Below are 66,498 nucleotides of genomic sequence, written 5' to 3' on the forward strand. Positions count from 1 at the left end.
GACCGGCATGAGAAACTCGGTAGCACCCTTCTCCTTTCGGCCCCTTGGGTTGATCAAGAGCGGCGCCGTCGCCTCAGCAGCAGCAGCAGTAGTGGAGACCTCGTCGCCACCGTCACGGCTCACGCTCCGGAGCTGCATGTCGCCTAGTTCCAGGAAGAAGACATCCGAGGCGGACAGCAGCGCGCCGCGGCCTTTCACGGCGATTCGCCCAATGATGATAGCGTTATTTCCTACAATGGACACACGTGTTCGGTTGACTACAACAGGGGCGTAGGGGTCGAGGATGAACAGCTTCCCGTTCAGCAGCACCGTGAGCGAGGTGCGCTCGCTGCCGTGTCCGCGCAGGGCGCTCATGAGCTCCTCGCTCGTGCGCACAACACAGCAGGTGCCTTGTCGGTGCTGATGGCCATCCAGAGATGGCACTGAAGAAGAGGCGGTAGTAGCCGCGGGTGCCGACGCATGTGCCGCTGCGGCGGCTCCCCACGCTGGATGCGGCGTCTTCGACGCGGACAAGATTAAGAGCTGCTTGAGAGCTTCTTGGCTATTCTCTAGGGCCCCCTTGAGATCGCTCACCTGCTGGCGGAGCTGCTGAGCTTCGCTTGTCAGCGCAGATACCTGTGCAGCGGTCAAAGAAGTGTCCGATTCCGTTGCGCTGGAGTCCGCGCACGTTGCTGCTGTTGGGTTCTGGCCGTCCGTAGTCGTCAGCCCTGATTTTGAAATCCCCCAGTGGCCGAACAGCTTACGCGTCGAGGTTAGGTGACATGACATGCTACTGGCGAGCGAGATGCACGGATAAAGCAAACGGCACCGACGCACTCCCGCCCCATCGCTGTGCCTCACGCGCGTAGAGACGGCACCAACGCCAGAAAGCACAAGCACGCTGCGCTTCCATGAGAAGTGTGACAGCATGGGAGAAACAGCTGTCGATCGCATCGACCGCTAGCGTGTCTGGAGGAGCGTCGCTGGGTGAGAAGCGGGAGCGGAGGCGAGAGTCGCAGGCCATACCAGAGACGCAGAATGCGAGGAGTATATCGCAGGGACGGGCAGCTGAGCGGAGGCGGGGATTCGGTCCGACTGGTACGCACAGGATACGGCACACAATAAAATGAGAAGCTGAGCAAGTAGTCGCGCATGCGAGACCAAGCAGAGGCGGAGGAAGAGCAAATGCGGGCACAACACAAAACAAAAACGAATGAGGGCACAAGTGCTGCTGCCGCTGAAGGGCAGACACACACACACACACACAACGGCTGAAGAGGTGGCGCACGTATCCGGCGTCGTCCCGAGCACCGCTACGTGAGGCCCATACAGTCTACTGCTAACGGGACAGGAGTCCACTGCTACTAGAATGCGCACTATTTGCGATGCGCACCGACTAGCGCATGAGTGCGACTGATGCTCCAGGCAAGGCACAGTGCACGTGAAGGAACAGCTCCTACGAGACGGCAACTACGAGAAAAGAAGGTAAAGGGGGGAGGGGGCGGCACGGCGTTGAGCGTCGCCAACAAAACGCCGCAAGCAACGGCGCGACGTGTTCACTCTCACCGCGGCGAGCGGAGAGGGCTACAGAAAGGACGAGGAGGGATCAGGGGCAGAGGCACACGCTCGAACGTGCCTACACAGGCAAAAAAAAATGCACACGTGCACGACGTCTTACGTTTCTATGCGGCCGACGTCAAAACGGTTCGAGAGCATGTTCGTGGACGGAAGAAGAGAAGACACAGACGAGACGGAGGAAGGGAAGGCGAGGGGAGCTCAGCGAGGAGCAGAGCGTTGGAGAGACAAGACAAGACAGTGCGCGGGATCGATCGATAGAGGTTCGCTGGCCGGAAGCACCAAAGCCGACGATCTCCGGCGGAAGGGGTGCGAGTCAAAAGGGAGAGAGGGGGGCGGGGGCGGAGGGAGAGAGAGAGAGCTACAAAAGGCGAGAGGTAGAGGGGACTTCCCTTTTCGTTTGGTTTTCGTGTGGTGTTGCCGCTTGCGGATGCGGAGCCAGTGCGACCCCGGAGGCGCTGTGAGCACTTCGCGACACGCACACGCACGAGTGCACACAGCCGGCAAGAGTATGGAGGAGAAGCCCACGGCAGAAGAGGGCGATGTAGTTTGGAGATGATGAGGACACGCGAAGCACGCGGCCATCAAGCGAGTGCGCAAAAAGTAAAGAACAGCAAGAAGGAGAGTTGTGCGCGCGCGTGTGTGTGTGTGTGTGTGATGGCGTGATGGCGGGGCTGCTGGTGATGAAAGATGCAGACGCAGAGGTGGTCGACATGCAACGACTGCAGAACGTAAGAACAGAAAAGGGGCGGAGGAAGACTGTGCGGAGACCAGTGAGAGAGACAGAGGAGGGAGGGCCTGAAATCGCGATAGGGCCACCGTGCGTGGCGTGACGCGGCACCAGCACATGCAATAAGAAAAAGAAACAAAGACAACCCCGCGCCGCCTTATGCTGCAGCAGCGGATTGCCGCTATACGCTGGGCCAGCAATGCACGTGTGCGTGCGCAGGTGCCAGTGAGCGCGCGTGTTGCCCTTCTTTAAGCGAAGTGGCGGTTATTTCGCTGGCTCTTCGGGAATTCCCAGGGAACAACCGGCAGAGGGCACACGAAAAGATGTAATGGCGATCGCACGTGGAACTGAACGTGCGAGGGAGGCGAGAAAGAAAAAAGGTAAAGGACGTCCCGCTTACACGGTGTTGTCTGCCACCACGTCTCCTCGTAGTGGCGCTGTGGCCGGTCAGGCACACGGAGACAACGGCACACGCGACGGGAGCACGTGGAAGGACAGCGACGAAGACGCCTCAGCGAAAACGTAGCGCAACGCTTTTCGTTGCTAGCACGGCGCCGGTGATGGAAGTGAAAAATGTGTGCGTGTGTCAATGCGCCTCGGTGATAGGTGGAGCGTAGCGGGTGAGGGAGCGCAGCTGCTGTGTTCTGTCAGGCCTGGACCAGAGGACGACCTTCGTGGCAGACGTGGAGAAACAGACAGGCATGCAGGGAGAGAAGAAAGCGTGGAAAGGGATGGCGAGACAAGACAGAAGAAGGGCAGTGGGCGTGCGGGTGTGTGTACGACCACACAACGGACCAAGCACGGCGGCACGGCGTTGACGGCGGATCCGTGTATATGGCGGGCACTCTCTCTCTACACTTGTTCGTTGTCTTCTCCCGCCCCACTTACCGCGTGTGCGCGCAATCACCCATGCGGGCGGTCATCGCGTAGCACGAGAAGCAGGCGGACGCACGCGCGGAGACACTGGAACGCCCGCTGCCTGCGCCGTTCTGCGGCCTCCCTTGCCTTCCTGTGCAGGAAAGGAGAGCGTCGATCAGCTGTGCGGTACTGACGTGCGACCCACGCATGGTCGTGCGGAGCAAAGCAAGCCACGAGAAGCACAGGAACGATCCTTGAAAACCAGAGATGCGTGCAGCGACAACGTGTGCCTCATTACCCCGACGACAACCACGCACACGCACACACACACACATATATATAGAGAGATATAGATAGAAAGTCCCAGATTCACCGATAGTCGTGCTCCGAGGTCGGCCAGTGGAATCGGCTGCTAAGTCGCAGCCACCCCGCATCCTCCGACGCGCACGCATCACACAAAAGGTAAGAATGCCAGCTGTGTGGCCTAGAACTGCAACAGCTTGAAGCCCGTCTGTTGCCGCGTCGTCAGGTCGGTGCGAAGACGGTACTCCCAGTATGGCATCCCCTTATTGCTCGCCGGGTATCCAGGAGGAAAGACTATCTTCATGGTATCATTCAGCACCTGCTCCTTGAGCAGCCGGTCCGACAACGTCGTCGTCGACATGGACGGCGACGCGTTTACTTCGATCAAGTGGGGGTTGATGTGGTCGTCGATGAGGATGTCGTAGCCGTAGAGCTCGTACGAGTGCTTGTCGTTGAACATTACCGGCTCCACCGCCTTGAGCGAGTGGTAGATGAGAAACTGGATGTTCTTGATCATGCCCTCCGCCGTGTACGGGCCGTAGCCCTTCTGCACGTACAGGAACAAGTTCTGGAAAGACCACTTGCCACCGTGCGAGGTGTTGTAATGCTCGTCGCCTTTCTGCAAGGCGACGTTCGTTAGATGGGAGCCGAGGTCCTCCTGGGCCAGGCTGCTGCCAGCGTATCGCGTCGCGCAGAATCGGGCAAAGCCGTCTTCGTGCAGGTACGCCACGAGAGGCTTGTAGGACGTGACGAGAACGTACAGGCGCAGGTCAAACTTCTTGCCACCGATCAGCAGCGGGTTGGAGATGTAGCGGCTGATAATGTACGAGCCGAGCAACCCACCGCCGCTGCCGCCGGCGCCGGCTGTGGTTTGAGACGTCACTGCGCTGGTGGCGTTGAAGCGAGGGGAGGTCGGGCTCGCCAGCGAGCATCCGTTGCCGCCGCTCGCTGTACCCGGTGCTGACTCTATGCTACTCAGAACTGCGGCGCGCTGTTGCTGCAGGACCGACGGCGCGACCCAGTTAGCTCGGTTAGAGGGGCTAGTGGCCAGGAAGGAGGCCATGTTATCCGACTCCTTTTTCTCAGACATCCACCGCTGCAGGGAGCGGACGTCGTCAATGATGAAGATGCCCTTGCCCTGTGACCGCGACGTCGGCTTCACAATCCACTGCGTGCCGCGCCGCCGCTGGAACTTCTCCTTGAACATGTTCATATCGTTTGGAATGTTGTACGTCAGCGGGACGCTGTCGGCAAAGCAGAACGACTTGACAGATAACGGCGGCCTGTGCTCGCCGCCAGCGAACGCGAACGCGGACGGGCCTGCTGCGCCCTCGGCATCGGCGGCGAGGGCCGATGCCGAGACCCAATCGGTGGCGGTGTGCAGTGTCAGCCGGGCGTAGTTGTCCGCTTGGTGCTCTCGCAAGTAGCGCTTGATGTTCTTGTACATGAGGTCCTTTCGGGTCAGCTCCGCGTGATCGGGGAAGTGGTTGATGATCTGCTGCTCCTGCCACCTGAAGGAGCTGGAGCAGATCGTGTGGCGGACGCGCCTTACATGCATCCAGAAGAAGTGCCAATCCCCGAGGCCAATGTTCTTGTCCTCGCCCTCGCCATTAGCAACAACGCAGATCTCCTCAACATTGATGCGTCGCGCGCGCACCTGGGAGGCGGAGGTGGCCGCAGCAGCGCCGGCTGCCTGCATTGCGGTACCGGTGCCCCTGCTCGTGAGAGGTGCCTCGTCCACCCGCGCACTCGTCCCTTCGGCGGCGCCGGCGTTGGTAGTCGACAGCGGTGACGACGCTGCTGCAGAGGTCGTCGGATGCGTCTGCTCCTGCTGGTAGCGCTCGAACATGAAGTGTATTACCTGCTTGTCGAGGTCCGTGCGGTAGCGCAAGGTGCAGTCTCCGTGATGGTGACTGCCGCCGCTACTGCCAATGGAGATACTGGCCACCGCACCCGCGCGGCGGCCGTTGCCAAGCCCGCTGCTCGGAGGTGCCGCGGCACCAGAGCCGTTCGCGGCCCCTGGCACTATGATCAGTCTTGTATGCCGCTTTCCAGCCAGCGACGTCACCGGCATCACCACACGCGCCGAGGCGCCGTTGTCGAAACCGTCGGCATCGCAGCTGCCGTCGTCGCTGTCCTCCGGTGGCAGCGCACGCTGCTGCTGCAGATCATTCTCATCCATGCCCACTACATCCGCCTGCGGCTCCGGTTGCTGCTGCGGTGACTGCTCTACCGAATCCGCATCGACCTCCGGCTTTGGTGCCGGGGCCGCCTCCGACGGCGCCAGCTGCGCCTCGCTGCCCACCAGACTTTCTGCAGACTTCCTCTTCTTCCGTTTGGCGGAGAGCGGTGAGCTTGGCAACGGAGGCGTCGGAGCGGGGGTGCTCAACGACCTTTCCCTGGACCTCTCCTTCGTCTTTCGTGCCAGCGCGGCCGTCGGCGCCTTCTTCAAAGTCGATTTCTTCTTTCGCAGTGCCGCAGCGGTCGCGTGGGGTGACGTCGCGGACACCGCAGCAGCACCAGTAGCGAAATTGTCCGAAGCGTCAGGTGGCGCCGCGGCAGGTGTTTTGCTGTGCGCCGAGGACTTGACGCCCTTGCCCTTGCCACCGCTCTTGCAACCCGTGGCGGGCTCCATGAAGATGGCGTAGGCGTCAAGCGGAGAAGGATGCACGCGCGATACACCCGACGCACGAATGAGATGCCCTCCGCTGATATCAGCGGGTGCGCTTACCTGCGTGCGTTCGTTCTGCGTTGCAAAGGCAGAAAAGCCAAAAAAAAAACGTGCTGGGCGAGTGCCGCGCGCGCGGGGCTGGGTGTTTCGTACGCGAAGAAGCTAGATGCAGAGCACGAGTGGGTTCCCGCGACAGCAGATGCGGACGCGGGAGAAGGCGGTGGTCACCAGTGACGTATTTGCGGCACGTGTGCGCGCCCAAAACGTGCCTTCGTCGGACTCTTTGTTTCCGTCGTCTGTCTGCTTGTCCTATGGCTGAGCGCGCGTAATGGTGTATCAGCGTGCCACTGCCTGCGTGCGTGTGGTGCGTCGATACGGACGACTGTATCTGTGACAAGTCGCGTATGTGAGGAGGTCGATGGGGGAGAGGAGGTGGGGCGTGGCGGCCAGAGAGTGATAATTTCGCGAAATATCTTCGCTGTTCGAGGGAGGAGGAGTGAAGTGAGGTGGAGAGGGGGCAGCCTACACACACACGCGTGAACGAAAGGCGTGGCTCGAGGGCGTTGCAGTGGTGTATGCGCGCCCTTCAGCAGAGACGCAAGCGAATGAAAAGGAGAACAAGAGCACCACTGCACGGATACAAGAGGGCGAGGAAGGGCGAGAAATAGACAGAGCAGCAGTAGAACGAGACCGGAAGAAGGCAACGCCATGCTCAAGTGTGCATATCACACAAAATCGCCTACCCCAGAGGCGCACGGCGAATATCGTCCGCGAAGCGTTCAGACGTGCGTCTCTCTGAAAGAGAGACGCACAGTTGGGAGGTGCTACTTCTTCGCAAGCGCACACGACGGTTACAGCGGCGGGATACCACGATGTGCCCCACTCCGCAACGAGCTCACACGAAGAGGCATCTAGGACTCGTAAGCCGCACCACCCCCCGCCTCTCTCCTTTCCTTTCCGCCCCTCACGCCCCCGCAAATCGCTCGCTCGCTTCACAAAAAGCGCAAAGACGGAGAAGGGAAGGGGGCGAGAGGCGTTGCGACCGGCGGATGGACGTCTGTCGTTCTCCCCGGTTCCCTCCTCCGTCCATCCGCAGCCGGCAAAACGCCCGGCTTCCTATGCACGAGTGGCGCATGTGTTTGGGTGTTTGGACAGCTCCGTAGTGCCCCCTCTGTTTGGTTTTTGCATTACACTCGGTCATCGTCGAAGACTTGCCAGCACGACAGTTACGGGGGATTGGGGGGGGGGGGGGGGGCATCATCTGCACCGGCGCACCCACACACAGAGAGAGGCGCACAGGGAACGCAGAGCGACGGGCCCCCATAGAGGCACAGATGAACCATCCGAGAGAGCGTGGGTGTCGTGGACGAGTTGATACGGAGCGGAGCGGCGAGAGTAAGGGCGTTTTATGTTGGTCCTACCGTCTCCATGCTCTCAACCCTCCTCTCTCGGCTCATCCTGTCGTTGTGTGTGTGTGTGTGTGTGTGTGTGATCCTCACCCAGCAACGCGCCCAGGAATCCGTTAGCATCCGTATCTGCGTGTGTCGCTACCGTCGCTGCTCCACCCAAACCCTCACCCACTGCGCCCATCGCGCGACTTTCGCGTGCACACTTTATGATATCCAGGCACACGTGCAACACAAGGAGACCGCAGACGTGGTGTGGTTGCTGCCGCTGTGGCGGTGCTGGTGGTGGAGTCCCTCTTGTTCAAACGGTATGCCTCCATAATGCACCGCTCTACACCGCAGCGGCACACGCACGACACGAACTGAGCGCGTGTGGCTGCGCTTTCAGTACTGCACCCTCCTCCGCTTCTTAGTCCCTGACGGCGTGCGTTGGCGGGCGCTGTCCTCCCCAAAACTCTCGATACGCTCGCGCCGGCGCTGCTTCAAACCAGTCGATGCCTTGCCCACATCCGCGTGACTGTCGGCATCGGCGGGCACCGTGGCACGCCTCTTACGCTGCTTAGCAGGGACTGTAGAGGCCGTCATATCGTCCTCGTAGCGCCCCGCGTTGGTGTGGCTGCTGTCATGGTGGGCGCCTGTCTTTAATTCCTTCCGCTGGTTCACCGTAAAATCTCGTGAACTAAGCGCCTCCGCCGCGGAAGCGACGTCTTTATTGGTCTTCAGATTTTTTTTTGTTGTGCTCACCTTGCCGCTGCTTGCCACCACACCAGCCCCGCGCACATCAACCGCAACGTCAGCATGCTCATCCGCCGCGTCGCTCATCAGCGCTGCGACCTCATCTGGCGACGCATCATCACCCATGAAATGCCTTAATTCACTTTCGAGGTCACGCGTGTCTGTCTTCCCCGTACGCGACACGTATTTGCGGTCCTCCCTCGCCAGTATGGCACGCAGCTCCGCTGATTCAGCCTGCTGCAGCCGGTGCAGCCGACGCTGCATGCGCCGCTGCTGTGGTGTTGTGAAGTGCTGGCCTCGCTCCAATATGCCAGAGGTGATGTTAAGAGCACGCTGCAGCTTCGCTGCAGCGGACTTGCGCTCGCGTTGCCGCAATTCCTCGGCAGCCTCCTCCTGGTTGAGGTACACTCGCTTGTGCTCTGCCGACCGGCCTTCGGCGCCAGCAGCCCCATCTGAGCCATCTCCTACGGTGCCGTCGCCGCTACAGTTAGCATGCATTCTGTCCTGGGGAGTGACGGCTGCGGAGAAGAGAAAGGGGCGGGTGGATACGGCTCGTCCGTGCAGGTGCGTGAGACAGCCGCCATTCGCAGGGGGGCCGCCGCTCGCTTGGCGCGCCAAGGTGGCATGGTCGCCTTCATCGGGTTTCTGCGGCTGCGCGGTCGCCACGTCGAACGGGCAGTAAAAGTCGAGGTACTTTGTGTAGGGGAGGTAGGGGACGTTCAAGTAGGGCACATTCTCCGGCATTCTGATTGGCCTCACCTCTGGGACAGGGTCCTCGACCTGGATGTAGCCGTGCGTCGCCAGCATGCGATGCTGCTCGTGACGGCTCAGCCGTCGCCGCGGCGGATTGACGTTCAGCTGAACTGGCGATGTGAAGTGGCGGAGGTACTGCTCGCTCTTCGTGAGCCACGGCGCCGACACCTCGACTGCGTCTTTCGCAGCGCGCGCGATCGAAGCCGTGTCACTGCTTGTCTCCAGTGTCTTCAGGATAGACTGATACGCCGCCTTGCTGTGCAACCCCGCAGCGATGCTCTTCGGCAGAGTCGCCTCCGTCGGCATGAGAGCCACGTACGTCTCCAGCGGCGTCAGAGGCTGCGAGCCCGTCTTGGCATTCGGGAGGCAAATGCGTGCGTTAGTTCGCTGGCAGTGTGCCGCAGCAGCGCGTAGGTGGCACAGCTGCGGCGCCGCTGGCGCTGGCACGTAGTGGTAGTCTGGGCACACACCCGTGACGACCGTGTGGAGCGACCAAAGAGCCGACTGAAGAAGGTCCATGCCCACCTCGATGCTTGACGAGCCCGTGTACTCGGACGACTGCACGACGTCTGCAAGGAAGTCGATGTCGATGGCGTCGAGGTTAGGCGAGACGAGCGTGCTGTGTGGATATGTGGCGCGCACACAGCGGTAGCGCCGCCACAAGGCCATGGCCACCTCGCCAGCGCCGGTGTAGTGATCGCCGCCGTTGAGCAGGAAAAGGAAAATGAAGTCGATGCGGATGGACGGTAGCTGCGATGGTGAGAAGGGCGTGTCGCCGCGGGTAGCGGAGGTCGCCTTCAGCCAGCGGTACAAGATGTCCGACACACGAATAAGCTGCAGAGAGGACGGACTGATGATGCTGAAGTTGTGGAAGGCTGTGGCGCCGAGGCATGTCAGGACAAGGTCGATGTCGTCGCCCATCACCACGACCGTGTCGTCTGAACGGCACCGCAGATACGGCGCGGTCGCGGCATCATCACGGCCATCGCGCTCGCCGCGGCTGCCACCGCTGCCGTTGCGCCGATGGCGGCCACCACCACCACCACCAACGCTGCTGCGCCGGCGGCCAGCGTTGCCGAGCTCCCTGCGAGATAGCAGTGCCTTCTCGTCCTGCGGCGGCGGCGTGGTGCTGTCTGCCGTGCCACCTGAGCCGTATGCGAGAAAGGCCAGCGCGCGCGATATCTTCGCCTCGCCCTCGCCCATGACGGTAGTGCCGTAGAGGTACACCGGGCACGCACGGCGAAGAAAGCCGCGGCCGCGGTTCAGCTTAAACTGGGACGCGATGGCGTTCTCGAGCTCAATCATGAAGAGCGACCCGGCAGTGATCGAGAGCGTGTTGAGCTGCTGTACACTGCCGGTGTCGAGAAGGGAAACCTTGCGCCGTCGAAGCCGCTGCGTCTGCAGTTTAGCAATGGGGGCCGGGCCGTCGAAGCAGATGCTGAGCGACTGGCGCGGCACCACCACCTCCGTCACGAGCACACGCAGCCGCTCCAGCACCTCCTGGATGAGCTGCCTCTTTGGCTTGTTCTCGCTACATTGATGACGGAAGCAGGAGTGCACAACACAGTTCATGTCAACCATCACGTGATCGACCATCGGCGTGTAGCTGCCAGTCGCGACAGCCCCTGCGCTCTCCGGACGGCTCATGTGCGAAGAGGACGTTAAAGGGCGCCGGCGCGCCCCTCTTCTGTCAACGTCATCTGTCTCATTCTTCTCGCCGCTGTTGGCGTACAGCGCGCCCGAGTCCGCATCAGCGTCCTCGCCGGTGATCTCGTAGCAACCCTCCACTCGCAAGCGCCGCTTCACCTCCTCCGCGGCCTCCGCATCGCTCAGAGGCACCGGGAGCAACCGCGTGCACCCACACGAGTCAATGAACTTGCGAAGCCCTAAAAGCCCCATGTATTACTTAGTGATAGGTGTGTGTGTGTGTGTGTGTGTGCGTGTGTATGTGTGGGGGACACCTGTGTCTGTGAGCTTATCTGTGTGTGTGCGCGCCTACGCGGGCGTTCAGTCTACAGGGAAGTGTGTGCGTGTACTCTCCGCACATCACCACTCTTCGGTAGGGCGGCCTATAAATCGCTGCGCACGGGGGTGAGAGGCGCGTGTATGGGCGAGCAGCGGCGAAAGCCGCGCTCACGCGTCGAAGTTGAGACATACGTCATGGAGAGAGTAAGTCGGATAGCTCGCAGCGAGACGACGAGGACAACGGCAGCAAGGCTGTGCATGCATGTGTGTAGAGTCAGAGCCGCTTGCAGCGGCTCAGCTCCCCTCATGCTGAGTTACGAAGAGAGGAGGAAAGAAAGAGGAGACACGCCCCTCGCACGACGGAGGAGAACGGGTCTGCCCGCCCACCTCCCCACGTACACATCCAGTTATTTGCACCCGCGAGGTGCACGTGAGAAGAAGCCTCTTTCCGCTTCCGTTCTTCTGCGGTGTGGGTTGCAAAAAAAAAAGAAGCATCGACCAATGTAACTGCGTGTGTGCGGGCTCGCGTCGCGCTGACGCGGTCGTTGCCCAGACCCGCCACAACGCAGTCTTGGCGAAGAGGGCGAGCCCCTGCCCACCCGCACCTCTCCGTGCCTCACCCTCTCCTCTTCTTCCTCCCTCCCTCCCCCCTCTCTCATACATTGCTCCCAGCTTCCTCTGCTTTACAGGCGGCATCGACTCGCCAACGCACGTTCGTGTCAGCTCGTGAAGATGGCAGCTGTATGTGCGCGTCGGTGTGCAGAGCGAGAGGTGGGGCGTGTCCATTGTGGCTGCGAGCTGCTGCGAGAGAAAGATGCGAAGGAGAGGCAACCGTTAAGAACTCCGCAGGACTCTCACCCTCACCCCTCCACTGTGGGTCGCTGTCGGTCCTGTCGGCTTAGTCAAGGTTCTACTTGGCCTCCTCGCCGCCAGCGATGCCGCTGCTTACCAGCGTGTAGATACCGAGGTACCCCACAAAGACGAGTACCCACACGAAGTAGGTCATGAAGGGGACAGCCATCTGAGGCAGAAAGGACGAGCTCAGCCGCTCCAGCTCTATGTTGAAGCGGACGATGGGCACGCGGTAGGCATCCACCGGGATGGAAAGCGTGCGTGGACGCACCTCGACAACCGGCACAAACGGATCATCGGTGCCAGAAGCTGTCCGGATGACGCCCCGCAGTGTGGCGTCGGCGCCATCACTGCCACTCGCTATGCCATCGATGTCCTCTCTGTCTACCCACACGTCCTTCTCGACGCTGAACTCGAGCGCGTTGTCACGACTGGTGGAAAAGACTAACAGCTCTGTGTCCTGTGGCTCCTCTGCCCAACCGCGTGCCGTCGGAGACGTTGCGCCAGCGACTTCGATGCTGCCTTTGAGCAACCTCTGCACGCTGGAGCGGCGCACTTGGTAGAGCACCAGGTCAAAGCCAACACTTGGCGATCCCAAGAAGCTGAGCCGTATCATGTAGCACCTGCCCGACTTAAGCTTGTCCAGGACGTAGCGCTGACGCGACGGCACGGCGTCGCGAAGGCTGCCACCGCGCTCCGCGGATGCACGCTCCCCGTCGTCGTCCCAGAGCGGTACGTCCGCCGGAAGGGCAGGGTTGCGCACGCGCTGCCTTGTCATAGGCTCGCCGATCCGCAGAACCTTGTACATCTGCGTGTACGGTTCGTGGGAGCTGGCGCGCAAGGTGACGAGAAGCGATGCCGCACCAGCCTCGGCAGCGCTGGGGCTAGCAGCGAGGTGCTCGCTCATGGGCACAGCCCAAGGCACCCACCGTTGAGCGAAGCCCTTGACATTGCTGCCAATCTGATCGAAAAGGTCAGGCTTCTCGATCACGCTGATGCGCACCACGTAGTACAAGGAAGTGGTGGCGTAGAGTGCCACGAGCAGAGAAAGAAACAGAAACGTAGCGCGCTGGAGGCGGCGCAGGAAGCAGCGAGCAAGGCCGCTCTCCGGTGCCATTCGTGCACGGGTATATGTGTGTCACGGGCAAGGGAGGAGGAGGATGGGGAGGAGGATGGGGAGGAGGATGGGGAGACGAAAACGCGCCGCGTAACACCGATCAAACAAGAGAGGAAACAAAAAAAAAGTCGCAGCGCAGCGGCCGGCAGGCGGATAGCGAGAGTGGTATAGATTCGGCACGACACGCTCCGAGAAACAGCACAGGGGAGAAGGAGCAGCAGCAGGAACAGGAAGAGGAAGAGGAGGAGGCAAAAGAGAGAGAAGCAGTGCCAAGACCGGCACAGGCACACACACACAGAGAATGAGAAAGAGGGGGAGGGGGGGAGGGGGAGAGAGAAGATACGCAGCCGTGACTTCTGCTTTACCCAGCTGCCTCCCACATACATTGTGCAGCTGCGGCTCTGGAGAAGGACGGTACGGATGCAAAATATGCGTGAACAGCCACGATGGTGCTTCTTGTCTTTTATGTGTCGTCAGCACCCAACAACCCGAAGCACGCCAACGCACTCGTGCCCAAGCCGAAGGGCAGAGAGAACGACGTGGGTGATGCAACCGGCACACTTTCTGGCCGTGTCCCATGCAGCCATGGAGCTCGCCATTGTGGACAGCGTGCGAAGAGTCGGCGAGTAGGAGAGCAGACGAGCACGCACGCGCGCACGTACCAAGAGGGGCAGAGACAGATCCGTGTTAGAAACGATGGAGGTGATTTGCGGGGAGAGGAGTGAGGATGGGCGCAACGGCGGTTGGAGTTGGGGAGGAGAGATACTTAGCGGAGTATGAATGCACGGGTTTCATGTAAGGTTGTGCTCACCCGATGCGCACGCAGAGGGATGACCTGGATCGGGAGAATGGCGGTGGGGCACTTCGTTGCGCGCTTAGCGCATCGCTGCATGAAACACCGAAAAGCAACACTCCAGCGTCGCAGATAGCGAAGGAAAGTAGAAGCAGCGCGAGCGCCCAGAAAAGGGACGGAAGTGGGTGCAACGCCGTGACTGCCGCGCCACCGTGTCAGTGTGCGGACGTGGTTGTAAAGGAGTGTGCGCGTGTGAGAAAGAGAGCATCCCCAAAAGGAACTGGCAACAGTTAATCAGAAAAGCAAGGCGGAGCAAGCATGCTGGCACACCTGCGCATTATGTCGTGGAGGACTGAAGCATCCAAGAGAACCTAGTGGGTAGCGGTGATGGCAGCGCCGTCACCGTGCCTTCATGGCACCCGCACCTTCCCTCACCCTCTTCCATCCCGGTCACCCTTTGCCGATATCGACTGCGTCGGCAGCAGCAACCCGACACAATCATCCCCACAGCGCCGTCGCCCGGCCTACACCCCCTCCCTGTAACGCCGACACAACTGTGTGGATACCCTACAGGTCAACAATCTCGTCCACCTTGGCCGCGGCACCACGGCCGCCGTCGCGGGAGGCACCTGCGGGCTTGAATGCCGCAGGTTTGCCGCGACGTCGGGGGGCAAGGGGATTAGCGGAGTCGGTGTGCAGCTCCGTTTTACTAGAAGAAGCGCCCTTTGGGTTTGATGATGCGACCTCGTCCTTAGGATGAGCTCCACCCTCCATGCTCAGACTCTGCATCCCTGCGTCGCCGCCGACGCCTTCTCTGCTGCGATCGGCACGGTTGGAGTCTCGAGAAGACCTTGAAGGGCTAAGAGGAGGTTCAGATGGTGAAGCAGGCATCGCCGTTGAGTCCTCGGAGGCCAAGCTGCTGGCCGCTGCCGGCGCAGTCTCCTCCTTGCTTTTCTTGCGACGGCGATTCACGGGAACTTCGCGCAGCTCCGAGGCTCGACTGCGCAGCGCGGCTTCGATGTTCTCTTCGAGTGCCGTGACGCGGGTGACATCGTCCTGCTGGCGACTGGTAAAGTACCGGTACTGCTCCGTCGACCGCTCTTCGGTGTCTTCCAGAGAGCTATCGGCTGCCTCGCCATTCACGTCAGAGTCCGCAGTGCGGCCTTTGGATCGCTTGCCGTGGTGTTTGTCGAGGGCGTAGGACTCTTTCCTCGGCGCACGTGATGCGGCAGCCGTCACGTCACCCCCTTCCGCCCCGGCGCTCTCGTTTCTGGTATTTGGCACCGGTCCGCGCGACAGGGCCTCCAGCGCCACCTTGTTGTCAAGCTGCACACGCTTATAGTACTCGAGCCACTTGGGGTACGACTCGATCAGCAGACTCGTCGCTCGCATCTGCCAATCCGTTTCAATGCGGGAGGCGGCCGCAAACACGTTGGTGATCTGCTTCTGCGCTGAGAAAGGTGTGGGCAGATCGTTGGCGCGCAGCAGCTGCACAGAGAGGTAGGCGAGATCCGTGTTTCCTGTCTCCTGCGCCACCCCGAGAAACAGATTCGACACAAGCCTCACGCGCTCTGTGTCACTCTCGGGCAGCCCCAGCGATCGCGGCGCGCGACCGTTGGCAAGGCTCAAGATAATCCCGGGCAGCGTTGCCACGGCAGAGGCGCGCTTCGTCGGGTCAACGAGCTCCATCGCGAGCTGCCGAAACAGCGGGATATAGAGCTCTTCGCGCAGATTGTGGCGCTGTACGACGCGCGTGAGTGGCATCACGTCCTCGAAAGTGGCCCAGTGTGCCTCCAGTGCGCGGCAAAATGCGTTCCATCGTCGCTTGCCCATCGCCTCCGCGGTGGCGTGAGGCAGCTTGAGCGTGGCAGGTCCATCCGTAAACCAGCGCGCCATGATCTCTTCCGGTCGCACCGGTCGGAGGCTGGTAGACACGGTTCCAGTGCCCACACCTCCACCGGTGGTGGCTACACTGCCGCTGTTGCTGCCGCTTGGGCTGCTGCTCTGCAGAATCTCTGCGTCTGCCGTCGGAGCCAGCCCCTCTTTCACCAACAGCGCCACCACATCCACGAAAGGCGTGTACAGGAGTCGGTAGAGGGAGGGTGTGTACCCAGAAACGAGAACCCGCACTCGCGTCTCCAGCTCGGTCGGGGTCAGCTCCTCCGCCGGGCCCGTGGCGAGGCCGGCCGTCGGATCCTCCAGCAAATTCAGCTCCAGCGTTGTCGTGCCGAGAGGGTCGTTCATGCGCGCTCGAAACTCCGCGTCCAGGGTGATAGCTTCGATCTTGGAGAACATCCGCTTCCTTCCAAAGAACAGCACCCGCGTGCAGTTGACGAGTCCACGTCGCTGATCCCGGGCAGCGCCCGCCGTTTCGCCAGCTGTGCCACGCAACCCCGAGCAAGCAAAAGGCTCTCTGGATGGCACTGGCAGAGAAACCCGGGCCACGAGAGGCATCATACCCCCGCCGCGCACTGCAAACACAGATGTTGTGGCAGTCGCTCGCCGGAGTGCCGCCGCCCGCGACATGGCCGTGGTCGCGACGCGACTGCTCGAGGGAAAGCCCGTAAAGCCGTTACCAGCTGTCTAATGATGGCCGAGAGGGCGAGCGAACTGCCCAACGACCCTGCCGACGGACCACGGCGTGCACCTTAAAAGACAAACTGAAAGGACAGCGCTCAACGCTGCTGGAGTGCACTGTGTGTGGGCCACGCACGCGAAGGGGACCGGGTACGGAGAAGGGAGGCGCACAGGGTGTGCGCGGTGGCCGTAAAGCGTCATCATAGGCAGAGAGGCGGAGAGAGCAGTGGACAGAAGTAAAGAGATGCCCCCAACGTGGTGCAGCAACGAAAACGTGCATTCCTCCCGCTGCTGCCGCTGCTGCCGCCCGCATATGCGCCGTCATGCGACCCGCCATCACAACCATCTAACGTCCACACTGCACTTTTTTCCTTTTGCCAGCGTTAGACTGCCACTCTACCGTGCACCAGGCGAGGCCAAACACCACACCCTACACCGCCACCTCTGACACACACAGACACACATGCACCTCCGGCCCCTCCTGCCACGGGCGCCCGTCGTCTGGTGCGAAGCAGCCGTAGACGCACACGGTACAGCAGTGCGCCGACTCGGTCGTCGGGGAGCACGGCCCCCGCCTCAAGCTCTACCCACCAACAGCCGCTTCGCATGCCGCCGCGACGCCACGCAGGCCAGGACCTGACCGCCGACATCTGTAGCGATACGTCGCTCTGACCTCGCCACGTCGCAGGTGCCTGAGCCTGTCACCGCCGGAGGTGGTGCGGCGTTCGGCAGGGATGGGGGTGAGGGCTGCTGCTGGGTCTCCCCATACGGAGCGAGGCACCGTGCACTGGACACCACGCCAAGCGGTGTCTCTCCAGTCACCAGGGGAGGCCCCAAACCGGCAGCAAGAGTACGTGTGTGTGTTAGTTGCGTACCTCAGTGAGGCAACACTGTGAGGGGTGGCAGTGCGACACGCAGCGCATGCGAGGAAGCAGCTGTCTCTCTCCCCTTCTGCTTTTCTGACCCTGTGGCGTGCGTGTTTGTGGGTGCGACGGCGATGGTCGGGAGGAAGGGTGTAGGAGAGGGCGGCCTCCAGGTGCCATGTCCGTGCGTTCTGCGGCACACGCGCTTGGTTGTTGTTTCCTCAGTTCGTTTTTTTTTCGCTTCGCTTTACTCGTGCCCCAGCCCCCAAACATGCTTGGGATGTGTGAAGATGTGTGCTAACGCAAGCCCAGCGCAGCGCGCACGCTGGCTGGCTTCACAGAGACACACATGGTGGCCCAACTACTCCTCTGGCATGCGGTCTGCAGCGCCGCCGGTGCGCGCGAGCGAGGCAGCTCTGTTTAAGGTGTGCTGCACGTAGGTTAGGGCACGCATCCTCGTGAAAGTCACCGGTTCACCTTGTACAGTGACACTGGCAGCACCCTTTCCGGCCGCCACCAGGCTCGCCGGTGCGTCCTCAGGCACGTCGAGGAGAGGTCCGAACGAGACATGGATCCAAACGCGCCGTTGTAGCTGCACCAGCCCCACGAACACCTGCACCGGTGGTACGGTGCGTCCGCCCCCCTCCACATCGATTGCAGATGATCCGCCGGCGTTGGGCGTGCGGTGGGAACCTGACTGATGCGCGGGCGCTGAGGCCACATGTTTGCCCTGCAACGTGGTCGGCGTGTCGTGGGCCTCCGCGAGAACCTCGGCCCAGGCGCGCGCGAGCCGCACAGTGGCCTCGTCCGCCGCCGTAAGCCACCGCAGGCACACAATGCCAAAGGCGGCGGCGTCTAACGAGGCGTCGAAGCGGCCGTCGCCGCGAACGGCCTGCAGCACAGCACGCACAAACTGCTGGTGTGCGCTAACACGCTCCGCAAGCGCCAACGGCGCCGCTGGCACAGGCTGAAGATATGCGCGTGGTTTTGCGCACCACGACCGCATCGGCGCCAGCGCACCCGTCACGTGCTGCTCGAATAGCCACGCCTCCATGTGCGACGGCGGCGACACATGCAGGACGTCGCTCTCCACCACACCGGGGGTGATCCACTGGTTGAAGGTGCACTGCCGTGCCTCCCCGAGGGCCTGGACGGACCAGGCAGCCTTGCGAATGTGCGCAAAGAAAAGTGCCGCGGAGCCCGCGGTGGCGAAGCGACTCGCCGGAGAGACGGGCAGCGCCGCGTACGGCACGGCAGTCGACAAGCCAGTCGGCACCAGGACGGAGTCGGCCAGCGAAGCCGCGGCATAGAATTGTGTAAGAATGGCGTCACGCTGCAGCCGCGCCGGCGGGGCGACGTTCTCAGCGGGGCCCGCGAGCAGAGCGGTACCGCCGTGGCTCGCATCAATGTGGAACCACACACCGAATCGCTGGCAGAACTCACCCATGACGAGCAGCGGATCCACGGAGCCGCTGAGGCCAGAGCCAAATGTGCCAACAACCATGAGAGGGTACAAGCCCGCTGCAACGTCCTCCACGAGGCGAGACTGCAGCTCGCGCACGTCCACCGCATAATTGTAGATGCTGCACGACACATCACCAGCCGCGGCGGTGCCTGTCGAGTGAGCTTCGGGCAGCGGCAAATCGCGCTTCATCGCAACTGTTTGAGTGACACGCACATATGCGATACCGAGCAGCTGCGCTGCCCGCACAAGCAGCGCGTCGCACTGATCACCGCAGTACAGCACGAGCCGGCTGCTGTGTTGCTTGGCAGACTCGCTGCTGGCAAAGGCGTTGTGCTGGTCAGTACCACGCGTCACCGCCTGCGTTCGGGCTGTGTGTAGCAGGACGGTGTAGGCCTCCAGCGTAGTCGAGTAAAGCGCTCCACCGCCGTCGGTGGCTGTGTTAGACGGCGTTGGCGCCCGTGTCGAGGCCTTGGCGAACACCTCCTTCGCAGTTGCAACGGCGGGCAGCGCCGTCAGAGCAGCTGCGCCACATGAGTTCAACGATGTCGGCGGACGTGGCGCGATATGGCCGCTGTTCGTGCGCATGGCGGTGGGCCATAGCATCAGTGCTGCGTGCGCTGGGCGGTGGCTGCCGCCATGGTCTGCTGAGTAGCCACGAGCGGTGTCACCGGTGAGCAAGGAGGTCCTCGGTGATGCTGACGGCCAGTGGAAGCGACTTGGGAGGCCGATGCAAGAGGCAACCGTGTTGGCTAAAGTCCTGTCGACTTCACTCAGCCTGCCCGATGTGGAGGTGGGCAGTTTTGTCCTCTCACGTGTCATCGCCGCACCTCCGGTGAGGGAATAATGCGCCTGCACGGGTTGAACTACAGGCGCTAATACCGCAGCGGCATCACGGCCAGTCACAGCAACGGTAGCCGCCATGCTCACTAGCCACGCATGCAGCCAGTTCAGAGAGACGCTTGTCGGCAGCGGTGAGGTAGTACTAACTGCCGAGAAGCTGGCACAGCCGCCTATGTCCGATGAGCAATCCACTCCCTCCGCCCAGTCACAGAACCGGCGCACGGCCGATTCTGCAGTTGCCGAGCAGACGGCCGCGGACGAAGTAATATGCGTGGCTGAGTCGGAGTCGGGCACCTTAGCAAAGGCGGTGTCAGCTTCCTTGCTCGCAGGGGATGAGCTTGCGGCGGCCGTGATCAGGTGCCGTTTTGTGTGCGCGTCTGTGCGCTCGAAGCCGTGTTGCTGATGATTACTGATAGCGGCGGACTCTCTCCATACGGCTGCCACGCTAGCAGAATGACCTTGTGGCGATGGTGCGGCCGACTCACACGTGCTTGCAGGACTTATCGTCGAGCGAGGGGCTGACAAGTCCGCCGCGTTTTGCAACGCCGTGGCGGCAGCCTCCAGCAGCAGAGCCAGCCGACGCGCTTCGCCGGCCAAGCGGCGGTACAGTCGCGCATTCGCGACCGGCACACGTCCCATACCTAAGCGGGTTTGAAAAATGTGTGCGGTGTGTCTGGTGGACGCGCACGGGCTCTGCAGTGTTCGCGCATCGGCTCACACCCTCCATGCATGCGCGCATGGCATCCATCCGTGAGGCGGATGGAGCGTGTAAAGAGAGAGGGGCGTTGGGGGGAGGGGGGACAGACTCAGACGAGATGTGTCACAGCGAGCGGCTTGGAGGGCGGCTGCACGCCAGACCGACAAGGCGAAGACATGAGCACATAATGCGAAACGCCCTCGTGGGCGATCGAGCCGCAGAAACGAAGAAGGGGGTAGAAAAAGACATGCAGCACACACACATACACACGTGGCGCTGCTCAACGACCGCTGATGCGGCCTGTATTCGACCTCAGAAGGCGCGTGCGCACTGCGCCACGCTTCCTCTCGTTTTACGCTCCCGCTCTCTCGCGTGAGCGGCGCCAGCAAGCTGCTCGCTTGAGCAGGGAGATACAGAAAACGAAATGCTCACCGTGTAGGTGTTTCCTCGCGCGCGCACACACATACTCACCTCGCTCCGCTCATGCTTCAGCTGCGGCTGTTGCTAAGCTACCGTCACGGCAATTCTGCCCCAATGTTGGGGTTGGGTTGCTCATTGCCGTTGTTCTGTCGATTTCCTTGCGATCATGTCGTCGCACTGGCTGGAGGGTGGCGAGAGAGAGCCATGAGTTATCTTCATCGTAGTCCATTATAGAAAAATGGGCACAGTGCTCAACACACCGGCGCGCACGCCCACAGAAGGCCACAGGACACCATCGCTGGCGTCGCCTCGGCGCTGCCGTTGCCTAGAGACAGACGCGAGAGCACAGCCGAGACAAAAATGTAAAGGAAGTGGTGTGGTGGAGAGGAGGGAGCATGCCTCTTGCGCCCACACACACGCAAGCCCATGCAGTCGCACCCCGCGACGCAGCGAGAGAAAGAGACCAAAGGAAAGCGGCCCACCAGAGACGAGAAAGAGACAGGATACAGGGGAGTCCATAGCGCCGCCACCGTCGCCAGACTCCTCCGCCGATGCGTATGCGCCCTTTCCCCACTTCCATCATCACCCCCTCCTCCACACTCCTATGCCGCAAGGGTGCCTGAGCGTGCATCGCCCCCGTGCTGCCTCAAACGGCCACCGTCGGCGCTCCTAGTCAGTATGCGCCTCGGCATGCGGCCGCTCTCTTCTCCTGCCTGCACCACTTATCTCTCCTTACTGCGCCTTCAACCCGAGTCTGCATTCGCCTACTCAGTGTCGCAGCCGCCGTGCTCGCCATCATCGCCATCGCTGCTGCTGCTGTCGGAGAGCTGGATTACGGTGTTCTGCCGTGGCTTGCCACGCGGGTGATTGACTTCTCCCTTCACCACTTTCACCCGCTCTTTTCGCGCTTTCTTGTCGTCCTCGCGTCTATCGTACGAGTCAAAGCCATCGCCGTGGTCGTGGCCGGTCTTGGCGTGCAGCTCCTCCAGCGAGGGCGGTGGCCAGTACTTGGACTTGGTCACAATCGTGAACATCGCATCATTCGCGATAGGGTCGAAGCCGGAGGAAGAAGGTGGCGAGGCGGCGGCAGAGGCAGCGCTGGCCGACTTGCTCGATGCGGCGGCGGTGCCACCACTAGACCCACACGCCAGCTCCTGGTACATGGAGTGCACATCCGCCTTCTGCGCCGGCACCTCGCTTGTGCGTGGGAGGCGAACAGTGGAGAACTGCCGCGACTCGAGCGCCTTGTTAGTGACGCGCACCCGCTGCAGCTTCCTCTTCTTGCCATTCTTCCGCTGATTTTGTGCGTGCTTCGGTGCCATTCTTTAGGCTGCACTGTGGACGTGCGTCGGTATGTACTGCGAGTGACGCAGAGCTGTGGTTGTCTCCTCGGTTGACTGAAGCGGGAGGCGCTCACGTGGAATGGGTGCGCTTCGCCCGTGACACCTTCTAAGCGTTGGGCTACGAAAGGGTAGGAGGCGCATGTGTGCGTGCGCAGACACCGATACAAGCAAGCGCATGCACATCGGGAGGGGAGGGTTAGGATGAAGCAGGCGGTTCAGATGGCAGCGGCAGCAGTGGGCAATAGAACAGAGTTGGACATCCGCAGAGAATCTCAAGTATAAAAATGCATTCGTGGGTCGCCACAGACATGTGCAAGAAGCCGGCATGCATGTGTGCGTGGTGGGGGGGGGGGGCAGGCGCGCTCGCCATCGCATCGTTTTTCCTTTCATCCACGCAAGACGGAGAGCCAAGAGTGGCGTGCACTCGCCTTCGAAGTCAGCTCCTGCTCCGTACACACAGCGACAGCAGCACCGCAACGGCAGAGGCGCTCAAGCGACTACGCAAGACCGGAGAGCCTGCCTTTTCCCAGCAGCCCACAAGCGATCTGCCGGGCATCGTGTGCTGCCAGCTGGAATAGACATGTCAGCCCTGGCCTCGCTTCCGCTTCGCGAATAAGTTAGCGAGATGAACTTTTTGTGTTGGGATTTGTCACGCGTACGTGCCGCGGTGTCGACACCAACACCATCGCACGAGACAAAACGGAGAGGCAGGCAAAGTAGAGAGACGAATACGTCCGCAGACGCACACACACGCACCTCCGGCCCCTCCTGCCACGGGCGCCCGTCGTCTGGTGCGAAGCAGCCGTAGACGCACACGGTACAGCAGTGCGCCGACTCGGTCGTCGGGGAGCACGGCCCCCCGCCCCAAGCTCTACCCACCAACAGCCGCTTCGCATGTCGGCCCGACGCCACGCAGGCCAGGACCTGACCGCCGACATCTGTAGCGATACGTCGCTCTGACCTCGCCACGTCGCAGGTGCCTGAGCCTGTCACCGCCGGAGGTGGTGCGGCGTTCGGCAGGGATGGGGGTGAGGGCTGCTGCTGGGTCTCCCCATACGGAGCGAGGCACCGTGCACTGGACACCACGCCAAGCGGTGTCTCTCCAGTCACCAGGGGAGGCCCCAAACCGGCAGTGCATGTGTATACGGATGTGGGTGCACATGCGCCCGCATCCCGCTCCTCTCTTGAGCACCCAATAAAACGCTTTCCCGCACCCTCTTCTTTCCTTGCGCAGCAGAGATCCATTCTCTTGGCACTCACTCCGGATGCCTTCGAACGCCAACGTGCTGAGCGGAGGGACTGGCGCGGGGGCGGTGGCACTACCGCGGCTCAGAGACCATCGACCTGCACACAAACGCAGACGCCCACACAACAACGCGGCCAGCGAGAGCGAGCTGCGGATGCACACAGCACAAAAATGACGCCGCTGCACCTTTTTTTTCTGTCCTTTGCTTGGCTCTCACTCTTCGCCTCCACGCGTCGCTCTTGCATTCGACAACCGCCTGCACGTGCTCCTCAGCACCCCCGACGAGGCCCACAGCAGCAACACCTGCCCCCAAACCAATTTCCGAACTCGTCCGGCCCTCTTCGCTCTTCATTCGCAGTTGCAGCTCATCATGCGCCCGCATCCTCCTGCGCGGTTTCTCATCATCATCTGCTCATGCCTCCACCGACGACATGAAGTCCGCCTCGCAGCGTTCTTCAACATCCGCTGATACTGCGGCCGACGGATAGAATTCGGCAACACTGGGAAAAAACCGCACGCTAGCGCTGCGTACCCCTGTGCACGCTGTTAGTAATGCGTGGAATCACTCAGCGATGTCCACCAGAAGAGGTAATGTCTCAGTCTTTCCAGAGAGAGGTTGCCGTATAAGCAGCGAGACGGTCTTCCGTGAGCCGCCGTCCTTCCGGATTTGCCTACGTGCGCGTGCGCGCGTCTCTGGGGGACCGTTGCGCCGGCGCCCCTCAGCAGCGCCTCACGCCGCCGCACGCCTCTAAGACCGACTGATCTGGAGGCCAGACGCCGACACGCTCATCTCCACGAAGCGGGCATTGCCGTTCGGCGGGTTCGCCGTCAGCAGCTCGCGGATCCGGCGAGCGCACGCCTCGTCCTTCGCGCACATGTACATGTAGCCGCCACCGCCAGCGCCGGGCAGCGTCAGACCCCACACGTACGGCTCCACAACGTCCACGATCGACTGCACGGCAGGGTTGCACACGCCGTCGTCCAGCCGCTTCTTCTGCTCCCACGTCCGGTGCACAAGCCGCGCGTAGCCCTTGTAGTTGCCCGCCGTGATCGCGTCGTACATCGCGGCAGTGGTGGGCCCACCCATCTCACGCAGCAGCTGCAGTGTCGCGCCATTGTTCAGAAAGACATCGCGCACAATCTCGCCGAGAATGCTCTTTGCCATGCGAGTGATGCCCGTGTAGTACAGCAGGTGGCACGCGGCGAACCTCGGGTCCGTGTACACGCTGTCCGGCATCCAGCGCACCGTCGGCAGGCACGGCAGCCCAGGCACGCACTGCACAAGCTTCAGGCCCTCGAACAGGCCGCCGTACTGATCCTGCCACCCGCCACCAGCAGTCAGCATCTGCTCAATCAGCAGCACGCGGCGGCACACATCGTGGTTGTCCCACGGCAGCTTGCAGAACTCCGCCAGCGACCGCAGCACGGTGCCGGCAACGATGGAGCTCGTGCCCAGCCCGGACCCCGTCGGGATCGCCACAAACAGCGAGATCTCCAGCCCGTGGCCGCCAAACCGCGCAGCCAGCTGCTCCCGCAGCGTCGCGTACTCCGTCGCGCAGAACTCGGGCAAGAACCCGCACAGCGCAAGCGCAGCCTTCGGGATCGAGAACGGGTTCTGCATCGTCGCGTACGTGCGGATCTCGTCGAAGCTCGAGACGCTCAGCTGCTCGCCGGAGTCGATCGAGTGCATGACGATGATCGGGTCTTCGCGCACACGCACGTACACCTGCACCGGCGGCTGCCCGTTCAGCTCCACGGCAACGTTGATCACGCTGCCGCCGCTCAGGATCGCGTATGGCGGCGTATCCGTCCATGCCCCCGCCACGTCGATGCGGATGGGGCAGCGGCCCCAGACGATTTGGTCAAGGTGCACGCCCATCTCCGGGTCGTGGCGCTCGTCGGGAAAGGAGTCCATGATGGCCGCGCGTAGCTCCGCGAGCGCGGCGGCATCGTGCAGAGCCACCAGCGAGCGGGCCTCCTCCGCGCTCGGCGCACGCAGCAGCGCGAGGCGCCGCGCCTTCTCCGCCGCAGACACCGGCGGCTCCGCGGCATCCATCGCCTCCAGCGCGAGCTCCATCAGGCGGCTCGCAAACGAGTGGTAGTGCGCCGCCACGATGCGGCCAGGCGCAGTGCACAGCGGCGCACCCCTACCGCCACCGCTCGGGCTGCCCTCGTCCGAGAACATCTGCGCCCAGCTCCCCGCACTCGCAGCCGCGCCTTTCGCAAGCGGCTCCGCCGGGGCCGCCTGGCGCGACAGCGCCACCGCGTTCCCAGCTGCGTCCACGCCGCCCCACCACTCCGTCGGCCCGCTGCGCCGCGGCAGCGGCACGCCCAGCTCCACGACGCGCTGGGCCACGCGGTTCAGGTCCAGCAGGAAGAACTGCTGTTGCAGCAGCGCAATCATCGGGCCAGACAGCACCAGCGACCGCGCACACAGCACCGCGGGGTCAGACGCCACAAGCGCAAGCATCAGCGTCAGCATGCGCCGCTCGTAGTACTCGCTGTTGCGCAGCATCGCAGGCACGTCCGTCAGCCGCAGCAGGTCCATCGCAGACACGCGCGGCTGCGTCCGCCACACAGCCTGCCCAGCGGCAAGCCGCGCAGCGTCCGCGCCAGCGCAGCCGCCGGTCGCAGCCTCCAGCGGCAGCGTCGCAACGTACAGGAAGTCGCCGAGCTGCTGCTCCGTCGCGCACACCGGGAACAGCGCAGCCTCGTAGATGTCCAGCGGCTGCGCAGCACCACCGTCCGCAGCACGCGCAGCAGGGTACAGCTCCGCTACGCTGAACCCGCGGCTCGACAGCCAGTCGTGCAGGCGCACACCCATGTACATCGTCGAGCCGCTGCGCACGTCGCCGCGGAACGCGTCGTCCATGTGGTACGGCCGCGCAGCGTGCGGCGCGGCACCGCCCCCGCAGCCGCCAAGCGCAGCGGGCAGCACAGGCACGACGCTCACGCACGCGCCGGGCGGCAGCGCGAGCGCCCAGTCGTTGCGCGGGATCCCCGTCAGGATGTGCTGGTCCCGCAGCACCCACCGCGCGCCCACCCAGCTGCTCTCCACCCACAGATGCCGCACAGGCGACAGCGGCGCACCGGCCGGCGCATCCGCAGCAGCGGCCGCAGCGGACCCGTCCAGCGGCGCAAGCACCACGGAGTTCTGCACAATCACAGACGACGGCGTCGCAAGCAGCGGCATCGCGTCACCAGCAGCAAAGTCCAGCTCCTCCGTCGCGCCGCCCGCAGGCGCAAGCACGCCGTCGAACGGCGCGCCCCACGACCACGGCGGCGTCAGCGACTCGCGCCCCTGCAGCGTCGCCGCCGCCGAGATCAGCTGCCGGTTCGTCCCGTAATGCAGGAACTCGGCGTCGCGCAGCTCCACAACGCTCGCCTTCAGCCCCGCGATCTCCGGGTCCGCGCTCGGCGCGTGGTTGCCCAGCGCAGAAGCGAACTCCGAGTACAGGTCGTACGCGGTGCGCACCGCCGTGCAGCGGTGCCCGTCGTGCCCGCCGCCGGTCGCGTCCTCCGCGTCCAGCGCACCGCCCAGACACTTGCGAGCCAGCACCTCCACCGCGCGGTCGCTCAGCATCCACATGCCCACGTCCAGAAGAACCGAGTGCCTGCCCTCCGCCACGCGCCGGCGGACCTCGTCCAGCGACGGCTTCTGCAGCATGTAGTCCAGGTCGAGTGGCCTCTCGCGTGCCATGAAGAGCACGCCGTGGTTCTGCAAGAGGTCCGCGTCTGCGCGAATGCCGAAGCACAGCACGTCACTGTCCGCGAACGGCGCAAGCGACGGCAGCGCGCCCCTCGCATCCACGCACACGTCACCGCACGCAATCAGCGTGCGCAGGCGGGCCGGCGCCGTCGTCACTATCCCCCGGTACATCGGCACCTGCGTCGAGAGCAGCGTGCGAGACAGCTGGCTGCCACGGTGCCACCGGCACGGCGGCAGCGGCAGCAGCGCCTTGCCCATCGCCGCGTACGCCGGCAGGCGGCGGCTCAGGCCGCCAGCGTGCACAATCACGCGGCCATCGTTGTCCGCCAGCCGCAGCCACGACAGAAACGACCTCTTCGCGGACGCAGGTGCGTGGCGCTGCTCGTCCACGTAGCACGCGTGCAGCAGGTGCACCGTGCCACCGCCGGAGCCCAGCGGCCTGTCCTCCGGGTCGCACCCGCAGAACAGCCCAGGCACCGCCACGTCGCCCTTCGCACCGCGCTCCCCCAAAGGGAGCGCAGCCGCGTCCGCCAGCAGCTTCCCCGCTCCCTTGAACTCCGCCAGGCTGCGGGGGAGGCTGAAGAGAAAGCTCACGTTCATCGTGGCACACGGCTCTGTGGCTGTGTGTGACCGTGTCTGCGAGGGAGAGGCGAGGGCGAACTCGGAGCTCAGAAAAGAAGACGGAAGCCCGCGGAGGCACTGAAAGGCCAACGCGGTGCAGGGCAAATGGCGTGGCCGCGACCAGGAGACACGGGGGAGAGGACAGACGCGGAACGCGGGCACACGCACTCACCACCGCCACGGTGCGGTCGACGAGTCAGCGGGCAGCAAGGCACAAGGCGGGGGAGGGGTGCCGGCGAGGACGGAGAACGTTGCGATAAGGATGCAAGCGAGGCGCAGGAGGGGGGGAGTGGAGAGGCCGAAAGGGAGAGCGGAAGACGGCAAAGGCGGTAACGAAGTAAGCCGAGCAGCACCAGCAACGCAAGAATGGGCGAAGTGTGAGCGCGGCGCGGTGCAGCGTCCTCGAAAGGTGCCCGAAGGGGTGCGGGAAACACCGAAATACAAGCAAAGCAGAGGCGCGCCGACCACGTCGCGGCCAGCCAAGGGAAGGTAGCGCACGTCCAAAGGCATTTTTCGTCGGCTTATGTGTTCTGTGCTTCACTGTCTGCCGTGCACCAGGCGAGGCCAAACACCACACCCTACACCGCCACCTCTGACGCACACACATGCACCTCCGGCCCCTCCTGCCACGGGCGCCCGTCGTCTGGTGCGAAGCAGCCGTAGACGCACACGGTACAGCAGTGCGCCGACCACGTCGCGGCCAGCCAAGGGAAGGTAGCGCACGTCCAAAGGCGTTGGCAGGGGAAGAGGAAAAGGCATGCCAGCAAGGAAAAAAAGGAGCGCGCAGCCGCCCGTCCTTCCGTTTTTCTGCGTCTCTCGTCTTCTTGTGGCGCTGCGGACACACGCAGTGGCGCGCGCGTTCGTGAAAGGAGAAGAGTGTTCGTCGCCTCACGCGCGGGTCGCACAAGAAGGGGAAAGCGAGGGGAGGGAGCGCGCCGAGGCAAAGTGGACGCGGACTCACGAATGCGTCGCAGCGCTCACGGCCACACGCGGCGGATGACGAGGGGTAAGACGACGATAGAAACGAGCTGCGCGGTCGCTGTTGCGCAGGCGGGCGTTGGTCCCAAGAGGTGTCCAATCGCCGCTGTTCGGCTGCTTTTTCGAGGGAGAAGGTAAGATCGTGGAGCTGAAAGGTAGGAAGTACCTGCCAGCCCACTGAACGCGGGAGAAGGTCGAGGTCGAAGTGGAAGTGGAAGTGGGGTGGGGGGGGGGGGGTCTCGGACTGTGGCCACGTGAAAGAGGGGCGATGGAAAAAGACGAAGACCAAGAAAACCGAAAAAGGCAAAACAAAAAAGTGAACGAGGAGGAGTGCGCACCTATACAAGCAAGCGCAACAAGACAACAACGCTTAGACAGGCATGGACAGGCACACACACACACACACGGATAGAGAGGGGGAGTGAACCACAGGGAAAGATGAAAAGGAAGGCGACAAGAAGAGGGGTGGTGGGAAAAGAGGAAAGAAATAAGAATGCGTACAGTGAGCCGTGCCCAGTAGGACAACGCACAGAGAACAAGCGTCAGCTAAGAAGCAGGAACACAAAAAAAGTTGCGGGGCAACTGGCGAGAGACGTTGTTGGGTGAAGGGGAATGGGAGCGGGTATGAAACGGACAAGAATTAGGGAAAGAAAGAATAGGCAACGCCTCCGAGAGACAGAGAGAGCGAAGACCGGCAAACAATTTAGGAGCCGCAGCGCGGTGCACCCGTGAGAAAGGAGGGAGGGAGGGGGTGGGAGGAAGACTACGTCAATCAAGAACGGAGCAGCCTACCGTGCGAAAGGAGAGAACGTTTTTCGATCAAAGAGCGCAAACACGCGCAAGGCACCAGCGATCGTCCGGGCACCGGACGCAGCGTGCAGGAAATCCGGAGGGCGAGTAGGAAGCACGAAAACCCCTGCGAAATTTACGTGTGTGGGGGTGGGAGGAGGGGGATTGAGAAAGTGGGAAGAGATATGCGAGAAAAGAAAGAAGAAGAGAGGGCTGCAATCCACGCAGAGTGCGTGCGAGGATGTCTATGTGTCTCTCGACTTGTGTGATGTAGTCCGGCTGGTTGTGAAGGTTGCTGCGTTACTGTTTAACTGTTTGTTTTTTTTTTACTTTTTCGCTTGCCTTTGTGCTCCGTCGCTCTCTCTGTCTGCTTCCAGCGTCGACAGGAAACAGGTTTTTTTTTACGCACGCACGTGTGGGGCCGGCGGAGAGAGCGCAGCACAAACCAAAGGCGAAAGAATGCGAAAGTACCGAACAAAATAAGGAGAGAGAGAGAGAGAGACGAGGAAAGAAGTGCCAAAAGAGCGTCGGATTCGTGAATGGAAGCGAGGCGTCGTACGGAGCAGGCACACCAACGTGCGAGTATGTCTGTGAGCGCACCTTAGCTTGAATGGGGAATGAGAAGAGAAGGGAAAAGGAGGAGGTGGGGGGGGACTGTTGGCCATTAAAGAGAAGAGTGCGTGCACGTGTGAGTTGAAGGAGAGAAAGAGGGAAGGCGGGGAAAAGAGAAGAGGCGTGCGATGAGATGGGGTGCGGTGCAGAGACGTACACATGCCACGCTGCAGTCGAAGCAACGGTAAAGGCAGCCGCACAACGCAGGCGTCAAGACGCACCAGTGTCGTGAGAATGAAGAGGCGAGGTCTAAAGACAGCAAAGGAGAGGCGACTGCCGTCGATGATCAACCATCGTTAGCTCGCAGGGTAGTGAAAGATTTGGGCAACGCTTTTAGAAGCGATACGGCCCTCCGCCAAGCACACTGAGGCTCCCTCCTCCTTCACATCGCGGTGATGAGCGACGGCGGGGCGAAGCGGTGCAGCGCAAAGGGCAGCCCGTAAACTCGAAGGTGGCAAAGGCGGCGATTTCGTTAGCGTTCACGCGGTGCCGCCGCCTCGCGGCTCGGCCATCGCGCGTGGGTGTGCCGATTGCGAAGTTGATCTGCTGCGCAGAGCTGTGGCAGGCAAGTGCGCGCGCATGAGCGCCTATCTTCGTGCACCAAAGAGCAAGTTCACGTGCGGCGCTGGTGCTCCATCAAAAGCCCTCCCCCCCCCCTTTCGCCTCTCTCGCTCTCGGCGCTCCAATACTGTGCGACTGTGAACGTGACGTGAAACGGAGCAGCGATGGAGGGGCAAGGTTTGGCGATCAGCAACTCGGCTCAACGTCACGCACACATAGGAATGCATGTGTAAGCGTGCGCAGGCCGTGCCATAGAGTCGCTGCCCGCGCCCCCTATTACCTTCCAAGATTGCAGGCACGCCTCTGCCGAAAACAAGGAAAGAAAGAAAACTACGCAATGCCAGACTGTGCGTCTTCCCTCGCCCACAGTGCCCCACCTCACGCTGCGAAGAAGAGAATCAGCAGCAGCATCACGATAGCTACCCCAAAGTCCGTTGGCAAGGTGACGCTCTGCGCCTCGTGGAAGGTCTCCGTTGCTGCGTACATGTCTGCCGCCTTCGACACAAACTCGGGCACCACCGCCGCCCGGCCACTAGCGGCGCTGCTGCCCCTGGCCTTCAGGCAGCTGTACTTTGTGTGGAGGATGTGGTTGGAGAAGGCGACCGTGGCGTGCACCAGTTGTGGCGCCGCGGATGAGAGAAAGAGCCAAATCGGAAAGAGCACGACCTGCAAGGTGAGAATCCCGCAACGCCACGCGATGATCTCCCCCGGCGCCCTCTTCGCCTGCATGATGAGCAGCCAGTGGTGCTGCAGTTCACTCTTCTGCCGCAGCTCTTCCAAAATCGGCTTCAGCACCGCGATGCGGGCCGGGTACTGACAGAAGATGGAGAAGTAGTGGACCATGGCTAGCGTGTAGAGCGGGGTGATTGCGAGTCCCTCGACAAGAGAAAAGTGTCGGGCGTGCACCTCGTCGAAGCGAGTGGGAATGTCCTGGATGAAGGCGTTGTGGCCAGCTATCGTGTTGGCAAGGAACTCGCCGCCCTTGCGAGGATACCAGCTGGCGATCTGCTTTGGAAGCGCCCATCCACTGCCGATATCGCTGCTGCTACCTCTGCCGGAGGTGGAGGATGGCCGAGGGGTCATTGCGACTCCACTGTGCCGTAGGGCCAGCGCCAGCTGGGGTGCGCTGCGCCGCCACATGATAGCGTTTTTCTGATCGAGCGGTAACAACGGCAACGCTGAAGACGTGCGTGTGTTGCGCGGCGACGGCAAAGGTGGGGAGTGATTGTGTCTCTATCGCTGTGCGGATCGTTGAATGCTCGGTCCTTGCGGGTTCGTGTGTGTGGCGCCCCAAGAGCGTGGCGGATAAAGACGCCAGCACGGAGGGGTGAGATCAGAGAGACAGACAGCAGTGGTATTGGGCAGGCAAGGCGATTCAAGCACGGAGGGCGTTGTGACAAGTCAGCGCAAGCAAACGTGTACACAGAAGACATACATGGAGACGCACACGAGCACGCTCAAGCGCACATGTGCAGTTCACGCGCCGCCGGCCAACAGGGCATCATGAGATTGACAAGAGCGCAGACTAGAGGTGCGGGGGAGAGAGCTGGCACGTGCGTGGGATGGCGCCTATGCAGCCAGAGCAAGCCATGAACGCACACAACGCACAAACCCCCTCTCCCTCTCTGTCTCTCTCTCTGTCCTTTTCCTCCGGCGGTCACTCGTTTATCTGCAAGGTTGGAAGGGCGTTCGAGGCGCCGCCTCTTCGCCGCCATTTCCAATGGGCGCTTCTCGCCCTTGCCGCACGTGCTTGCTTGGTAGGTTGTTGCACTGTTCGTTCTGTCGTTGGAAGGGAGGAGTCAGTTCCTTCGCCCCCCCTCTCTCTCTCAAGGCGGGGGATACGCATCGCAACACGCACCAGCGTGCTCACGCACTGCTCGCGCATCAGGAGACGAACGCATTTCAAAAAGAAAAAAAGAAGAAATCAGTCGTGTTCAAGGTGCGCAGCGACAGTAAGTCTGGCTGAAGGTGTGCTCGTAAACGCCATGTTGGGGTATGTGTGTAGGGGGGCAAACCCAGAGCGCCGCTGCCCCTTCCCCCCCCCTACACACACACGCACCGTCCTTCTTCCACCGCCGCCTCGCTGCTTGCCGCCACATGGCAGGAGCGCAAGACCAGAATAAGGAAGGGCGAGCGAGAGAGGCGACTGTTCAGGGGGCCACCACACGCCATTCAGCACACAAGCTTACATGCACACGCAGTGATACGATCTCGCTTCCGTTGAAGCGCTTAGTACGGCACCATCGCCTCGTAGTCGGCCACGCGGCGGGCGAGCACCTCAACGTTCTTGGGGCGCACAATGCCGCCCATTCGGGAGCTCTTCTTCAGCGGGGGCAGCGCCTTGCCGGCCTTCTTGGCGGCGAGGTAGGCCTGGAACTGGTGCTCCTTCGCCTTGAATGCCTCCTGGCAGCGAGACTTGCGGACGTGCTCGAAGCGGACGCAGATGCGTTTGCGCAGGGTGCGCGTGCGGACCGGCTTGTTGATGATGACGCCAACGCCGCGGGGGGTCACGTTCCACGCAATACCGGTGCGGCCATGGTAGTACTTGTGCGGCATGCCCTCACGCACCGCGGAGTCCGCGACGACATCGACGTAGTCGCCGACCTTGATGTTCGTCAGGATTGTCGACACGGACGGAGCACCGTGCTTGCGGAACTTCTTGGCGAAGAGGTGGCGGGTGCCAGACTTGTAGCCGTACGAGTGGACCATCTTGACTGTCGATTACGGAGGAGGAGTGGTGGTGTTCACTGCGCGTCCCTTGACTGTAGGCGTTGGGGGCGTCGGAGGGGAGGGTGGGTGACGGATACGAGAGTGCATGATATTAACAGCGCGTGAGATGGCAGAGGCACACAAGAGAAAGGTAAGAGAGCCGCAACAGGCAAGGGAAGGAAACAGTGCCGCGGGTCATCCTGCATGCGGGGCGTCGGCGTCCTTTGCTGCCGCATGAAAAACGCTGGGCAGGCGGGGGCCGGAAGGCCGCAGCGACTTCTAGAAAAGACAGCGGGGACTGTGGAGACAGTTGAGCTCGCCGCGCGCGCAAAGAACAGCAATGCGAGCGAGAGGGAGGGTGGGTGGGGGCGCAAGGCGGCTGACGGACAGCGCCACACACACACACGCACGTCCTCCGAGCACGAGGCGCCTTGCTTTTTCTTGAAGTTCGCTTCTGATGCCCGACACGCTCGACTTCACTGGGCGCATCCATGACGTTGCGATTCCCTCCTCCACACGCCCATGCCGACCGTACGAAAGCCCGGCGGTACTCCAGCGCTGCGTGTCCCCCGTCCTTCCCATCCGCGGCGGGTCTCGGTCGCCGTTCAACGCGTGTTTGCACGTTTTCCTTTTTTTGTCTCTTGTTGTTTTCTTTGCGCCTGTGTGCCGTTCGTGCTTCGCGTCTTCTCATGCCTTTACGTGCGTGCAGGACTGCGCAGCGGATCCAGCGCACATGCGGAGCGCAGCCTCGTCAGGTCGAGAGTCGAGAAAGAATAAATAAACGGGGAGGAGAGCACGAGAGGCCTCCGGGAGGGAGAAGGAGAAGCACACGCAGGGAGGGGACAAGACAAAGACGGAGGAGGCGACACATGCACACACACATATAATGTACGCACACACTTCATCGGCGACCATGCGTCTAGATATGTGCAAGTGAAGAGAAATAAAGCGAGAAAGAGGGAAAGGGGAGCAATGTAGGGAAAGAGGAGAGGTCCTACAACAACGGACGAAAATCGCGCAGACGGACGGACGGACGGTCCGGGCGCAACAAGAGGCCACCACACCTACTCCACCTCCACAGATACGCACGAGCGCACATACAAGTCCAGGCGCCCCTAAGAATGAGAACCAAGGACGGCAAACAACGACGCGAACAATTCACAAAAACATAAGCCGAATGAGAAACACAGAGAGATAGAGAGGGGCACAGGCACAGCGTCAGACGTGCGTGCGTGTGAGTGTGTACAGTACAGCAGAGCGAAACCAGACGAGTACAAGTGAGAGCAGTAGCTTCTCAGATTTCCTTTTCTCCGTTCCGTTCCTGGGCAGGCTGCTCTCGTCTGTGCTGCAGAATAGGTGCTGCAGCCTGCTGCTCTGTTTTCTTTGGTGGTGGTGCGTGTGTGCTCCCATCCTCCGCACGCGTCTGCGTGTATGCCAAGCAGATTCAGCACTGAACGACATGGCGCAGACGCATCAGCGGCAGCAGCGGAGAAGGAAGGCAAGATAGCGAAAAAAAAATACAAAAATTGCAAGGAAGGAAAGAATGAAAGAAGCCGAGCCTCGGGAGAGTGAGAAGAATGGGGGGCCGCGACGCCCACCGGCACTTCACACACCTAAACACACGCGCGCGCGCAAGAGGGAAGGAAGGAGGGGAGAGAAGTAAGGATCGAGCAAACGATACAAAAAAAAAAGGAAGGAGGGAAACCCAAAGGGCGTACGAGGGATTATGGTGTGTTGCCTCCCACATGGACATGGCCATTAAAAGGGGGGTAGCCATGTACAAGACCAGGGTGACTGACATGTCTGTAGCGGAAGACGACGAGAGGAGCAACCGGCGACGACACAAAACAGTTAGCGAAGAGAAGAGCGCAAGAGAAACCGAAGAAAAAAACGAAGCCCCGAAAATGTAAGCACGAGAACAAAGTACAAGAGCACACCACACACACGCGTACAGGCACGCGCACACGCAGCACCGAAAATCAGAGGTCAAACAAATAAGTAGCAAGTCGATCTACGAAGTCTCTCGCCTTTCTTTTATCGCGGATCAGCCGCTTTCCTTGTGAGTGTGTGTGTGTGTGTGTGTCCACTTGATTCGCTTCTTCTTCGGCTTGCGCACGCCGCTGACGCTACAGAGCTTCACGCACAGGGAGACAACACCGCGCACAGGTGTAGCCTTTAACGAAATGGTGCACTTCTTCCAATCAACCAACCCACCCGCCCCATTGCCCTCACACATCGGCCCTTCCCCGTCCACAGAACTTATTAGACCTGTGAAGAGCGTTTTCATGATGAGGGCGAGAGAGGAGGGCGAGGAGTGGGGTGGCCGGGTTGGGAGCAGCGAAACGAAGAGCGTCAGAAGACGAGCCCGTGCGTATCCCTCTCTCTCTCTCTCATGCGAGAGACACGTCATGAGGTAAAGCGAAAAGAGCGAAACGCGACAACGGACTCGCCGTGAAGGTGGCAGCAAACAAAAAGCACAGAGCACACACACACACACACAAAGAAGGATAAGAGAGGGAGGGGGAGGGGGAGGTCAGCCAACAGAGAAAACCAAAACCAAAATACATATAAAAGCATACATATAAGCCTATATATGTGTACGCATACAGATGCAACAGCTATGTATGTGTATGTGCCTGCACATGCAGGTATGATAGTTCTCGACACGGACAGATGTGTATGCTTACATTTACACATGTACATGTTTACACACACACACACATATATATATATGCATATTTTGATACATTTAAAATATATATGCGTACTTTAACCAAGCAATCAACGACATCGGATACAGGGCCGAGTGAAGAAGAAAAGCGGGGAGCGCATACGCGCGAGTGCACCGTGTGCGAGGCGCAGACACGGACGATGACGAAAAGGCTACACAAGCTTCAGCCAAAAGAGAGCGCGAATGCAAAGACGGCGTGCATCCTCCCTCCACACACACACACACATAAATACGTGCGTGGCTCTAGCTGCAGACCTCCAGAAACATAGCAATCAAGAAGCCGAACGCCGATACACAGAGCAACATGAACCCCTCCACGAAGATGTAGCCCTGGTGGCGCAGGGCCACCACCCGCGTCGCGTTGTCATTCACGCAGGTATCCGCGCAGAAGACGAAGACCACTGTCGCGACTGACACAGCGAAGCAGGCGAATGCAACAAAGCAGAAAATCATGATGGAGCAGCAGATGTTGAACTTCTTGCGTGCGTAGATGTGTGCCGCAGCTAGGAGGCAGATGATACCACCCAAGCCGCACGCAGCCACGTGGATAGCGGCGCCGGTCACCGCAGCGGTTTTGAAGCCATCGCACTTGCTGTTGCGGTGGTAGGTACGATGGTAGTGGTCGACCAGCCCGTCCTTGTAGTGAATCTCTTCGTACCACAAGTATACCTTCTTCTCCGAGGCGTGGCCTTCAATCATGAGCCCCTTCTTGCGCATAAGCGGGAACAGCGCCGCACACACGCCGCATGCCACAAGCACGATCGCGAAGATCAGCACGACAATACGCGTGAGCAGCATGGCTAGAGGGCGGGAGGACGTTTACGCGTCTGAAGGACTGCGCCGAGGAATCTGGAATATGCTTCTCGTGTTCCCCCTGGTGATTGTGCATCCAACGCGAAGGATGAGGTCGGTGTCGCTACCTTTCGTTCGTTCTTCTTGTCCTTCACCGCTTGTCGGTGGGGTATCCTTATGCTGATTCCAGTGCGCAGCGAGGCCGCGAATGTGCATCTACCGTGTAGGTAGAGGATACGCAACGATATGAGAGAGAAAGGGCGCGAGACGGCGAACGCAAAAAAAAAGCTTAAAAGAGAGAGAAACGTGTGCGGCGCGGCGGCAGTGGGAGGGAGCGAGCAAGAAGAGGTTGCACGGAGTGGCGGAGCAACTGTGGCAGATGAGGAACCGAGAGAGGGGACGTGGGGCGCGGGACGGCGAGGAGGAAGAGAGAGAGGTGCAATGCGGCGTTCGGGGATAAGGCGCATGGCGTGATCGTCACCATGAGCGCCTTCGCCTCAGAGACAGCCAGAGAGAGAGGATAGACCAGAGACGCCATTGGTGCGGCGGAGCGAATGAGAGTTGAATGAGCGTCGCGCCTGAAACGGCCCCGCACCGTTTTCCTCCGTGTGTGTGTGTGTGTGTGTACTTTACGGTTAGGTTCGATTCCTTTCTGCTCGCTTCACTGGTCTTGCAACGAGAGCAAGCCGCGCGTGGCTGACGGATATGATGGCGCACGCTCAGAAAACAACCCTTCATCAGCAGTCCTTCCGCCCCCCTCAAACCCGTCCCACTTCATTTCTTCTCTTGCCCGTTGGGGGGGGGGCAAGGGGACGCCCCAGAAGCCTACAGTCAAAAAAAACAGAGGATGGACGCGGTAGCAGCGTGGCCTCAGCGGCGTCCCCAGAATACGGCATGGGCAAGAGACCTCGATAGAGACACGAGACCGCGCGAGAAAACTACGCAAGCATACGAAGAGGCAACACGACGACGCCACTGCATATAGTGCGGCTGAGCATCGAAGAGGCAATAACCTCGCCGCAAGCGGAGAGGGTGCAAAAAGCGGGTTTCACAAATAAACAACGAAGCAGATATAGGAGAAACGAAAGCAGCAGCAGGAAAAGCGGCGGGAATGGACGCAGAGAGCTGATCCGCTGGCTGGCCAGCAACGGCCTCGGAGGCACACGTGTAGACGAGCGCTCATGAAGCAGACGTCCAACCCCCTCCCCGCAGAGCAGAAGAAACAGACAGACAAGCAGCAGTCGTCCTTTGCGTCGCGGGTGTTGTCCGTGCTGTGCCCTTGCATCGCTCGAACAGTCCGCAGAGACCAACGGGGATGGGGGCTAGACGGTCTTCCGTGAGCCGCCGTCCTTCCGGATTTGCCTACGTGCGCGTGCGCGCGTCTCTGGGGGACCGTTGCGCCGGCGCCCCTCAGCAGCGCCTCACGCCGCCGCACGCCTCTAAGACCGACTGATCTGGAGGCCAGACGCCGACACGCTCATCTCCACGAAGCGGGCATTGCCGTTCGGCGGGTTCGCCGTCAGCAGCTCGCGGATCCGGCGAGCGCACGCCTCGTCCTTCGCGCACATGTACATGTAGCCGCCACCGCCAGCGCCGGGCAGCGTCAGACCCCACACGTACGGCTCCACAACGTCCACGATCGACTGCACGGCAGGGTTGCACACGCCGTCGTCCAGCCGCTTCTTCTGCTCCCACGTCCGGTGCACAAGCCGCGCGTAGCCCTTGTAGTTGCCCGCCGTGATCGCGTCGTACATCGCGGCAGTGGTGGGCCCACCCATCTCACGCAGCAGCTGCAGTGTCGCGCCATTGTTCAGAAAGACATCGCGCACAATCTCGCCGAGAATGCTCTTTGCCATGCGAGTGATGCCCGTGTAGTACAGCAGGTGGCACGCGGCGAACCTCGGGTCCGTGTACACGCTGTCCGGCATCCAGCGCACCGTCGGCAGGCACGGCAGCCCAGGCACGCACTGCACAAGCTTCAGGCCCTCGAACAGGCCGCCGTACTGATCCTGCCACCCGCCACCAGCAGTCAGCATCTGCTCAATCAGCAGCACGCGGCGGCACACATCGTGGTTGTCCCACGGCAGCTTGCAGAACTCCGCCAGCGACCGCAGCACGGTGCCGGCAACGATGGAGCTCGTGCCCAGCCCGGACCCCGTCGGGATCGCCACAAACAGCGAGATCTCCAGCCCGTGGCCGCCAAACCGCGCAGCCAGCTGCTCCCGCAGCGTCGCGTACTCCGTCGCGCAGAACTCGGGCAAGAACCCGCACAGCGCAAGCGCAGCCTTCGGGATCGAGAACGGGTTCTGCATCGTCGCGTACGTGCGGATCTCGTCGAAGCTCGAGACGCTCAGCTGCTCGCCGGAGTCGATCGAGTGCATGACGATGATCGGGTCTTCGCGCACACGCACGTACACCTGCACCGGCGGCTGCCCGTTCAGCTCCACGGCAACGTTGATCACGCTGCCGCCGCTCAGGATCGCGTATGGCGGCGTATCCGTCCATGCCCCCGCCACGTCGATGCGGATGGGGCAGCGGCCCCAGACGATTTGGTCAAGGTGCACGCCCATCTCCGGGTCGTGGCGCTCGTCGGGAAAGGAGTCCATGATGGCCGCGCGTAGCTCCGCGAGCGCGGCGGCATCGTGCAGAGCCACCAGCGAGCGGGCCTCCTCCGCGCTCGGCGCACGCAGCAGCGCGAGGCGCCGCGCCTTCTCCGCCGCAGACACCGGCGGCTCCGCGGCATCCATCGCCTCCAGCGCGAGCTCCATCAGGCGGCTCGCAAACGCGTGGTAGTGCGCCGCCACGATGCGGCCAGGCGCAGTGCACAGCGGCGCACCCCTGCCGCCACCGCTCGGGCTGCCCTCGTCCGAGAACATCTGCGCCCAGCTCCCCGCACTCGCAGCCGCGCCCTTCGCAAGCGGCGCCGCCGGGGCCGCCTGGCGCGACAGCGCCACCGCGTTCCCAGCTGCGTCCACGCCGCCCCACCACTCCGTCGGCCCGCTGCGCCGCGGCAGCGGCACGCCCAGCTCCACGACGCGCTGGGCCACGCGGTTCAGGTCCAGCAGGAAGAACTGCTGTTGCAGCAGCGCAATCATCGGGCCAGACAGCACCAGCGACCGCGCACACAGCACCGCGGGGTCAGACGCCACAAGCGCAAGCATCAGCGTCAGCATGCGCCGCTCGTAGTACTCGCTGTTGCGCAGCATCGCAGGCACGTCCGTCAGCCGCAGCAGGTCCATCGCAGACACGCGCGGCTGCGTCCGCCACACAGCCTGCCCAGCGGCAAGCCGCGCAGCGTCCGCGCCAGCGCAGCCGCCGGTCGCAGCCTCCAGCGGCAGCGTCGCAACGTACAGGAAGTCGCCGAGCTGCTGCTCCGTCGCGCACACCGGGAACAGCGCAGCCTCGTAGATGTCCAGCGGCTGCGCAGCACCACCGTCCGCAGCACGCGCAGCAGGGTACAGCTCCGCTACGCTGAACCCGCGGCTCGACAGCCAGTCGTGCAGGCGCACACCCATGTACATCGTCGAGCCGCTGCGCACGTCGCCGCGGAACGCGTCGTCCATGTGGTACGGCCGCGCAGCGTGCGGCGCGGCACCGCCCCCGCAGCCGCCAAGCGCAGCGGGCAGCACAGGCACGACGCTCACGCACGCGCCGGGCGGCAGCGCGAGCGCCCAGTCGTTGCGCGGGATCCCCGTCAGGATGTGCTGGTCCCGCAGCACCCACCGCGCGCCCACCCAGCTGCTCTCCACCCACAGATGCCGCACAGGCGACAGCGGCGCACCGGCCGGCGCATCCGCAGCAGCGGCCGCAGCGGACCCGTCCAGCGGCGCAAGCACCACGGAGTTCTGCACAATCACAGACGACGGCGTCGCAAGCAGCGGCATCGCGTCACCAGCAGCAAAGTCCAGCTCCTCCGTCGCGCCGCCCGCAGGCGCAAGCACGCCGTCGAACGGCGCGCCCCACGACCACGGCGGCGTCAGCGACTCGCGCCCCTGCAGCGTCGCCGCCGCCGAGATCAGCTGCCGGTTCGTCCCGTAATGCAGGAACTCGGCGTCGCGCAGCTCCACAACGCTCGCCTTCAGCCCCGCGATCTCCGGGTCCGCGCTCGGCGCGTGGTTGCCCAGCGCAGAAGCGAACTCCGAGTACAGGTCGTACGCGGTGCGCACCGCCGTGCAGCGGTGCCCGTCGTGCCCGCCGCCGGTCGCGTCCTCCGCGTCCAGCGCACCGCCCAGACACTTGCGAGCCAGCACCTCCACCGCGCGGTCGCTCAGCATCCACATGCCCACGTCCAGAAGAACCGAGTGCCTGCCCTCCGCCACGCGCCGGCGGACCTCGTCCAGCGACGGCTTCTGCAGCATGTAGTCCAGGTCGAGTGGCCTCTCGCGTGCCATGAAGAGCACGCCGTGGTTCTGCAAGAGGTCCGCGTCTGCGCGAATGCCGAAGCACAGCACGTCACTGTCCGCGAACGGCGCAAGCGACGGCAGCGCGCCCCTCGCATCCACGCACACGTCACCGCACGCAATCAGCGTGCGCAGGCGGGCCGGCGCCGTCGTCACTATCCCCCGGTACATCGGCACCTGCGTCGAGAGCAGCGTGCGAGACAGCTGGCTGCCACGGTGCCACCGGCACGGCGGCAGCGGCAGCAGCGCCTTGCCCATCGCCGCGTACGCCGGCAGGCGGCGGCTCAGGCCGCCAGCGTGCACAATCACGCGGCCATCGTTGTCCGCCAGCCGCAGCCACGACAGAAACGACCTCTTCGCGGACGCAGGTGCGTGGCGCTGCTCGTCCACGTAGCACGCGTGCAGCAGGTGCACCGTGCCACCGCCGGAGCCCAGCGGCCTGTCCTCCGGGTCGCACCCGCAGAACAGCCCAGGCACCGCCACGTCGCCCTTCGCACCGCGCTCCCCCAAAGGGAGCGCAGCCGCGTCCGCCAGCAGCTTCCCCGCTCCCTTGAACTCCGCCAGGCTGCGGGGGAGGCTGAAGAGAAAGCTCACGTTCATCGTGGCACACGGCTCTGTGGCTGTGTGTGACCGTGTCTGCGAGGGAGAGGCGAGGGCGAACTCGGAGCTCAGAAAAGAAGACGGAAGCCCGCGGAGGCACTGAAAGGCCAACGCGGTGCAGGGCAAATGGCGTGGCCGCGACCAGGAGACACGGGGGAGAGGACAGACGCGGAACGCGGGCACACGCACTCACCACCGCCACGGTGCGGTCGACGAGTCAGCGGGCAGCAAGGCACAAGGCGGGGGAGGGGTGCCGGCGAGGACGGAGAACGTTGCGATAAGGATGCAAGCGAGGCGCAGGAGGGGGGGAGTGGAGAGGCCGAAAGGGAGAGCGGAAGACGGCAAAGGCGGNAACGAAGNAAGCCGAGCAGCACCAGCAACGCAAGAATGGGCGAAGTGTGAGCGCGGCGCGGGGCAGCGTCCTCGAAAGGTGCCCGAAGGGGTGCGGGAAACACCGAAATACAAGCAAAGCAGAGGCGCGCCGACCACGTCGCGGCCAGCCAAGGGAAGGTAGCGCACGTCCAAAGGCATTTTTCGTCGGCTTATGTGTTCTGTGCTTCACTGTCTGCCGTGCACCAGGCGAGGCCAAACACCACACCCTACACCGCCACCTCTGACACACACACACACACCTCCGGCCCCTCCTGCCACGGGCGCCCGTCGTCTGGTGCGAAGCAGCCGTAGACGCACACGGTACAGCAGTGCGCCGACTCGGTCGTCGGGGAGCACGGCCCCCGCCCCAAGCTCTACCCACCAACAGCCGCTTCGCATGCCGCCGCGACGCCACGCAGGCCAGGACCTGACCGCCGACATCTGTAGCGATACGTCGCTCTGACCTCGCCACGTCGCAGGTGCCTGAGCCTGTCACCGCCGGAGGTGGTGCGGCGTTCGGCAGGGACGGGGGAGATCCCCTGGCGTCTTGGCACACGGAGCGGGGCTGGGGTGGGGGGATGCTGGGCCCTGAGATGCCGCGCGTGGAGGCGACCGCCTCCCGTCGTCAAGGTCGCTGTGGAAGAACAAGTTAAGACCGAAAAGTCAGAGGAGGGGAGAAAGAAGATGAAGGTTAAGGGGCAACGCACTTGTGCCGCTGTGTGTCAGGTGTGTCCGGTTGTCCATTGTCCGATGCCCTGGGACAGCCGGTGAGCAGGGAAATGGGGAGGAAGGTGGGGGAGCATAGTATCAGATCCCCGTGCAATCGCAGAGGTCGTGGCGCGGGAGTTGGGAAGTGGCCGCGAAAGCGGCCTCAGCGAAGTGCCATCGGCGGAGGTGGCTTCCATCCACGTATACACCCTCGACCACATGGGCATTTGAGGGTGATGTTCGCCGCCCTTAATGTTGCTGCACATGAACGGGCTCATGCGCGTGCGAAGAGACGCTGAGACACTGACACACATGGACGAGTTACACTACGGCCGTCTCCCCAACGGCAGCCTGGTAGGAGGAAGTGGACGCGCTTGCTCGAAGGCAAGAGAAGAAGCAACCAAATCTACGCAACACGTATGCACAGAGAGGGGTAGAGGGAGGGACGGAGAGGAATGGGAGGGAGATCGACGGCGGCTGTGGACACCGTCGCAATCACCGCAACGTGGAGGACGGATCTCCCACACACGCACACGCACACACGCCTCCCCCTCCTCTCTCCTTCACGGGCAATCACAGAGAAACGAACAGGATGAGAATGCGATGAGGAACCCGGAAAAAAAAGTGAAGGGGGCTCATCATGAGCCAAGAAGGCACCATTAAAGGGCAAGGAATACGGGCGAACCACACCGCAGCCCCACGGCACAAGTGAAGGTGGAAAGCGAACGCGGCTCTCGGTGGAAAGGGGGTGGGAGGTTGGTTAGGGGTGGGGAAGAAGACAGGGACAATGAGGAAGAAAGAAAAACAAGGAGCACGTAACAGAGAACAAGAAAGATGGTGTGTGTGTGTGTGTGTGTGGTGAGGAATCTCCAGGCGCATAGGGTCGCGTGAAGCCTGAACAAGGAAAAGAGGGGGTGGGGGAGAGGGCGGGGGGCTCCACAAGAAGGGCCTTCAACATCAAAACCATAGCGGGTGGTGATGAGAGGGAGGGAGAAGGTGGGAGGGGGCCGAGAAGAGAAAACGATGCCCCAAAGATATGCATAATGAATACAAAATCGTGTTCACAACGCGTCCTCCCTGCTGAGTTGTCTATTCTCCCTGAAGGCGTGTATGAGTCTGTGGTGCCCCTCCGCTCGCACCCTCGATAAAATCACTCGCATGAGTAGGCGGGCGTACGCGCATCCCCGCCCTCCTTTTTTTTTTACTTTGTCTGTCACCGTACGGGGGGACTTCTTGTCGCGATATCCAAGAGAGGGGTGCTGGAAGCGGGGGGAGGGTTGACAGTGACTCGATGCCTCGAGATCGGAAATGAGCCGAAGATGAAAGCGGCGTGAAGAGACATGGTTCATTGCAGCGGGTCGGTTCGAGCGGCAGGGGCGGGGCCGTGACGCACACATCCCGGCCCCGCATCGTTTTCTATCGCTGTTCGACTATCGGTGCGCCTTTCATTCGCGTCGCCAACCTTACCAAGAAAGGACTTACGACGTTCTGAAAAGGAAGAGCTGGCGTAAGCGAAACCGAAACAGAGGAAGAGCGGGGAGAGGGGAAGGGAGGAAACAGGAGGACTTCTGCTGCACCGGTGCGCACACCGCAAACTGCCGGTGCAGCAGCGCAGGGAAGCAAACCGAAAAAAAAAGAGGGGAGGGGAGAGGCGCACGCCACGCACCGTGACTTGGCTGTGTACGCTCACTTGCTTGTCTGAATTTTGTGTGGGCTGAGGCGTGTGCAGGCGGGTGTGAGTGCAGTACACGTATGATGCTACTGTACTCACAAGATCGAAGTGAGCGTTTCGTATTCTCCCTCTCCCCACCCCCTCTCCCTCCCTTGCAAGCGCTTCACACGCGCACGGCTCACCTAGGAGGGCCAGCCTGGAGCTCTGCCCCGCCGCCACACGACGTGCGCGCCTCCGCCTCCAGCTCTCTGATGATGCGAAAGAAAGGAGACAAAAACGATAAAAAAGCGAACGAGGATGCGCACGGGCACAGCGCGACAGAAATGAAGTGAGCGGCTTGCGCAGCGGGTAAAGGTGAGTGCTCACGCGCAGCGATTTGAGACACTATCGCTTGCTGTCATGAGCGTGCCTTCACACACACACACACACAAACACAGAGAGAAGAGAGGGGGGCGGAGACGGGCCCACATATGCCTGCACACATGCCCGCGTCACAGCTTCCGTTATGGCAGCAGTGCATAAGGAAAGGGGCACGAAGCACAAGCGCTGCAAGAGGCGGCCACATGCCCGCCTTGCAAGCGGGTCTCAATGTACCCGTGCATGTGCGCGGAGGGGTGCGTGTGGTGCGGAAAGAAGTACGTAAACGGTGCGCATGCACGTTGAGGGCCACAGAAAGGTGCCCACGCGCGCCGCTCCGTGTCGTCAAAAATGGACGGGGAGGAGAAAGATGGAAAGAGTACAGTGAGGAAGGAGGTGAAAACGAATCGAAGAGGAAAACAAGGCGAGCCAAAGAGGGGATGGAGGAATGGCGAGAGGGAAGGGGAGGGGGAGAAAGAGACAAGAAATGCAGTGACCACACCCACCCACCCACATACTCGCACGCGTGTGCGTCTCCCTCCACAATCACATGACGAGAACCTTCCCCTCCTCTTCCTCCTTCTCCTCCCCCCTCCCCCCAAAACACCCGAAAACAAAAAAGGATAACGGCCGAGTGCGCCTCACAGGGCCGAACGAAGTGCTGGGAGAGGCACCGAGTGTCCCCCTCCCGCCTTCCCTCCCCCTCTAAGGTGAAGGGAAGCAACAACTGCGCGAGAGGGAGAGAGAAACAGAAGCGAGTAGACGAAAACGGAACGCAGCAGCGGTGGGCGGACGAATGAAGGTAGTGAGGAAGCCACAAACATGAAAAAAAAAGAAACCAACAGAATAGATGTATAGTCGAGTAAGCCTGCACGCGTACTGGGGGAGGAGGGGGAATGCACGCACACACGCCTCACTGTTTCGCTCACTCGTAGTCGTCGTCCTTGCTCTCCTTACTGCAGCACAGGGTGGAGCAGCAGAGCGCAAAGCCAACGATAAAACAGAGGAGCGCGCCACCGGTTGCGACGCACAGCAAGTAGAAGCCTTCCGCCAGCTGATATCCGTCTTCCTTAGCCGCCGGTATCTGCGTCTTCTCGCCAGGGCAGAGCGTCGTCAAGTAGGTGCACACAATCAAGCCCAAGGTTGCGCCGCAGCAAGCCAGTGATACGAACGACGTGAAGGTGCTCGTGACGGCGAGGCCGTCATTGTAGCGTGCGTTGATCCAGCACGCGGTGAGAAAGGCAGAAGACGCGATAAAGGCGGTCGCGGCCACAGACAGCGCGGCCGTCACCGTGTAGTAGACCTGCCCCTGGAGGCACTGCAGGTGATACGAGTACGTCCGGATTATCTCCACGTCCGGCGTCTCTTTGGCCGGCGTGGATGACTGGCGGTACCAGAAATATACGGTGTTCGTTGTGTCGGTGCCGGCATCTACCTTGCGGAACACGGGGAACAAAATAGAGCACGTCGCACACGCTGTGAAGAGCATGAGCAGCATGAAGACGAATACGCGGCAGCACTTCATTGTCGCTGATGTTCGGGTGGGCTGCACTGGGCTACAGATTCAGATGAGCTTCGGTTGTTTGGTCTGCTGGGAGTGTGATGGGGGGAGGCAGGTCGCGCGTGCAGCGAGGAGATGGGTGTGCCACTTAGAGCTGAAAAAATGGGAGGCTGTCGAAGGATGGCGTTTGATGGAGCTTAGGCACCCTTATATGCACACACACATATATATATACATATGTGCGTGTGGGGAGGGGGCGAGGAAAGCACGAAAAACGAAAGAAAGAGAGTGGGGAGACGCAGATCGAAGCGGTGGCTGAAGGCGTTGCGCCATGCGCACATAGAGCGGCCACGCCAACGAGAGCAAACCCCGTGGGAGCGACGCAACGGCATGACGGGCACGAGACGCTTTCTTTCTTTTTCCTCCTCGGCGTGTGTCCGTTCGCCCACGGGCAGGTCAACCACACTACACGCATGCAGCCACAGTCGACCTAGGCCTGCTGCACATCGGCTGTGCCAAGGGAGCCGGGCCAGCCAGCACCGTCTGGCGCCGCTCAGCCCACCGTCATGTCACTACATGCAGCGCAGGCCACGCCCACAATCGCGTTCAGCACCACTGCAACGCGGCCAAGATACAAAAACAGCAGGCGGATGCCTCTACTCGTTCCTTCGCCGGCAAGATTCGTAGTGAGCGGGTACAAACGCCGTCATGGCGGCACGCCTCTTCCGCACACCGCCGTCCCAGCCCGCCGAAACGCCAAGAGTCCGCCAGCCGTACCCGACGGCAGGCTGCCGGCTGCGTGGCCTCCCCCACACCGAGCGCGTGTGGGACCCTGACACCGTGCTGAGGTGCCCCGCATCATCAGGGAACTACGCACTCGCACAAAGAAAAGGGTCAGTCGCGCGAAGTAGGCAGTAGAGAGCGAGAGGAACAGCGAGGGCGGCATGCTACACAACAGTGAGAGAAGCGGGGTTTGGTGGCGTGCAGAGGCGCAGTGCTGATTTTGCAGGAGTTCGCGTTGTCGTTACTGTCGGGGGCGGCGGCGATGTAGCCGCGGTAACAGTGCCCAATCCCTTCCAGAAGGAGCGTCATCAGGCAACCACCCGTGGCGGCATAGAGCAGGCCAAAGCGATCCAACAGCCTACACGTGGACTTCTGTGGTGAATTCAGCACCGCCAATGTTCGTCACGGACACGTGCACAGGCAGAGCAAGGGTAACGGCGCAGTAGGCGGAGGCCCCGACGGTCAAAAAAAAAGCGTGATGGCGCCGAGGCAGTCGGGGTGCTTGCGTGGGGTTCAGCACGCGATGAGCAGCACTATGATGGCGTCCAGACAAGCCCCGTCGACGGACGAGGTCGCCTCGACAGTGTAGAAGGTGTACTACTCGGCGCTCGCGCCGTGGTGGATGATCAGCATGCCTCCCCGTTCGTCGACGTCACCGTCTCGCCGTATCAGTGGTGTACCGTGAAGCGGGTCTTGCCAACGTGCACATGTGTGGTCCCGCAGCGGAGCTGTGGAAACAATACGGAGCACGCCGCCCAAGCAGTAAATCCCATTGAGGCGATCTGCAGAAGGACGCGCAAGTGCGCCGCTGCTCGTCGTGCGAGTGTGCTCCTGTCTGTCGAGGAGAAGGCGTATCGGATGTGAGTGCGATGAAGTCGGCTGCTGCAGCAGCAACACAAAGAAACTGTGAGGAAGTGCTACGTTGAAGAGCAAAGGAGGGAGAGAAGGCGGGGGAGGGGGGTGGCAGATGAGTAGTCCCCCTGGGGAACGCGAGAAAGTGGTCATGCTCTGCAAATGTGTGTGTGTGTGTGTGTGTGTGTGTATCGATACTTCGGTGTGTAAGGGTGTCACTGCCGTTGACGTTTTGCGTGAGAGGAAGAAGAGTCATGAAAGAACGAGAGGAGAAGCTGCCCAGAATAGAAGAGCACAATCAGTTACGCGCATGTGCACGTCGCCGTGAAGACATGTATCTGGACATCACTTAGAGTGCAGGAATCCTGCGTCAGAGCAGCAGCAGCAGCGATACTGGACAGCAGTACCTGCATGCTCGGGCGGCTCGCGTCCGTCAAAGTCCATAAAGCGTCTCGCAAGAGGAAAAGAGAGAGCAGCCCCTCCTCCCCTCCCCAGACCTCGGCGCTTACCTTTGCTCGTCTCGGCCACTGTGCCACGCATGTGGTGGTGTGCCCACACGCCAAGCGACACCATCACGCCACGGCTGATGGACGGGCACACATGCGAGCATGTCACGCTGTGTGTGTATGTGTGTATGCATGTATGTGTGTGTGTGTGTTTTTTTTTTGCCGTGTGCGTGTGTGTAGGTATGGTTCCCTTCCTCTCTTCCTTCACCGTTCGCTGAGTGCGCGTGCGCGTGTGCTAATACCCGTACAGATACACGTATATGGCTCGCTAGCTAGCCAGCTGCAGGAGGTGTGGTGAGCCGTGGGTTGGCGGCGCGCGTACGGGCATGGGGGCTCTCACACCTCATGGAGATGCCCCTTCGTTGGGTTCCTGTTTCAAAGGCGGGAGGGAAAAGAAAAACGACTTACACATACACACACATACACACAAGGTAAAACGAGCCGAATCACTGTATGGCTTAAGTGCAGCAAGGCAACAAGCAAGAGAAAGAAAGGACGAGAGGGGCACAGATGGTGAGCGGCCGAGTGCCCAGGACGAAGCACACACACAACCTACCCACACACACACACATCTCTCGAAAATGTACGCAAGCAGACAGAAATAGTTGACCGTACACGAGACGTAGATGATGGCCACGGCGACAAACACGACGATGATGCCATCGACTGAAGAGAGAGAAGGAAGAAGCAACAATAAGGCGGACGATGAGGATGAGGAGGAGGCAAATGCGTAAAAGAATGCATGCACGCACACAGAAAACAGGCATAGCTACCTAGCTACAGCAAGCAAGAAAAAGGAAGAAGCAGCCATCATCATCATCCTCAGCACCGCAATGAAATAAAGGGAGAGGGAAAGGCAGAGGCAGTCGCCCATTGGGCACAAGCATGTGAGTTCAACCCAGTGCTGTGTCCGTCCCCGCGTCGCTGTCGTGGATAGCGATATGCAACTCTCAACGCACATGGAAACGGCACCGCCACGACAACGGCAGCACCGCTGGCGGAACATTTAGAAGAAGGGGGTGTGGGGGAGGATCGTCCTTTGGATGTAGAGCACAGAACGATCCTTAACAGAAACGAGCAACACGCACAATGCAGGCGCAGGCACACACACACACACACACACACACACGCACGCACGCACGCATGCGCATGGCATTCACAACGTGTATGGTGCCTTAGCCTTGTCGCGTGCGTCTTTACACGTATCCTCTTCGCCTCCCTCGTTCGGCCGACGCGCGCGATGTGTGCATCGCTGTGCCTCTGGAGGCGAGCGAGGAAGAGACGAAGGGGGGGAGGGGGAATCCCTCTCTGTCGGTCTGTCCTGGGCGAACAAGCAAAGGTTCCCATCGCTCCATACGGAAAGAGCAAGCAGGTGAGCAGGAGAGGGAGAGGGAAAGGATCAGAGTAAAAAAAAAAGCATGAGATGCCGTCACCGGTTCTACAGTGTTGTTGTGTACATGCGCGTCGGAACTGTTGGTTGTAGAAAGAGGAGGGATGGGGTGGGGTGCAGCCAGGGCAAGAGGCAGAGAGAGAGAAAGAGAAACAGATGATGATGGGGAGAGGGCGCGGGGCATGTGTGCAGTGATGCCACCGACCCCTACCGCACCCGACCACCACCAAGAACCGAAAGAAAAAACGCTGGAGAACGTGTGAGCCGTGACGCATCGGCAAGTGAAGAGGAGGCAACAAAAACAAAGCAGCGCGTACCAACAGCGGAGAATCAGATGAGGAGGAGGAGGGAGATGCGGCTGCTACGACGAGCAACACCCGCACAGAAACGAGGGGGGAGCGGGAGCGGCACTTCGAGCCTGTACGGCGGCGGTGTGGCAATGTGCCTGTGCCTGTGCCTGTGCCTGTGCCTGTGTGTGTGTGTGTGTGTGCGTGTGTGTGTCTCTGCGTCACTTGTTGTGTGCGCGTGTCGATACCTGTCTTGCATGGGAGCAGGTGCGGCACCGCCTCCACACCCCCTCCCTCGGAAACGGCAGAACAAGTTACGCTTCGCCATGTTCTTCTACGAGCTGTGAGTGGCGCTCAGATATGCACCGCTATTTGGGAGGTTGTTGCTGTCGGTTTTTCTGCCGTGATCCTGCCCACAGGGCTGCGACCGCGATCGGCATTCGCAGCAGAGACACACCACCAGCGTTATGAACATGAGCAAGAAGCCGCCGACGGCGATGCACAGGAGGAAGAAGCCCTCCACAAGACGGTAGCCATTCTTCTGCGGGGCCTGCAGGTAGGCCTCGGTCTGGTTGACGCAGAAGTCTTGTTTGAAGACGACCGTTGACGCAGCCAGCACCACCATTGAGAACAGCATGGCGAAAATGGACAGCACGAGGGAGGTGACGCTGATGCAGATGCTGTATCCGGCCGTCGTCCAGCAGGCGAGCATGAGGCATACAACAACGGCGACCCCGGCGGCCATCAGGGACAAGGCCGACATCAAAAGGAAGAGCGCCCTAGCCTTCAGGCACAACAAATTTCGTGTGTAGAAGCGCATAATCAAATCCTCGGGAGGGGAGTCGGAGGTCCTGACCGTCTCGTTGTACCAGAAGAATACTCTGCGCATCGCCATGTCGGTGTCATTCGATTCTTTACGGAATATAGGGAGGAGTATCGAGGCGATGATGCACCCGGTGAACAACACCATGAGGATCAGCAAGATAAAGCGACACCAGAGCATGGTGGTGTGCGATCAAAGACCTGGAGAAAGAGCGCCGAGTGATAGACAAAAAAGAGAAGTACAGGGGGAGAGGGGCCCGTAAAGCACAAGCCCACGCAAAAACGTGCGCGGGGCTGATCGAGTAAAAAGCTCGCGAGGTGATGAGTGAAAAGCACGAAAAAAAAAATTTCCTCCGAAGCTACGGCACGGCTCAGGGGAGGGGGATGGAGGCAGGAGAAAGACAGATGCGCTGATCAATGGGCAGATTCGAAATATGTCAAATAAAAAGAAACTTTAGAACAGAAAAGAGGAGAAGGCGGGGAGGGAGGGCTGGAGATGGCGGGCAGTGACACGCATGCACGCGCAACTTGCTTCGTGTGTGTGTGTGTGTGTGTATTTTGTGTGTGGGTGCAGTACGTCATAAGTGCCGGTTGCGGCGAAAGCATACCAAAAGGTCGCAGAGTGAGAGAGAGAGAGGGGGGAACGATAAAGTGGAGGATTCCCGGCTGGAGAAGGGCGACAGCGCACGTGCAAGAGCAGCAGCAGCAGCCGACATACGCGTGTGCGTGTTAAAGCGCCGTAGGCTTGCCTCCCGCCCCGTGTTTCTCCGCTTCCCAATATCGTGCATTTCAGGACTCGTACTCCCTCCTGCCATGAGGGGTGTCTCTGTCGTCCTTTCACTACGCCGATGACTCGGCGCGTCTGCTTCCCACTTTCTCTGTTTCGCTCTTTCCACCCTCCGCAGCCTCAAAGCCGGAAAGCGAAACAGAGCGGAGGATAGCGGGCACGCTCACACCCACTCGCGCGCGAAGCGGTATCGAAGGACTCATGCGGGGTGCGCTCACGTGCAACTGAGGTGTGCGGAGGTGGCCCCCCTCCCCCCGCGTCATCACATGGGAGGGAGGGGGGGTCAAACAGAGAGAAAACAGAAAGTAGGAACGCCGCGTGTGAGAAAAGGCGGTGGCGAGACGAGGAAAGGGTCGCTGCAGCACCACCCAATGGCCCGAGTGCCGTGGTAAAACCCACAAAACGGTCAGAGGAACGCGCACAGTTGCGCTCGCGTGAGTGGGCCGGAGCGAAGCAGCAGCCCAGGTCGGGTCACACAAGACGCAGTTGTGTCATCACACACGCACACCAGTGCAAAGAGCATTTGCCCCATTCAAAGAGCCGCACCAACGCCACCGACGCCGACATACGCGGAGTGAAGCACGGGGCTGTCTGTCATGCTTGTGTTATTAAGGGGGCGGGGCGCGTCACATGAGCGTACGGGGAGAGCACCCAAACACGAAGCCTAGCGATAAAGGAGGCGGGGTCGCAACTCTCCGAAGGCCGCTGCCGTGTGCGCAGGACCTCGCCCACTTCTGGTTTACACTTGGTTCACTCATGCAGCACAGTGTCGGTGTGTGCCTGTGCCTTCGCCCTCGTACCACGGCAAGCAGTGCCGTCCTCCACGAGTGCCCGATCAGCGCGCGGTGATTGGTGCCTGCGTCTACCCCCGGCCATCAACGACCGCACGCCAGTTGACGGCGGCCCGACGCGTTCGTGCCGCCTTCATTCTCTCTGGCGCGCGTCTGCCAGTCTGCATGCCTTTTCGCGCGTTTTAGCCTTTACCGTGCTCAGCTGTCAGCCCGTCCCTTCGCAAACACTCCAGTGCAGAGGAAGCGAAAGGGGTGGGACGGGGGTGCCGAGCTATCTCCCGCTGCACAAACGCCGCCACCCACGTCATCTCATCGGAGGCGCGCGCCCGCACAACGCATCGCGCAGGAGAAGCTGGCCTTCGTCGTTGCTATTCATTCATCTGCTGCGGGGAGTGGCGGCCACATGCGCGCGGCCGGCCTCTCCTCACAACACCCACCCACCCCCGCTCGCTTGCGCCGTGCAACGTTTTTTTCTTTGGTACTCAGCTGTCGCTGACTTCGCGCAGCGCCTCCATCACACACGAGCCAACACGTCCGTGCACGTTGTACTCCGTCAGCAGCAGCTGGCATTCCACCTTGGCTGGGACGAAGTCGACGGCATTGCTCGGCGCATCCAAGGCAGCGCCACCACCGGCAGCGGACGCTACGGCCGTACGGCGCCACCAGCGGCGAGCACAGAACTGCTTCGAGCTCCCAAGGATGGCGCGGCCGCGCTGCGCAAGCGAGTTGATGATCTCCTTCTTCTCCAGCTGCGTCATCACCGTGCGTGGCAAGGAGAAGTGCAGGATTAGGTCCACTTCGGTGCATTGGTGCACATCACGAAGCACGCGAGGATCTGTCAGCTGCGCATCCGTCAGAACCAGCGCCTCCGCCTCTGATGCTCGAAACAGCTCCACTCTCTCCGTCACCCGCACCATCACAGCGTGGGTGTCGTGCTCCTGATCGTGGAAAAGACGCTGGAGCTGCGTCACCACCAGCGACTGCTCGCGACGAGCAGAGCAGACGATCACTACACGCGCACCCTGCCCACCACGGTGGGCCTCGAACACAGCATCGCCTCTCTGGTGTGTTGCGTGGCAGCCGGTCGACGACATGTGTTCCACAATGGTGGAGAAGAGATGAGCCACCTTGGCAGCGTCGATGTCGCTGCCGGATATGCGAGGGCGTCCTTCGCTGCCGCCGTTCGGCGGCGAAGCGGTCACCGGCGCCTCCACTGGTACCGCGCACACCTGCACGTTCATCACAGCCCATATCGACGCGTCGCGCTGATCGAAGTGCACCAGCCGCTCCCCCGCGTCGGGCATGATGGTGCTATCGAGGAAGCCGCGCACCTCAGTGCCCATGCGATCGGCCGTCACCACAAACTGGCACTCCACATCCAGCGCGTTCACCAACGACAGCCACCACGAGTGCACAAAAGACTCCTTCAGCGGTGGCATGAGCGCCTTCTCGAGATTGACGAACAACGCCACACGCACGTGTTCCAGCGGTGGCAGGGCGGACGCCTCCCCCTGCACCATTCCGAGCGCCATCCCCAGGGCGTGATACGTGGTGATCAACAGCGGCACGCGCTGGCGCAGAACGTCAGGCAGCTTAGCTGTGCTGTCTTCTTTAGCCGCTTCGTGCTGCTTCTCTGCGGCCGCCGACGGCTCCTCGGCAACAGCAACGGCAGAGAAGGGGGTTACCGGTGCCACCATCGGCACAGCAGACGGCACCACAGAGTCCAGCGCAAGGGCGCGCAGCTCGTCAGCTGCCGGCGGTTCTATACTGTTATCTAGCATCATCGGCAGCACTGCCTCCGCGTTAGTGGGCACCAAAGGAGGCGGCCCTGCACTCTGACAGCCAGGAGAGGAAGTGGACGAGGCGGCCGTGGAAGACGAGGAAGACGACGATGAAACACTGCGCCGGTCCTCGCCGTGACGGTCTCGGCCACGACGGCTACGGTGGTGGTGGTGGCGGCTGCTTCTTCGATGGCTGCTGTGCGGCTGCAAGTGCCGCTCCTCGCGGTCCACAAGCCGCCTGTCCTTGCCACCGTCACCACCGTCGACCTCATCACGGCGACGGCGGTGGCGACGGTGGCTGCGATGGCTGCTTGCGTCCCTCTCTCCTCGGCTCTCCGCCTCCCCTCCCCGATCGCTGCGGTCGCCGTGCCGGCTGCGATGGCGATGGCGGCTGCTGGAGCGCGGCGAGCGTTTCTCGCGATGATGCACTCGCCTGATCTCGTCGTCGTCGCTCTCGGCCTCGTCGCGCTCGCCGCGGTGGCGATGGTGGCGGCGGTGCGTGCGGGAGGACCGCTTCTCGGCACGCTCCTCGTCGGCATCGTCATCGCTGACCTCCTCATCGTCCCTGTGCCGCCTCCGTTTCAGTTTTGTATCTCCGCCGGTTGCGCGCTCCCCAGCCGAGCCTTGCGCTGTGCCGGCGGCCTCTGCAGGCAGCGACGCATTCATCACGAGGGCCGCCAGCTCCGAAAGAGCCGGCACCGTCGCCTGTGCATGGCGCGGAGCAGACTCGGCCTGCGTGGGATCCGCTGGTGGCAGCGCCGGAGCACCGGCAGCAGCAGTCGTGTCAGTGATGAAGGGGAGCGACAACGGCGGCCCGATAAAGCGCCGACCGCTAGTGGTCTCGGGGAAGGTGGGCATCACACCACCGTGGCCGAGAGCGTCGCTCGAGTAGGGGCCACTGCCGCCGTCCAGCACCGCCGGCTGCTGCTCAGCCGTCTGCGCCTCCAGCAGTAGCCGGAGCGCGACGCCATCCTTCTGAAACGTGTATGGGGCGAATGCTGCGGGGCCGAAGACCGACCCCAGCCAGTGCGCCGCAGAGAGCACCTCTGGGTAGGAGGAGAGGACAATGAGCGCACGAGGAGCCGGTGGCGATGCAGGATCGGAGGCGGCAGCGGGCTCTGCTGGATCTGGGCGAGCGTCCGCCGCATCCCTGGTGTCCTCCACTGTCTCCTCTGGCTTGACCTCTGCCTCGATGGGAGAGGTGGACGCGGGCCCCTCAGCCGCAGCTGGGGGCTTATCAGCAGCTGCCTCCCCTTCACCCTCCACGGGCGCTGGAGGGGCGTCCGCCTCCTCTGCGGCGCCGGGGTTGGCGTTACTAGTGAATGCCAAAACGTTTGCGCCAGCAGAGAGCAGTGCCGCCGTGCGCTTGCCGATACCACGCGGGCCGCTCAGCAGCACATGGTCGCCAAGGAGTAGCGCCGGGAGTGCGACCTGCTGCAGTCCCCGAAAAAGAAGGCGTTGTGCCAGCGGTGTCGCCGCGGGCTCGTCCACCCTGCGCTGCGCATCGGCGCAAAATGGATGCGCCGCAATCGGTGCGCTTGGCTCTGCCGCACCGTTGTCGTTGCCCTCGTCAGCGCCAAGCAAGCCGCCTTGCAGCTGGTGCTGCTGTGCGCCTCCCCAGTAGGGCATGAAAGGGCCGTCGGCGCTGGCAGCAGCGGCGTTGCTCTCCATGTAGCTCCTCTCACCGCCATCGCGACCCCCTCGTCCTCCCCGTACACCGTCCCGACATCCACCACCGCCGCCGCTACGCTGCTGACGAGAGCTGCTGTGCGCCGCATCTTGCAAAACGGCGCAGAGACCGGCCTCGACGAGGGGGTGCAGCTGCGCATCACGCACCGTCAACAGCGGTGGCACCAGCATCGACACCGGGCGTGAGGCGTTGATGCCGTGCAACGTCAAGAACACGGAGAGGAACTCGCCAGAAAAGAAGTAGTCCAGCAGATACGCCGGCGGCACCCAGGATGTGCGGGTAGTGAGCACAGCATCCTGCCGCGTCTCCGCCTCGTTCGCATTGCCATCAACGCCTTCACCTTCCTCGTCGCTGTCCGAGAAGTGGCTGAACGGGGACGGAGATGGGTGCTGCGTCAGCGCTTGACGCTGGGGCACTAGGCCCAGCCGGCCCTTGGCCTCGATGACCAACTCGAGCAGGGACTTCTGCGGTGGCTGCGTGTACACATTGTCCGTGCTGGCACGCGTGAAGTGCGGAAAGGAAAAGTTCATCCGAGATGCGCGAAACAGATCGAAGAGAGGAGAGATCGGAATCCGTGAGCGCGCGCACACACGAGATGCCGTCGCCCTCCAACCCGTGTCGACGGATGTGTGCCTCAAACCAGTACTCGCTGGAAGTGGGTGTGTCGTCGCCAGAGCGCCCCCCACACACACACGCGCGCGCGCGCAAAGAGCGCGAGCAAAACAAGCGAACTTCAACACGAAATGAAGAAAGGAGGGCGAAACAACAACGAAAGTGACGGCAGTGAGGGAGGGGGCGTCGTGTGAGGGGGGCGCGTGTGCCGAGCAACTGTGTCGCGGGGTCGCCGCGCAAATCCAGGTGGTAGCGAGGCGGCGTGTTGTTGCTGCTGAAGCGCGCAATGACGCAGAGCAGCGAAACACAGACACACACACACACACATACATAGGCGTGTACGCGCGTGCACGCAACGAAGGACAGAGGGAGCGAGCGAGGGAGAAATGGATGCGAAGTAGGGCGAGGGCAAGAAGAAAACCGATGAGGTGGCGTATCCCCGCACAAGAACAGCGCGTGCGGTGGGCGGTTCTCAAAACACCGCACGACAGTGCGGCAGCCGACAAATGGAGAGCTGTATGGCAGTTAAAGGAGAGAAGCGAAGAATAGCGAGAGGGACTGCACAGTTGACCCAACGACGCCCTACCGAGGCTTCGCATCGGCTCTTTGAGCGGCCGCGGATGCAAGCGCAGGTGGCCTTTTCACTGTCGCTGCCGTTCCTCGGTGGCGACTCACGTCTGCGAGACCGCGCAGAGCGGGGCGCATGTGCGTTTCTCAGAATTTTTTTATGTCGTTCCTTATTTGTTTCTTTTTTCCCTCGGAGTTGCTGTGGCTTGCTGCGGCGGATGCGCCTGCCGTTCGCCCTGCGGCACATCGGTGCGCCGCCGTCTTCTCACACTGCCAACCCCTCCCCCGCCTCCACCCCCTGCCTTTTTTTGCGCCCCAACTCTACATGGAATGCTGATGCGGTGTATGTGCGCGTCGGTAGGTCAGCAGGCTACACCCACAGCGTGCTGGAAAGAAAAACAACAGCGGCATGGGGCACCTGCGAACCGGAAGGGCAAGCCTGCGCGAGAGCGATGAGAAGAGACCCATGGAGAGGCAACCGGCGCGTGCATCTCATGCGTGCGGGATGGCGTGAGAGAAGAAAGCAGGAAGAGAAGGTTGCACACACAGCCACACACACACACACACACTAACATACACTAACAGCTCCCAGAAAGACGGAAAGTGGGAGAAGAAAGCAACATCGCCCAACGGAAAAGATCATAGCCGGCGGCATTGCGCACTGACATGCGAGAGGGCGACAGAGGTGTGCCCGTGGATGGAAAACGACGAAATACCTGCGAAGACGAAGGGCGGGCAGGGAGGGAAGAAACGGAGGACGCGTCTGTGTGGCGATGGCTGAGGGGGCCGCTGCGAGTACGCAAAAACAACAGCTCGGAACGAGGCGTGGTGGACGGGAGCGCCAGAAAAAGAGGCAGAGAGAAGAGAAGCTGGAGAAGGGGGAGAGCTTGCTCCACGCCTCGGCTGTACACATGTGCACACCCTCGCGCATGCAGGCAGTCTTCATGCTACCAGACCCCAACTCTCACCCTCACCCGCCGTCCCCATCCCCCGACCTCTTCGCCGACCGCTCCGACTTCTTCGACTTCCCTCTCATCCCTGCACTACCGCTTGCTCGCTCGCTTGCTCTCTCCGTACGCATCACAGTCGAAAATCTAACAACGCGCCGTGAAAGCTGCCTTCCTACGCCCAATGGGCTTGCGCCATTATACGATGGGGTATTTTGCTGTCTGCTGCGACTCGAGGACCCCGCTACCCGCACTCTCTTCCAGCCCATCGCGCTGGTGTGCCAGCCGGCCGGATCCTCTCTCGGCTTCCCTCGGTGAACGCTACACGCAGCACCAATCGCGGCCCCTCTCTCTCCCGCACTCTAGATCTCGCGCTTCGCCGTCGCATCCGCGTGTGCACGCGCCTACACAACGACAAAAGAAAGGTGGACGAAGCAGCGTCGACAAACTCGTCAGTCTGCGAGGTGGGGAGGATACCGAGAGACCGAGAAGTACCAAAACGCATCCAGCTGTCGTTGCCCTCCCCCCCTCTGCCGCTCTCGCCGTGTGTGGAGGAGGGCGGGAAGGGGCGCGGGGGAGGGGGCAACGTGCCGAGAGAACGAGGACGGACAGACAGACGAGTGCACAGCAGAGATGCACACAAAACTTGAGAAAAGGAAACCAAAGGTCCGAAACCGCACACGCATGACGGGCCTACGCCAGCGCGAGAGTGTTCGAGGGAGGAGGAGATGGAGCGGCGGCACCGCCGGAGACGAAACAAACTAATTTTCCCTATGCTCCATCAACGCCACCGGTCATCGATGTGAATCGAGCTCCAACACCACCTTCATCACCAGCTGGCTCTCCTCAAAGACATGGTCGGAAGAAACGCAGCAGTCCAGCGGAGACGGCGCATGTCTTCCCCGCCCCACCACAGGGCCTTCTCCTCCCTTACTCGGGGGAACGCTGCAAGTTCGGGTGCGTGTCCGGGGAGCGGATCAGCATGCCGTCGTCCAGCGGGGTCTGGTGGCGATGGCTAATAAGCTTGAGGATCTCGTCGCTGATTTTCTCCAGCGAGCCGGTGCCGACGTGGACTTCACCGCGCTCTGGGCACTCGATCATTTCAAAGAGAAGCGGTGAGTTGTCGAACGGGCCATCGTTGAAGGTGATGGCCTGCAGGATTTCCGTCGTGGCCGCGTTGTACGGAACCTTCATCATGTTCATGTCATCTAAGATCTTCAGCGCCATGCGATGCGCGTGGGCATGCTGCTCGCCGCCGATGCGGAGGATGTTCGCGAGGTCGTTGCAGACGGCCGTGTCGAAGGCATCCTTGACGGCGGTGCTCACAAAGTCGTCGCACTTCTTCATGTGAGCCTTCACCTTTACCTGCTCCTCTTGTTGTTGGTCGAGGTAGCTCTGCTTGAAGGCCGATAAGCCGCGCTTCAGCACGTCCTTGATGTGGAAACTCGTGAGCTCGTGATGCTTGTACTCCTTGTGCTTCATTCGGATGGGGTACATCGTCTCCTCGTAGAAGGTGATGAGCGACTTCACATCCTTCCAGTTTGTCTCGCGGAACTTCTTGAGGGCACCAGGGATGGGCTGCAGCCTGCTCGGGTCCCCCAAGAACTTGCTCGCCACCTGCTGTTCGATACTGGTGTAGTCCACCTCGTCCGTGATCGTGGCAATAAGGGGGGCAAAGCGGGTGCGGGCAAGGTCCATCTCCGTGAAGGCCACCAGCCGCGGGTTGCACACCTTCTCCAGAATGGCGGCAGGCACCTTGTTCACCGCCGCCACCTCCTCCTTGGACACAGCGCTGCCGAGCTTCTTGGCCGTGGTAGCCGGCACCGAGTTCTGCAGCACGGCAATGCTGTGCGCGGCGCGCGTGGTCTGGATAGCCATCGCGAACGCGGCGGTGCTGCAGGCATGGCGACGCAGCATGATTGCTGTGAGTGGGGCGCGTGCGTGTAAGAAGAGGCTGGAAGCACGACAGCGGCTCAAATCGTAAAACAGCACCACCACCACCACCACCACAAGGTCTCCCGCAGAAACGAAGATGAGGGGGCTGCAAGTAATGGCCGCGTGCGTCTGTCTCTCTCCCTCTCTCTGTAATGTATGCTTACTCTGTGTGCGTGCGTGCGCGAAGGCTTTGGGCGTCGAACTCCCACTCCAGCACCGCGTAGCGCTCCGTGATATGCCGCGGTGACAAGAAAGAAAAAAACGACCGAAGAGACCGGCACGGTAAGAGATGCGCAGAAGATGTGCAAGCGCCGTCGGAGTTGGTGGTGATCGCCGGAGATGGGAAGAGTTGTGAAGCGGTGGTGTGGAGCACAGCGACAATGAAAGGGGCTTGCTGGTGTGCTGAGACGAAACGGAGAGAGAAGGGCGTGCGTAGCTGGGAAGGACTGAGAGAGAGGGGGTGCAGGGTTAAGGTCACGAGCGCACACGTGCGCGCCACGCCAAGCTAAAAAGCAAAGAGAGTGACACGCGGCTACGGCTGCGGCTACCACGTTTATGCGTGTGTGTCGCCAGTGCAGGAAGCGTTCGTGTTTCTGAGCGCAGCTGATGCCTTCCGTTTCGTCCATGCAAGAAAAGGAGAAAACATGTATGAGAGAGGGAGGCAGAAGACGCTTGCACGCACGCGCACACACGTGAGTCGTGCCCCGCTCCGCAGCGTACGTGGATCGCATGCTCGCCTGCACCGCATCCCGCCTTTTCGTTTACGTTTACCGCCTCTTCGGCGCTGATCGACTTTTTCTCGCGCTTGCTTATCAGGGCGAGTTCGTCTGTCTGCCGTGCACCAGGCGAGGCCAAACACCACACCCTACACCGCCACCTCTGACACACACACGCACCTCCGGCCCCTCCTGCCACGGGCGCCCGTCGTCTGGTGCGAAGCAGCCGTAGACGCACACGGTACAGCAGTGCGCCGACTCGGTCGTCGGGGAGCACGGCCCCCGCCTCAAGCTCTACCCACCAACAGCCGCTTCGCATGCCGCCGCGACGCCACGCAGGCCAGGACCTGACCGCCGACATCTGTAGCGATACGTCGCTCTGACCTCGCCACGTCGCAGGTGCCTGAGCCTGTCACCGCCGGAGGTGGTGCGGCGTTCGGCAGGGACGGGGGAGATCCCCTGGCGTCTTGGCACACGGAGCGGGGCTGGGGTGGGGGGGTGCGCTACTCACATGAAGCATCAAAAGAAGATCACACACACACACACGCACACAAGCACCCGCCGAATGAGATGCCGGCTCTTGATAATCAAAGCAAGAGCCGGATATGCGGCGAAGCCCAAAACATCCGAGCGCAAGACCGATCCCCACTTCGCTCGCCCTCTCCCACATCCGAAGCAGTGCCGCTGCTTCGGTATCGTTGTTCGTCGATGCGGTCGCTGGTGCTGCGAGATGCCCTACCTCGCTCCACGCATCCCGTTCACGCGCGTCTGTATCGAGCGCATGAGCTGGAAGCTGAAATGGGCTGTGCAAGCAAGCAGCAAAGGCGGCACACAGGGAGAAGGAGCATGAAAGGAGGAGGGGGGACACCACGGCAGATGGAGTGCCCGCGTCGCACATGTGCACGCCACCGGAGCTTGTGGTGTCTACCTCCGCCCTCCCGCCGCCGCTCGCGTGTACGCATGTGAAAGGGTCGCACTGCTGTTTTTCAGTGCTTCCTGTTGCTCTCCTTTAGCTCGTGCTCTCGGCCGTTCAATCCAGTGTCCTGACCTTGCCGCGAAACTCGTCCAGCGTCTGGTAGCCCTTCTTCGCCATCACATCCAGCAGCTCCGACGTGAGTCGCTCGAAGATGGCGGGTCCCTCCTCGTGCAGCGCCGTGCCGACCTGCACCATGGAGGCACCAGCGAGCACGTGCAGGAAGGCGTCCTCACCGGTGTACACGCCACCGCAGCCAAAGATGAGCTTGCCGGGGCAACGGCGGTAGAACGCGTTGACGTTCGCCAGCGCCGTGGGGAGGACGTAGCGACCACCGAGGCCGCCGAAGCCCTGCTTCGGCTTGATCACCACGGACTCCGTCTCCGCGTCGATCACGAGGCCGTTACCGATGCTGTTGATGCAGGTAATGAACTGCACCTGCGGGAACTCGTTGAGGATCTCGGCGGCGGCATCAAAGTGGGCAAAGTCGAAGTACGGCGGCATCTTCACACCAAACGAGTGCGGGTACACCTCCGAGACCGCCGTCAAGCACTGCCGCATCGCGTCGAAGTCGTAGGCCACCTGCGGCTTGCCGGGAACGTTGGGGCAGGACAAATTCAGTTCCAGGATGACGCCCTTCTCTGTCGCGACAGCGGCAAGGCGCTTGCACATCTCAACATTCTCCCTCACTGACAAGCCGGACATGGACAGAAAGAGCGGCTTCCTGCCGTAGTCGTGCTGCTCCGCGGCGTAGGCCAGATAGAAGTCGAACCCGTTGTTTGGCAGGCCCATCGAGTTGATGCTGCCAAGCGGTAGGGCCCGGTAGCGCGGAGTCGGATTGCCCTCGCGGAGAGCGGGGGTGCAACTCTTCGAGACTAGAGAGCCACTCGCCGACTCGGTCATGGCCACCAGGTCTTCCGTCGTGCTGCACATCACGCCAGCCGCGTTCATGAACGGGTTAGCAAACGTGTTGTTGAGAAGGTCCACCTGAAGGCTCATGGTTGCAGCAGCGGGCAGGGCAGGAGTGTCGCAGCAAAGGAAGAGTGGGTTGCAACACGCAGCAGGTGCGTGTGGATGTTCGTCGCACTGGCCGCGCACGTTGAAGGAGAAGTGTGTGCGCGTGTGTGTGATGATGGCTGATCGACCTCGACCTCTTGGTATGGCAAAGCCTTGCGAGGGGTGATGGAGTGGTCGATGATAGGTTTGGGCGGCAGCAGTGGTGGAGCGAGGAGAAGAGATGCACGTGGCAGTCCAGGGGAAAATGGAGGAGGTCGGAGAGTGCATTGAAGAATCATGCGCCGTAGTGGCTATCACTGATAGTCTGCTCGACTCGTCGTGATGATGGACAGCGTAGCAGCATAAAGACACCTTTAGTGGGCGACTGGGCTGGCGGAGGAACGACGGAAAAGCACAGGGTTGTCCTCGACATCTGCCTTCACGCTTTCTAGGCTGATATCGCCGAGCCGCTGCACAAGCCCTTTCATTCTGTGGCAACAACAACACCAGGAGAGCCCGACGGACGCGCGTCAGCTCAGCAGATCGTGCTCGACTACGCGTGCCCACATGCGTGCGTGTTCGCGCTGCGGCAATGCCAACTCGACCATCACAACGATAACGTGGTGACAACACGAGCCGGCTGCATCGGTGATCGGTGCCAGAAGAGAGAGAGATCGATGGAGTTGCAAGCCGGCATGCGCGCGGGCATTGATATCGCTCCGTTGCGCTCGCTCGCTCTCTGACTTGTTCCTTCTTATGATGTTATGGTCGCTGTGTGAGCTGCGATTTACTTTGAGTGAGAGAGGATAGATCTGTGTGTGTGTGCGTGCGTGCCTGCCAATGTCCTGTGGAGGGGTGCGACCCCCTCTCGTGTGCAACGATGTCTGTCGCATCACCGAACACGCACGGGAACAGCGAGACACACAGCAGCGCTGTGTTGCGCACGTCGATAGGGGAAATTTCTCTGTCTCTCTCCTATGCCGCCATGTTTGTGGGGGTGTCTGTGTGTGTGTGTGTGTGGGGGGGGGGGGGACAAGCATCAGCATCACCGTCACCATCACCACACGTTCAGGAGGAGGGGGCAGCTTCAATGTCAAGAGGACGAAGCCCATAGACAAAACCGCGGTGCTGAAAGACGCCATCAACTTGGCTTCTGCCCCAGCCTGTGAAGCCCATCTCTCTGTTTTCCTCTTTTGGTGGGTGGCACCATGGTTCCCTGCGGCTTGCGCGTGCGAGTGTGTGGAGGAGGGGGGTCACTGCTAATCGATGTATGAGGTCCATGTTGGGCAGCAGTCTATCTACATGAACTCCAGCGCTTCGAATAGCAGCTGCCCCCCCCCCCGAGAGAGATGGTGGGTACGCCGCCCTCCCCTCTGGCAGCTCAAGAAAGCACGCTGAAGAGGATAGCCATGCGCATGAAGAGGCCGTAGCGCATCTGTCGGAAATACGCCGCACGCGGGTCGTCGTCGATGTCGGCGCTGAGCTCATCCACGCGGGGTAGCGGGTGCATGACAATCATCTTCGCCTTCGCGTGTGCCAGGCGAGCCTTGTCGATCAGCAGGCTAGCCTTAGAAGCCTCAAAGGCGGTCATGGCGTCGGCGTCACCGGCAGCGGAGGCAATAAAGCGCTCCTTCTGCAGGCGCGTCGCGTAGAGCACGTCGCAGTCGGCCACAATCTCGGGGGTGAGGCCACACGCCTGCTGAATCGCGATCCCGCGCTTCAGCACGTCCGACGCGACATGCTCCAGCACCTCCGCCGGCATCTCCAGCCCCGCGGGGGCGATGAGGTACACCCTCCTCAGCGCGAAGTTGTGCGTTAGCAGCTTCAGCAGCGAATGCACCGTGCGGCCCTTCTTGAGGTCCCCGATCAACGCGATCGCAATGCCGTCCACGGCGCCGAGCTCGGCGTGAATCGTGAGGATGTCGAGCAACGCCTGAGTCGGGTGCTCACCGGCGCCGTTGCCGGCGTTCATGATCGGGTGCGTCGCCACACTCATTGCCTGCTCCAACGCCTCCTCCTTAGCGTGGCGGAGCACGAGCACGTCGCTGTACGAGTCCAGCGTGCGAATGGTGTCCTGCAGCGTTTCGCCCTTGTTCACAGACGACGTCTCCACCTTGAAGTTCACAACGCTGCCCCCCAGCCGCATCATGGCCGCGCAAAAACTCGTCAGCGTGCGAGAGCTGTCCTCGAAGAACAGCGGCGTCATGACGCGACCGTGCAGGGTGTCGATCGTTTTTCCTGCCTCGATGTGTGTCTTCATATCGAGTGCGAGCTGGATGAGGGCGTCGATGTCAGCGCGCGAGAACTGTGTAGCGGAGGCCACACTCTGGCCCTTGAGGGAGGCAACCGGGTTGAAGGTGGGCATGATCGTGTCTACGTGAGAAGAAACAAGACGGCGTTCTGCGTCCGTCTCGCTACACGGTCGCTGGATGATGAGTGCGTATGTGTAGAGATGTGTGCATACACGGTGTGTGCTCTCGCTGGGCTGCGGTTGTGGTTCGCGCTGAAGCAGAGGAGACTTGCGGGCCAGAGGACAGAGAGGGAGAGAAGAGGCATGGAGGCGCTCCGTGTGCATGCGCAGTGGCGATTTCGTGCATGAGTCGTCAGAGAGGAGAGGAGGGGAGCCGATGAAGCACCAGCCGAGCAAAAACAGGTTGCGCAGCGCCACGAACAGCCTGCACAGCAGCGACACGAGCGCACACCGCCAAACTTCCCTGCAATGATGATGTACGCGCCGAGGAGCGGTGACACGTTGACGTTCGACACCAGCTTCGATGCAACGATGGACACGGCGATGAAGCCGGTGAACCGGAACGTGGGTGTCCGCACCACACAGCCACTAGCAGGCGGTGGAAGCTGTACTCACTCCGGTTCAGCGCACCGACTACGCCCTTCTTGCACATCACCCTCGTCCCCATGCTGAAAACACCCAGGAAGACCAGCAGCAAGGGCAGAAGTGCTTCCATGACCGCCAGCCCCCGCGCACGGCCAGAGATGTGTCGATCATGCCCTTGGTTGCACGGGTTCCTCTCGCCAGCACAGAGCACCACGAGTGCAGCCATGAAGCGCCTCCCCGCCCTCACCCCTCCCAGCGTGTTTGCCACCCGGAGCACGGTGATCATCTTTCCCCTGGGCAACGGGTTCGCTTTCTCGTGCACGTGCCGCGGGCACGCTACCGCCACAAGGCCAACGGAGCAGTCCAAGCGCAAAACGATCCGATAGCAGCATCTTGAAGGAGTCCCACAAATTTGGCCGCGTGGCCCATGATGCACGCAGCACAGTGCAGTAGATCCCACTCAGGGGAAAAGTCAGTCACGTCACCACCCCCCGGTCACGATCGGGTCGCCATGACAGCGCGCCGACCATCCTGCCCGCGATCTTCGAGCCAGCGAAGATGCCAAGCGGCGAGGTGGAATGGCCGTACGGGTTCTGGCACTCCACGGCGCCGCAGGGCCACAAGTGTCGCGCATCCAGCAAGCGGCACTGCCTCGCACGCCGTCCGCGCCGTGTACACCCCACAGTTTGGCCCCGGGGTAGTGTACAACTGCGAGTAGAGCGGTGTCGAAGTGGTGACCTGACTTGAGGGACGCCACCCGATCATTGAAGCCACGTTCACCTTGCGATTCTCGCGATTAGCGAACGCCAGCAGAGACGCCTGTGACAGCTTGGACGGGATCGGCGTAGACACCTGTGCGTTCAGCAAGAGCTTGTCCTCGCGTAGAAGCGTTACCTGCTTCTGCAGACCCCGAAGCACCGTCGCTGC

General features: G+C 61.6%; 18 protein-coding genes across 18 annotated transcripts in view; all 18 read right to left on the bottom strand.

Moving 5' to 3' along the window:
* Window positions 1-909, bottom strand: part of LINJ_16_0380 (conserved hypothetical protein) — a gene marked incomplete at both ends in the record, with an annotated part of 1,446 nt that extends 537 nt beyond the window's left edge. The window contains one exon of the mRNA XM_001464490.1: window positions 1-909. This exon is cut by the window's left edge and continues 537 nt beyond it. Within this exon, the coding sequence (XP_001464527.1) occupies window positions 1-909 (909 nt within the window).
* Window positions 910-3,626: 2,717 nt separating this feature from the next.
* On the bottom strand, window positions 3,627-6,080 carry LINJ_16_0390 (putative tubulin tyrosine ligase; the record flags this gene model as incomplete). Its single annotated transcript, XM_001464491.1, has 1 exon — window positions 3,627-6,080. One exon carries the CDS (start codon window positions 6,078-6,080, stop codon window positions 3,627-3,629), a length of 2,454 nt encoding a protein of 817 aa, XP_001464528.1.
* Window positions 6,081-7,906: 1,826 nt separating this feature from the next.
* LINJ_16_0400 (conserved hypothetical protein) lies at window positions 7,907-10,909 on the bottom strand (the record flags this gene model as incomplete). The annotated part of the gene is made up of 1 exon (XM_001464492.1): window positions 7,907-10,909. One exon carries the CDS (start codon window positions 10,907-10,909, stop codon window positions 7,907-7,909), a length of 3,003 nt encoding a protein of 1,000 aa, XP_001464529.1.
* A 976-nt stretch (window positions 10,910-11,885) lies between these two features.
* LINJ_16_0410 (conserved hypothetical protein) lies at window positions 11,886-12,944 on the bottom strand (the record flags this gene model as incomplete). Its single annotated transcript, XM_003392334.1, has 1 exon — window positions 11,886-12,944. One exon carries the CDS (start codon window positions 12,942-12,944, stop codon window positions 11,886-11,888), a length of 1,059 nt encoding a protein of 352 aa, XP_003392382.1.
* A 1,360-nt stretch (window positions 12,945-14,304) lies between these two features.
* LINJ_16_0420 (conserved hypothetical protein) lies at window positions 14,305-16,032 on the bottom strand (the record flags this gene model as incomplete). Its single annotated transcript, XM_001464493.1, has 1 exon — window positions 14,305-16,032. One exon carries the CDS (start codon window positions 16,030-16,032, stop codon window positions 14,305-14,307), a length of 1,728 nt encoding a protein of 575 aa, XP_001464530.1.
* Window positions 16,033-17,538: 1,506 nt separating this feature from the next.
* On the bottom strand, window positions 17,539-19,245 carry LINJ_16_0430 (conserved hypothetical protein; the record flags this gene model as incomplete). Its single annotated transcript, XM_001464494.1, has 1 exon — window positions 17,539-19,245. One exon carries the CDS (start codon window positions 19,243-19,245, stop codon window positions 17,539-17,541), a length of 1,707 nt encoding a protein of 568 aa, XP_001464531.1.
* A 2,118-nt stretch (window positions 19,246-21,363) lies between these two features.
* Window positions 21,364-21,921, bottom strand: LINJ_16_0440 (conserved hypothetical protein; the record flags this gene model as incomplete). Its single annotated transcript, XM_001464495.1, has 1 exon — window positions 21,364-21,921. The coding sequence occupies one exon, from the start codon at window positions 21,919-21,921 to the stop codon at window positions 21,364-21,366; it is 558 nt and encodes a 185-aa protein (XP_001464532.1).
* Window positions 21,922-23,936: 2,015 nt separating this feature from the next.
* LINJ_16_0450 (putative fucose kinase) lies at window positions 23,937-27,497 on the bottom strand (the record flags this gene model as incomplete). The annotated part of the gene is made up of 1 exon (XM_001464496.2): window positions 23,937-27,497. One exon carries the CDS (start codon window positions 27,495-27,497, stop codon window positions 23,937-23,939), a length of 3,561 nt encoding a protein of 1,186 aa, XP_001464533.2.
* A 3,339-nt stretch (window positions 27,498-30,836) lies between these two features.
* LINJ_16_0460 (conserved hypothetical protein) lies at window positions 30,837-31,541 on the bottom strand (the record flags this gene model as incomplete). Its single annotated transcript, XM_001464497.1, has 1 exon — window positions 30,837-31,541. The coding sequence occupies one exon, from the start codon at window positions 31,539-31,541 to the stop codon at window positions 30,837-30,839; it is 705 nt and encodes a 234-aa protein (XP_001464534.1).
* A 1,146-nt stretch (window positions 31,542-32,687) lies between these two features.
* LINJ_16_0470 (putative 60S ribosomal protein L21) lies at window positions 32,688-33,167 on the bottom strand (the record flags this gene model as incomplete). The annotated part of the gene is made up of 1 exon (XM_001464498.1): window positions 32,688-33,167. One exon carries the CDS (start codon window positions 33,165-33,167, stop codon window positions 32,688-32,690), a length of 480 nt encoding a protein of 159 aa, XP_001464535.1.
* Window positions 33,168-36,141: 2,974 nt separating this feature from the next.
* On the bottom strand, window positions 36,142-36,696 carry LINJ_16_0480 (conserved hypothetical protein; the record flags this gene model as incomplete). Its single annotated transcript, XM_001464499.1, has 1 exon — window positions 36,142-36,696. The coding sequence occupies one exon, from the start codon at window positions 36,694-36,696 to the stop codon at window positions 36,142-36,144; it is 555 nt and encodes a 184-aa protein (XP_001464536.1).
* Window positions 36,697-38,129: 1,433 nt separating this feature from the next.
* Window positions 38,130-41,690, bottom strand: LINJ_16_0490 (putative fucose kinase; the record flags this gene model as incomplete). The annotated part of the gene is made up of 1 exon (XM_001464500.1): window positions 38,130-41,690. One exon carries the CDS (start codon window positions 41,688-41,690, stop codon window positions 38,130-38,132), a length of 3,561 nt encoding a protein of 1,186 aa, XP_001464537.1.
* Window positions 41,691-45,724: 4,034 nt separating this feature from the next.
* Window positions 45,725-46,324, bottom strand: LINJ_16_0500 (conserved hypothetical protein; the record flags this gene model as incomplete). Its single annotated transcript, XM_001464501.1, has 1 exon — window positions 45,725-46,324. The coding sequence occupies one exon, from the start codon at window positions 46,322-46,324 to the stop codon at window positions 45,725-45,727; it is 600 nt and encodes a 199-aa protein (XP_001464538.1).
* A 4,128-nt stretch (window positions 46,325-50,452) lies between these two features.
* LINJ_16_0510 (hypothetical protein, unknown function) lies at window positions 50,453-51,121 on the bottom strand (the record flags this gene model as incomplete). The annotated part of the gene is made up of 1 exon (XM_001464502.1): window positions 50,453-51,121. One exon carries the CDS (start codon window positions 51,119-51,121, stop codon window positions 50,453-50,455), a length of 669 nt encoding a protein of 222 aa, XP_001464539.1.
* Window positions 51,122-53,000: 1,879 nt separating this feature from the next.
* LINJ_16_0520 (conserved hypothetical protein) lies at window positions 53,001-56,519 on the bottom strand (the record flags this gene model as incomplete). Its single annotated transcript, XM_001464503.1, has 1 exon — window positions 53,001-56,519. One exon carries the CDS (start codon window positions 56,517-56,519, stop codon window positions 53,001-53,003), a length of 3,519 nt encoding a protein of 1,172 aa, XP_001464540.1.
* Window positions 56,520-59,045: 2,526 nt separating this feature from the next.
* Window positions 59,046-60,032, bottom strand: LINJ_16_0530 (conserved hypothetical protein; the record flags this gene model as incomplete). Its single annotated transcript, XM_001464504.1, has 1 exon — window positions 59,046-60,032. One exon carries the CDS (start codon window positions 60,030-60,032, stop codon window positions 59,046-59,048), a length of 987 nt encoding a protein of 328 aa, XP_001464541.1.
* Window positions 60,033-61,796: 1,764 nt separating this feature from the next.
* DHODH (dihydroorotate dehydrogenase) lies at window positions 61,797-62,738 on the bottom strand (the record flags this gene model as incomplete). The annotated part of the gene is made up of 1 exon (XM_003392335.1): window positions 61,797-62,738. The coding sequence occupies one exon, from the start codon at window positions 62,736-62,738 to the stop codon at window positions 61,797-61,799; it is 942 nt and encodes a 313-aa protein (XP_003392383.1).
* Window positions 62,739-64,116: 1,378 nt separating this feature from the next.
* On the bottom strand, window positions 64,117-65,100 carry LINJ_16_0550 (putative aspartate carbamoyltransferase; the record flags this gene model as incomplete). The annotated part of the gene is made up of 1 exon (XM_001464505.1): window positions 64,117-65,100. One exon carries the CDS (start codon window positions 65,098-65,100, stop codon window positions 64,117-64,119), a length of 984 nt encoding a protein of 327 aa, XP_001464542.1.
* Between the last annotated feature and the right edge of the window lie 1,398 nt (window positions 65,101-66,498).

Source organism: Leishmania infantum, chromosome 16, assembly GCF_000002875.2.
Source record: "Leishmania infantum JPCM5 genome chromosome 16".
In the NCBI taxonomy this organism is placed as follows: domain Eukaryota; phylum Euglenozoa; class Kinetoplastea; order Trypanosomatida; family Trypanosomatidae; genus Leishmania; species Leishmania infantum.